The sequence below is a fragment of the Mauremys reevesii genome, linkage group 11 (genome assembly GCF_016161935.1).
Source record: "Mauremys reevesii isolate NIE-2019 linkage group 11, ASM1616193v1, whole genome shotgun sequence".
NCBI lineage: Eukaryota > Metazoa > Chordata > Testudines > Geoemydidae > Mauremys > Mauremys reevesii.
Window position 1 is genome coordinate 63,857,843 of NC_052633.1, and position 57,100 is coordinate 63,914,942.

General features: G+C 46.8%; 1 protein-coding gene across 4 annotated transcripts; it reads left to right on the top strand.

The window, feature by feature from the left end:
* The first annotated feature begins 19,463 nt into the window (after positions 1-19,463).
* Positions 19,464-54,411, top strand: STEAP3 (STEAP3 metalloreductase). 4 transcript variants are annotated; one of them, XM_039494315.1, is made up of 6 exons: positions 19,464-21,538; positions 31,467-31,951; positions 32,727-33,254; positions 36,013-36,177; positions 43,181-43,401; positions 51,148-51,461. In XM_039494315.1, the coding sequence occupies exons 2-6, from the start codon at positions 31,469-31,471 to the stop codon at positions 51,317-51,319; spliced, it is 1,569 nt and encodes a 522-aa protein (XP_039350249.1). In that variant the 5' UTR covers positions 19,464-21,538; positions 31,467-31,468; the 3' UTR covers positions 51,320-51,461. The 4 variants fall into 4 exon arrangements, with proteins under 4 accessions (XP_039350249.1, XP_039350251.1, XP_039350252.1 ...); XM_039494317.1 differs by lacking the exons at positions 19,464-21,538; positions 51,148-51,461 and adding exons at positions 27,256-28,097; positions 53,977-54,411; XM_039494318.1 differs by lacking the exons at positions 19,464-21,538; positions 43,181-43,401; positions 51,148-51,461 and adding exons at positions 27,256-28,097; positions 53,977-54,411.
* The last annotated feature ends 2,689 nt before the right edge of the window (positions 54,412-57,100 follow it).

Sequence of the window (57,100 nt, forward strand, 5' to 3'; positions counted from 1 at the left end):
ACCACCATAGTGATCTACACAACACTAATACCCAGATGCAAAATAAAATCATTTTCATCCTCTGATTTCTTTCTTCAGGCAAGTGGCTTGTTTCTTTAATTCAAATTAGCTCTTCATATTCAAGTCTCATTTTATTTAATCTTCTTTTTCAATTAAATTCAATTGTCTGTGATCTTAACTTCCTTTGCTTCTCTGCATTGCATATTCAGAGCGGAGACCAATTTTTTATTTCTCCCTTTACTTTAAAAAAAAATTGGAAGATGTATTACTTAAAAAGACCATCTTCTGGAAGAGACAAAAGTGTCGTTCCAGCATCCCAATGTTACCAAAGGCTCTGTGGCACTTTACAGATGTGCAATGGTGATGGCTCAACTTTATCTGGATATAATTTGCATCATGTACATGTAAATAATAAGACTAAGGATGTTCAGAGGTGGAATCTATTTTCTATTAGATGAATCCATATAATTAGCTTATAGCAGTTATGGCTACCCAAATGCAATGAGAGTTGCTTAAATAAACCCCAAAACTCAAATATAGCTACAAATCTAGAAGCCTTCTCACTTGATCTGTCATCATGGAATTAAAGGAAAGTAAACTTCCCTCTGTTTTGCAAAGTGTCCCAAATGAGGCCCTGTCTCTGATTTACTGTGCTGTGACACAATTGCCAAGGGCTTGTAAGCTACTATATGATCTTAAACTGTTTATAAAAAGATGGAGTCTTTGTTATTCATCCTCTTTATATTCATAAACTAGAGCTCTGTGTATGATAGACGCTTGTTATCTGATCACCCTAGCTCAGTGTTTCAAGTACCATGTGCTAGGTAATAACATGGAAGGACCCCACATTTCTAAAACTAAACTGGATCTTTATGAAGAAAACTATTTACAGAAATGTTGCAGCTGCAGCTAGCATTCCAGCCACGTGCACACAGAGTGACTTTCCAATCCTCCTCCAAACTCTTCCTTCCTGCAACCTGTGCTTCTCCCTCCAAGTTCCCTTAATCATTTTTGTTGCCCTCCTCTGTACCTTTTCCAATTCTAATATATCTTTTCTGAGATGGGGTAACCAGAATTGCACGCAGTATTCAAGGTGTGCGCGTACTATGAATGTATATCATAGCATTATGATATTTTCTGTCTCATTGTTTATCCCTTTCCTAATGGTTCCCAACAGTCTGTTAGCTTTTTTCGACTGCAGCTACACATCTGATTCAGGGGCCATTGTTCCTTTGCATTTTCACAGGTGGAGGGGAACTGAAAAGAAGAGTGAGACAGGAGAGCCACCAGTTCCAAGATGTGCATATCTCACCCCCTCCCCCATCTATGCAGTAGCTAGGGAGCCCCATCCACACACAAGATTCTGTAGATCAGGGCCATCAGCGTATAATTGGAGAACAGACACTGTCTGCAGTCTGCTGCCCTTAGGACCCTGTGGATTTCTAACAAGAAATCCATGTGAGAGGTGATGAAGCTGTTTCAGTGGCATCAACCCTAATTTACAAAGTGAGTTCAGAATCTGGACCCTTGTCTACCACACAGTTTATTGCTCATTTATAAATTCCAACAAAAACCGGGTTTACAATGGAAATGTTGATAGCTGCTTAGTTACAGTGGAACTTGCGGGAGCTGTTATAATTAGGAGTTTTGGCTGTACTGGAAATCAAAGTGATTCCCGTTCTCTCCTTTAATTAATACAGGCTTTTTTTATCTGTGAAAATGGAGCTGAATTAACATTGTGCTCTGGGCAAAGTGCCACCGCTCCGAAGCAGTCCCTGGCACAGGGAGACTTTCTGTTTCCAAGGCACTCCAGAAATTCCCTGTAACTACAAACACACATTTGCAGTTTTTGCCTTCTGCCATAAAACAACCAAGAAAAATATTTATCAAAGGGTAACGAGCCTCAAATAAAACCACCAGCTTAACATTAAAACACCAGAGTATTTTGTACTGAGCATCATAGGTGAGCATGGGGCTGTGCAAACACAGAAGATGTAATAAGGAGCCTAAGACTGATAAGTATTTAGGAGAGATGAATGTCTGTTAGGTATATGAGTAAAGTGGCAATGCAAGGCCTACAGGCTGAGGCCTGTAAGATTTCAGCTTTGCCTGGCCAGGCCTCAGGTTTATGAAGGTTTGACATAAGTAGGTGACCCAGGAAATAGCCTGTGCTAGCAAAATTACAAGATTACTGTGGCAACAGGTGATGTTCAGGAAAATATACCTCAGTGTACCTGTCTAGACTACAGTATATCTGATTGTAACATCATGGACAGTTGTGCGCTCACCGCAGGTTACCATGGGAACATGTTTACATAGATACTAATGAGATGCTAATGAGAATGGATAACCTATGAAAAGCAGGGCACCCCAAAATGTATGGGGTGTGGAAGTATAGATAAGGAACAGGGGTTTGGAACCCTCATCCACACGTATAAGGTGGTCGTAACATAGGACAAAAAGGGTTCCCTGGTATGGAATGGGTGAGACGGCCCCAAGGGAAGACTCCAGCAGGAATCAGCCCTCTATCGACAGCCACTTGTTGAGAGATCCACCAGACTCGGTGATAACTTGGGGTATGTGAGTATGAATACGGCATTGGTTGCTGCATGGACTCACTCCAATTTTATATATGTACATGTGAGTATAACTTATAATACAAACCAGATTTCTTACTTTTAACTTTGTTTGTGGTCACTGTCCTCGTTCTTCATATGTTCCTAGAACCTCCCAATCTAAGAGAATCACTGAAGGTAACTTTCACCCTGTTGATCTTAAAACTGTAGCAACACAGGAGCCAGACTCACTCATTAGGGACGCTGTGGTTTAACCCACAACTATCAATTCAATTTTAAATAGAGGCTTCAATGGGATTCTAGCAACAGCAGCAACAACTACAGCTCCAGAGTCCAGCTCATCTCAGCTAATGTCCTCTCTTTTCCCTGAAAGGCCAGTCATACCATCTTTAATAACCTCTAAGAGTCGGTCAGACAAGGGGTATTTCCTTCTAAAACTCTCCCCAGCTAAAGGGAAAGGGAATGAGGGATGTTGTTAACATGAAAGCCTTACTTAATACTTCACATTTCAAATGCTGTAACTGTTTTTCTTTCTTTTTAGTATCTTTAATACAAGGTTAAGAGGATTGTTAATGGTGTGTTTGCCATGGTACTAAAGCACTGAGGTCTCCGTATACCAAGCCTCAAACCTTGGCTGACACTGTTTCATGTTGGAAAGTGATGGGGTTATGGTAACATCTTTGGCCCATTTATTCCATTGGATTAATACAACAGTTATTAACTGTGTTAAAATCACACATTTCCCAGCCTGGGGAGCAAGGACTGGAACCCTGGACATTCAGCTTGAAAAGCCCAAGCCTGGAGCAAAAGGCCAGGGCTTTTAGATGCTAGCAGTGGCCAGGCCCATCAGCCCCTCACTCTCACTCAGCCAAAGCCAGGGTGATACAATTATCCCCAGAGGGCTTTCCAATCTAATCCAACACTGATAACAGTTATAGGCCTGGCTGGAAAGTATTGTTATTTTCACAGTTTGCTTATCCTGATCAGCTCTGATTACACATATAATGCCCAAAATATGCTAGGCCAATGTCCCTGCCCCATTTATGCATATAATGTAACATCTATCAGTTTCGAATAGGGCCACAGGAAGATTTCACTTTCCGTAAGCTAAAAGGTGCTACCTGGTCGCTGTGTAGTGTCTTTGACATAATGTTTCTGTGGAGTTCTAGTTTTTTAATGTTTGGGCTGGAAGCTGTTGTACTTGAGCAACTGTAACTCTTACATATTAGAGTGGCTTTGCCTTCGGATAAGCCATCTTTGGGTCACCAGCAGCGTGAAACATACAATTGCTTAAGTGCTCCTAAAAGAAACCCATTATTCCCACTTTAGCCACTAGGTGGTGCTCAACATAACAGCACTGAGTCCTAACAGCACTACACAAAGCAGTCACTATCAAACTTCATAGTCTCATAGAAAGGGAGGGCAGGAAGGGCCCTTGAGAAGTCATCTGATCCAGCCTCCTGCACTGAGGAAGAAGCTGGTAAACCTAGAGCCTCCCTGACAGGTGTTTGTCTGAGCAGCTCTTAAAAACCTCCAGTGATGAAGATTCCACAGTCTCCTTTGGAAGTCTATTCCAGCGCTTAACTAGATGTATAGTATGAACATTTTTCCTAATATTTAACCTAAATCTCCCTTGCTGCAGATGAAGCCCATCACTTCTTGTCCTACCTGCATTGGAGATGAAGAATAATTGATCACCAGTTCCTTTTTATAACAACCCTTAACATATTTGAAGACTGTTATCAGGTTCTCCTTCACTCTCCTAACCATGCCCAGTTTTTTAACTCTTCCTCGTAAGTCTTATTTTCTAAACCTTTTATCATTTTTGTTGCTCTCCTCTAGGCTCTCCCCAGTTTGTTCACATCTCTCCTAAAGTGTGGTGCCCAGAATGGATGCAGTTCTCCAGCTGAGGCCTCACTGATGCTGAGCAGAGCAGAACAATTACCTCCCACATCTTATATACAACACTCCTGTTAAAACACCTGAAAATGGGATTAGCCTTTTTTGCAACTGCATCACATTATGGAATCATGTTTAGTTTCCTTGAAGAGGAGCTCAGAGTAATCATGGCTAGCAAGAAATTAGCTGAAGAAGGCAGCCAATTAGTCTAAGAGGCCCAATTTCTGATAGGTTGACATTATACCCCTTTTAGAGTCAGTTTCCTGGAAGACATTGTCAGAGATGGTGTCAGACACCCACAACCCTTGCCTGAAACTATATGGAGTGTGATCCATTGGTGGATCTCAGAGCACTTTGCCCACCTAACAGCCCTGTGTGGTAGGGAAGTAATATAATCTCCACCATACAGAAAAGAAGCTGAGGCACAGACAGTAACTCTGTGGCAAAGCTAGGAAAAGAACCTGGATCACTTAACCCCAGTTTGTGCTTCAGCAATACGTCATGCTGCCTCCCTTAAAGCAGGGGACTGCATTCAAGAATCCCATCATTTCATGTGCTGTAATATCTTGTGATACAGCATGGCCAGAGAGCAGCAGCAGAGGGTTAGAAGGGAGCCTTATTCCCTGTAGAGGGAAGAAAGTTTGCTATAGATTAATTAAAGCACCTGAAGCCAGTCACCCGATTAAAAAAAAACCTGCATCAATCAGACAAGGGGAGGAGTTGAAGCAGAGTGGATTGGTGTTGGAGCAGAGAGCAGTTTGGAGGGAAGCAGAGGAAAGTTTGGAGAAGTGCTGTGGTGGGCTAAGAAGACCAAGACCCTAGGTAAGGGGCATCTGGCTTGTGCAGAGGGAGGGCAGGAAGCCCCCACAAGCTGAAGGGTAAGAGAGGGAAGTAGCTCAGGGGAAGGAACTGCTAGTTCAAGTGGTTTACTGCTATCCCTAGGGCCCGTGGGCTGAGACCTGGAGTAGAGGGTGGGCCTGGCCCTCCCTCTCCACTCCCCTCCTCTAAGACACTAATGGGGCAGTTAATATGCCAGTTTAGGGACAACACCCCCCCCCCAGAAAAAGAGAAAGTGCAAGACCCATCATAGTAGTGCTGGCAATTTGCCACAATATATACTGCTTACTGTATTTTTCACTCCATGCATCTGATGAAGTGGGTTTTAGCCCACGAAAGCTTATGCCCAAATAAACTTGTTAGTCTTTAAGGTGCCACATGGACTCATTGTTTTTTACGAAATTCTCTGTTGCTCACACACTCTAGGGCACCCACCTTTACCCAGTTCCTAGGTCTCAAGGCAAAAGGCACCTAACTTTACCTCTCTGTGGGCTCTGGGCTCTACTCCTCCATGGGCTCTGGGCAAACACCCTTTCCCTGTGGACTCAGAGCTTAATCTTTTGTGGGTGTACAGTGTCTTTTACCAGTGAAAGAGAGGATATTACACAGTAATATCCTATGTAACCTCTATTTATTAACAATCAGCAAAAACCAGAATGCACCCGCTACACATACAAGGCTCACCACTCCCAATGAGGCAGATGAACTTTCCTTGATGGACAGTCAGGATCAGGTCCATCTGGGACACTCCAGTTTCTGCACGGTGTCATTGGCAGAGCGTTGAGGTCTGGCAGCTCTGTTCTTGGGGCTGTGTCCTGAAGTTGGTTTCCCAAAGAACTTCCTTTTGGATCCCAGTTTATATAGTGAGACTTGAGCCCTGCTTAGCTATAACTTAACCAATCATTATACTAAAATTTTACTAGCCAATCGGACATAGTGTAACAAAATTCTCTAACCAATCCTACCCTGCCACCTTAATTAATTCTGCTAGGGGTAAATTAATTACGTAACAGACAGGAAGAATCAAAGTGGGGACCATAATGACAAAACAATAAAGAAATGAGGATTTCATACCCACAACTATTGATAAGTGATGTCTTGCCAGACAGGATGCTATTAAACTAAGTTTCTTTAACCGTCTTAAGATCTGTTTCTTTATCTGGTGCTAGTGGGTGCTATTAGGACAGAGTCTCCTTCTTACCAGCCCGATATTACATTGTTTTAATGTAATTTAGATGGAATGTGAGGATGTTACTTCCTGCTTCTCAGCTAATGGCTGCTGCCTTCTAATCTGGCTGCAGACAAAGGCCTTAGACCTTACAATATGGATGGCTACAGGAAAAGGCCTTATCCTTTCACGACTACATCCAAAGTTATGGGCCGAAGCGAAAGCCCATTGATTTCAGTGGGGTTGGAGCAGACTCAAAATGAGGCATGCATCTCAAAATGAAAAGCACCTGAGACGTCTCCCTGCCTCTCGTCCCCACCCACTGACAATAAATCATCCGATGACAGAAAAGCCACCACTATCCAACACGGAGCCCATCAGCTCAGAAGCCAGCCTGACAAGAGGAGTCTTGTACTGAATCCTGAAGGATGCCAAGCTTGAGTTCTGGCAGACTCTGAAGGGAACAAGCTCCAGAGCCAAGGCCCACATACTGAGAACACACCGGGTTCAGCCTAGTGGACTGACACCGGGAGACTTGCAGCTGAGTACAAGTAACTGCCTCTTCAGCTTCTAGGGCGGGAGCTGTGATTTGTGTGAGTGGAGACATTTAATCTGTACTAAGCACTGTGCAAACATAATTAATCCTCCTAGTTCCCGGGTGAGGTAGGTGTGGAAGTATTATCCCCATTTTACAGATGGGGAAATGGAAGCAGGCAGGTCATACCATAGCAGATGTGGCATGCAGAGTTCAGCTGAATCTCAGGGTTTCTCTCCTCTAGCTTGTTCCTGGTTTAGTTTTCTTTCAGATTTGGTCAGGCTCACCATGTCGATCTGGGTTGCCTTCCCTCTGCAGTCAGGTCCCTGATGTCATCAGGGTCAGGGTATATTCTCCAGGGTTTCCAAATATTCCCACAATCTTCTTTAGAGTTCATTTGGAAGGCGCTTCCTCTGCCATTCGTGCTCTATTTCTTGCCAGCGTACTGAGCTGCCACTTGCCAGGCTCTGAGCCAGGCTGAGGCATTGCACTTCTTCCCACGTTAGACTTTCTAACCTCATGTTCACGCGTTCTGCACATGCTCTTTCTTTCCTGGCTGGAGTTAGATTTATGTCCCGTCTCTCCTCTCTGGCAATAATTAACTCGCACTTTAGATCCTACTCTTTGTCTGAATCACAGTCACTCACTTCTGGCTTTTCCGCCTCTTTCTAAACTATTATTACCGAATCCATGCACCAATGCACAGTTCTGGGAGTGAATGCTGCTGTCACCGGCAAACAGTAAATTCTCTTTCAACTCGACTACGTCTCTGGTTCCTGTGAGACAGCAAAAGGAATGAGGCTTTGGCTTTGTCTACACTACGCAGCTTTTAGCCACACGGCTGTGCTGCGACAGCCGTGCCGCTAAAAGGCGCACAGTGTAGCTGCTGTTTGTTGGCAGGAGAGAGCTTCCATCCCCCAAGAGCAGCAGTAGCTGTTCACATTGGCGCAACTTTTGTCTTTCGTGTGTGTGTGTGTTTTTCACACCTCTGAACCACAAAAGTTTTGTCATTCAGTTGCCTGTGTAGACAAAGCCTGATGATAAAGATGCCTGCAGGAGATGAGAAGCCTGGGGCAGGCTTGCTAAACCAACTAACCCCACACCTGGTGTGGGGAGGGAACTTCAAGCAGCTGGTTCCTTAGAGAGCTGAAGCAGTTGTGTGAGATGGCTGACTCTGGGAAGATCCCTCTGGCAGAACCCTTTAAATCCCCCAGGCTCTGAGGTAAGAGTCTTGCCTCAGGGCAGATCTCGGGGACTTTGAGTTTGACTTTTGAGTAATTTGTCTGGATGAACCCAGAACCCCCAATAATGGTGGGGATTGAAAGAGCAATGCATGGAGTCTCTGAAAAAGGGCCTGGATGAGGGAGAATAAAGGGCAGGCATTCCCTGGCCACAAGAGGGAGCCAGGGGGGCAGTCAACTTATTTACATACCAGATACAAGTTAGTCCTTAGAAATGCAGCCTGGCTCTGAAAGTGCAGATTCCACATATATTGTGTCTTAATGATTTTCTATATCCGGTTACAAATAAAGAGACATTTGCCAACCAAACGCATCTCGAGACGTGGAAGTCAAGCTGGGTTCTTTCCTTCTAGCATAGGCTCCCCAATAATGAAGAGCCCTGAGACACCTGTGCGACTCCATTGCTATCAAAACATTTGCACAGGTCTGACTGATTGACCCTTTCTTGGGAACTTAGCCAGCCATTCTGTTGCTGCTGCATAAGAAGGAAAGAATCCAGCTTATTCTCTTGGTACCGCAGTGGCCCTGCTAGGCAAACGGTTCAATCATCAAAATGGGCATATATATAAATACACCCAGAGCAGAGCTGTTCAGAAAGACGGGGACATCTTTTCCACAGTGATTCTCCAGAGCTTAACTGCATTTTGATGTTACTTTTGAAGTTGCGGTGGAAGGAGGAATAACAAGGAGCCATGGGGGAGGCACAATGGCCTTGCTTCTCCTGCTACTGAGCATTGTTAGGTTACTTCTAAAAAGCTGAAATCAGCATGAACGTCCTTCCACTGGCTCCAGGAAGATACTTTAAAATGCTCAGATAATTTAATAATGCAAACCCCTTTAAGCCATCTTGCGAGTCAGTTCTCTGAGAATAGAGTGACTCTCCTGTTTCAACCAGTGAGGAGTTCTTTGGCCAAATGCACGTGTTGTAGGGTACGGCAAAAAAGGACCCACGGCAGCAAGTCTCAGAGCCCGGGTCAGCTGACTCAGGCTCATACTGTGGGGCTAAAAATAGCAGTGTAGACATTTGGGCTCGGGTTGGTGCCTCGCCTCTGAAACCCAGTGTGGGAGGAGGGTCTCGGAGCCCACACACCAGCCCAAGCCCAAACATCTACACTCCGATCTTTAGTCCACAAGCTTGAGTCAGTTGACCCAGGCTCCGAGACTTGCTGCTGCAGGGTTTTTTGCTGTGTAGATTTACCCATAACATCTTTTGTGGCCTGTTCCATGGGCAAGCTTTATTTAGGCCAGTGCTACCAAGAACAGCACTCTTATACGGCGACCTTTGACTTCTGCATGAAAATAATGATGCAAAGCAGGCTGACTGCACAGAGCTAGACAATGTCACTCAGCTGTAGGGGTCTTGGGTAACGTGCTTCTGAGCAGCCCCACTGTGCTGTTCTTCCTCTGCACCTACTGCTTCGACCCTACTGGAGGGGGAGCAGTGGAGTGAGCCGTGGAGACAGAAAGGAACAAAAATTGGGGGAAAATCCTCTCCCCCCTTCCTTATTCTATGGGTCATACACTGCCACTGGTTTTCAAATAGATCTCTTCTCTGCTGGTGCTATTTGGCCTCCTAATCTGCTAGCAGCCTGACTACGCTATAACAGACTCATTTCTCATTAGACTATTTTGCAACCACTGAGGGTGAGACACTGAGTTTCTGTCTGAACTATGAAGGTTCCCTTCAGTGCCAGCTTTTGGGATAATGGAACTGAGCTGTGAGTTGTTAGCGACATGTGGTTGTTTTAATACACCAATTCTCTCCCCATCTAGGGGTAGAACCTATTATCTCCACCCACAGCTGCTTGCAGGGCTTTTAAGAGCCAGTAAGTGCATGGCCATAGATAGCATGTACAGAGGCTCACTAAACCACACCCTCCCATCAAAACAAAACACTTGGCACTGTAAAATGCACTTGCTAACAGAAAACGAAGGCCTGCTTCAGCCTCTCGCCTGTAACGGTACAGGATCTGTCCGACCCAGTACACTGACAGGACAATAATCCGACCTTCAATATTTAACATCCAGGGAGCACTTTACTAGACTCCGTATCATGTAATCTGGTCCTTGGAAACAACCTATTTCCCTTTCCCCAAAGTGACTGGGTGGCTAGGAGCATAACACAGTAGAATCAGAACAAATGCCACATTATGGGCCATGTTGTGCCTTCCAGGCCCAGTCTGTGGTGAGGTGCAGTGAAGAGGTGCATGCCACCCTGGCACTTGCTCGATGCCTCCAGACCCAGAGGGAGGGCATGGCCTGGGTGCCACCCTTTGAAAGGGTGCAGAGTGCTCTGCTTCTCTGTGGGGGAGGGGAGGGGTGGTTAGACTGGTGGGAGTGGCTCGAGACTGCTGTATTCCTGGTGCTCCCTGAATGCCTGCCAGGTCTCTGCCTGTGCAGGAGAACAGCACAGCAAGGCCCTCTGTGCTCGCTTCCCATCCTCCCACTTGCAGACCTGTAAAAAGGGCCAGACACTGGCGAGAAGCATGGCTTTCCTCTCTCTGCCTCACTGAGCTCCATACTCCTCAGCTCTGCCCTTGCTGCAGAGGGGAGCAAAGTGGGACTGGCAGCAAATGGGTGAAATGAGAACAGTGACTCCAACTCACACACTGTGCATGCCCTTCCACTCCAGCTCAGTGCTGTCAGCCTCTGAGTTTCCCATAGAGATTGGAACCCTAGTGCCCTCCAGGCTGGTCCAATCTCCTCCCACAGAGAGCACTTTAACTTTGCAAGTGCTGTGCCAGAGCGGAAGGAGCATTTTCTTTCTCACCCTCCAGGTTTTCAGTCAGAGGGTAGCACGTGGCTCAATATTTGGTGGTTTTCTGCATCAGTCATATTACAAGTAGAAAGGGGACTAGGCACTCCACTATTGCACTCGAGCATCATTCTCAGTAAATAATCAAACTGAAAGAGAACCAGCAAAAACAAAGCACTTGCCAAACTGGACCAAACCTGAGTCCATCTCTTCTCAATTTTTGATCCATAGCAATACTTTCTCTCTCACCTCATGACTACTTAGCTTCTTCAGTAGCCTCTTCTGCAGGACCTTGTCCAATGCCTTTTGGAAATCTACATAAATTATAGCAACCAGTTCTCCTTTATCCACTACGTTATTGACACATTCAAAGTATTCAATAGATTAGTTGGACACCATTTTCCTTTGCAGAATCCATACTGGTTAGATCCTATCACATCATAATCTTCCGGATGTTTTGTTGTTCCATTTTTAATTATCTTTCCAACCAATTTGCCAGGTACAGCTGTAAGGCTTGTTGGTCTATAATTCCCCAGATGACCCCTAGAACCAATTTTAAATATAGAGACATCATTGGCTGCTCTCCAATCCACTAGAAGAGCGGCTGCTTTTAATGACAGACTGAATATTTTTATTTGCAGCTCAGCCACTTCATACGTAAGCTCCTAAGGACTGCTGGATAGACCATGTGAGGCTGGTGACTTACTGCTTTAAATTATCAGTTTGCTCCAGCACCTCTTTTCCTGACACCTCAGTCTCTGACAGCACTGCATCTTTGTTACCAGACGAGAGCAGGTCCACGGTAGGAATCTCCCCATCATCCTCAGCGGTGAAAGCTAATGCAAAGAAATCACTGAGCTTCTCAGCAATGTCCTTAATTACTCATCCTTAATTGCCTTAATTACTCCCTTTAAGCCCAAGGGATCAAGAATACCCACCAATTCTTTCACAGGCTTCCTGCTTCTCATACACGTAAAGAATCTCTTGTTACTTGTTTTTACACCTGTGGGTATTTGTTCTTTGAAATCTATTGTGGCCCCTTTGAATTCTTGCTTTTTTTATTTTACAAGAGGCAAAAAGTAACGGTCACGCACAGACAGACAGGAAGTCTGGGCTTTTTGCTTATGTGCTCAGATAGCCATTCTGGACTTGAGAACATCCCCACTGTGTAGAAATCAAGGAAACTCTAAGGAACATGGTAAAGTCTAACTTAGGTCAGGGACAAATCATCTATCATCATTTAGTCTGAATTGTTAATAGAGAAACTCTAGTAAAGAATGCAGGGCTTCAATCCTCTTTTTTTCAAAAATAAAAATCATTCCCCCCATTCCACATGCATTATATTGTAATTAACGTGAGTGCTACTATCCCCCACTGAATGGGCTCACTCGTCACATAGGTCTCACACTGCTAACAGCAATTCTCCTTTAGTAAGTAGCAAAGGCTTATACTTGTGGAGTAGGAAGTTCCAACTCCATCCCTGCTGCTCACATTAAGTTCTAACTGGTCACTCTATGAAATTCAGCATGGCCACGGATCTGCTACTAGGGTTAGGCATTACACCTGTACACAGCAGAGTACAGCCCTACTTACCTGAAGGGAGGCTCCAGGAGACATTGGAAGCCCACATTTCGATAAGGTTTGAGATCAACAGGGCTGTGACCAGCTTTGAACAGTTTGTGCCCCAAATCCAGAGTTCAAGGAAAACATGCTAGCCAGTCATTGCTGTGACACCTGCAGGCTGGGGACTGAATGGGGAGGCCCACTCAGGCCCCAAACTTTCCCAAGTCACATTCCTTGCAGCTGTGAGGGAGAAGAGGAGTTTGGGCAGTCCTGAAAAGTTTGAGCTCCAGATGCCCAGTCTTGGATCTCAGGAAAGAAACACCAGGTTTAAAAACCACATAGGGTCATACACACACTCTGGTTAGCGCCCATTGCTCTTGAACAATAGCTTTGTTATCAAGCAAAGCCTGTAATGCAGGGGGAAAATACAGTGGCTGTTAAAAGCCTTTCCCAGCCTTTGTGCCTCTAAAACAGGGGTCAGCAACCTTTCCGAAGTGGTGTGTCGAGTCTTCATTTATTCACTCTAATTTAAGGTTTCGCGTGCCAGTCATACATTTTAATGTTTTTAGGTCTCTTTCTGTAAGTCTATAATATATAACTAAACTATTGTTGTATGTAAAGTAAATAAGTTTTTAAAATGTTTAAGAAGCTTCAGTTAAAATTAAATGAAAATGCAGAGCCCCCTGGACCGGTGGCCAGGACCCGGGCAGTGTGAGTGCCACTGAAAATCAGCTTGCGTGCCACAGGTTGCCTACCCCTGCTCTAAAATCACAATCCTACCAGTAGGACTGCATCCGATGAAGTGGGTATTCACCCACGAAAGCTCACGCTCCAATACGTCTGTTAGTCTGTAAGGTGCCACAGGACTCTCGCTCTTTACAGATCCAAACTAACAGGGCTACCCCCCTGATACTTGAATCCTACCCCTATGAGCACAAAATCCCAGCATTAACGAAGAGACTGTGTGTTTGAGAGGTGCTGTGTGTTCAATATTGCAGCAAGTTCAAGGCAGCCTGGGCTTCCCTGCTGCACACCTGATCTGGGCCACCTGAAGGAAAGAAGCCTGGGCCACCTCTTGGTGCGGCTTGTACAGCGCCTGGCACAATGAGGACCCAGGCAACTGCCACAGCCAGAGCAAACCACGAGAAGCTCCATTCACAGCCGGCGGGCTCTGGTCTGCGGCGCGCAGCAGAGCAGCTCCGAGCCGGCGCCGGAGATGAAACCGGCGGAGACAGTCACCGCGAAGCCTCCTGCGCCAGCCCCCGCTCCCAGCGGGGCCGGCCCGCACCCCGGCTAGTCCCCTGGCCCCGTGCCCGCCGCGAGGGGCAGGAGCCCGGGGCGGGCGCGGCGGCTGGCACATGGCGCCCGGGGGGAGGAGCTCCGCGCCGCGCCGCGCAGCCCGGGGCGTTAGCCGCAACTACCCAAAGTAGGCGCCCCGCGCTGCCCGCTCGCTGCCCGGCCCGGCGGAGGTGAGTGCACGGCCCGGGGCCCGCTCCGGCTCCGGCTCCGGGCGGGTGGGGCCCGCTCCCCGCCCTCGCGTGGCGACGCGCCCCTTGCCGGCCCGCCCGCGGCGGTACATGGGGACGGGGCGGGGGCAGCCGCAGTTTTGCTGCTGCCCGGGCTGGGAGAGGGGGGCTGGAGCGCGCGGCTCCGTGCAGGGCTCCCGGGAGAGCGGGGCTGGTGATCCCGGCCCCCCCCCCCTCCGATCACCTGACCGCATGGGGGCGGGGGGGACGACTATGGCTGGGCTGTGCTCTCCTCCCACCCTGCTTTGGGGTGAGGGGAGGGTCTCAGCCCCGGGGTCCGCCGGAGCCCCCGCTGCAGCCCCTCCTGGCTGCTCAGAAGCCCCCGGACACGTGTGGAGGGGCCAGACCCTGCGTCCACAGTGTGAGTGGATCGCACGTGGCCAACTCCGATTCGTCCTGGAGTGTTAGCGCTCCGGCCCGTGGGCGTTGTGCCCTAGGCGCTCGGATGGCCTGTTGTTACTGCCCCCGGGGCCTGGCTTTCTTAAAACAAGTGGGGTGGGACTGGGCGTCTGGGTCATGCATCGCCCCGGGCAAGAGCCACAAGCAACACATCTTGAGCCTGATTTTTCCCTCTGTGAGTCTAGTCGGTGTGTTCAAGTAACTTGTTTCAAATCAGGGAGATGGTATTGAACTTTAATTGCTTAGGTTTCAGAGTAGCAGCCGTGTTAGTCTGGAGCTAAAGCTCACTTCTTGGATGCATAGAATGGAACACACAGAAGAAGTGAGCTAGCTCATGCTTAAATAAATTTGTTAGTCTAATTGCTTAGTTATTTGTGCGTTAATCCACGGGTGTTTGGGACGTCATCTGGTGTCCGTGGTTTTCGCGATGGAAGTATTTGGTTTTTATTTCAGATCACAGCTGCCCCTCAAACGAAGTTGATTTAGAAAAGAGTTAGAAGTGCTTTCGGGAAGTATCTGCCCTGAATCCTCCTGCCAGAGTCTGTGGTTTTACAGTTACATTTTCCATTTATTTTTTTTTAATTCTTCGCTGTTGCTGGGTGAAATGCCCAGACAAATGGGGGCGGGGGAGATTGACAGTCTACACCGGGGAAAAGAGAAACTAACTCTACATTAAGTGCTGTCAAATGAACTCAGAAAACAGAGTGAAACCAGATAAAATAGCTTTTCTCCAGCCCAGCTATAGCCATCTTAGATGTGTCAACAGTCAGTTTAAAAAAACCACTAGACAGATCTGTACATTTTAAATGGACTGTGTCCCTTTAACAATAATTTACCCTTATACTATATATACTTTGATGCAGGGCCCCCAAAGTGCTTCGCAAATTTTACAATCTTCATATAATAGATGAGGAAACAAGCCACAGAAGTGAGATGACTTGTCCAAGGTCACATCGGTAGCAGAGGGAGGAATAGAAATTCCATTTGAACAGAGAGATAATGGCAATAATTATATTATCACCATAGCTGCTCTGTAAAAGGAAGAATGCTTGAAGGCCACAGGGGAGTTTAGTTTATGTGCAGTCTCAGATTAGTTAGAAACAAAGAACAATATATCAGGGTATAAATTAAATAATTGGCATGGGAGTTATGGTCTGATTCTGGAATGACCTTTGTTCCTTGCCCAGGCCAGTAGAAACTCAAGAGGTTTCTGAGTGCCATGCTTGTGATCCAGGAAAAGGAGGAAGTTTGCCTGCCACTTTCCTTCCAGAACACCCACTGAGTGGATTGGCACTGGCCTTTGAGTAGGCTGCTTGTCATACCTGTCAGATGGTTAACACCTTGTTCGCAGAACACTGAAAGAGAAGGAAGGGAGAAATGGGGGACCTGGTAGGGTTCCTCAGGATCAGTCATTCTCAGCCAGTCAGCACAGCACAGAGCTGCAGCCCAGGTGACATCCTCAGGGCCATACAGCATGGTGGTGGGTGAGCCATGGGCTTGGGGAGGCTAGCCCCCAGCCTGGCCCACCCTTTCCACCTGAGGCCCAGCCCACCCTTCCCCTCCAAGGCCAGAGGCCCTGCCCCTGCAGCCGCCAGCCCCCCCACAGCCCCAGGTCACCCGAGCACATCCAATTGCAGAGCATCTGGCAGGCGGCACACAGCCCCCACACCAGCTCCGGAGTGCCAGACAGGCAGCCGGCACACATCCCCCCACAGCCCCTGAGTGACGGGTGGGCAGCACGCGGCCCTCCCTTCGTGCCCCCCCCCAGCACTAGGCGATGTGGTCCCAATGCTAGGGGCCCCCCCAGCGCTGGGCAGCCCCAGCCACCCCAAGTCCCAGCTGCCCTAGCCCCAGCAGGCTTCCCTTCCCAGAACAGGGGCAGCCTGCCTGGGCTGGGGCCAACTAGCAGCAGGAGGGGACCTCAGGGCAGGGTGTGGCCGGGGCCATGCTGGGCTGTTTGGGGAGGCACAGCCTTCCCCAGCCTCTTATACGCATCACCCATGCATGGGCGGCAGGTATAACAGGCCAGGGAAGGCAAAGCCTTCCTGGCGCAGCCACTCCCGTGGGACACCTGGGCTGCGGTGACCCCGCCCCTTCCCGAGGCCCCCGGCCCCCACCCACTGCCTGCCTACCTGCACTCCACCTCCCCACCCCAGCTCCCCGCTGCTTGCCGCGTCACTTCTCCTCAGGGGCAGGGGAGTGAGGAGGGGCGCTGCAAGCAAGCGGCGGGAGCGGTGGTCTGGCAGGGGAGTGAGGCAGCTCCGCTGGGCATGGGGCCACTGGCTCGGATGAGAGGAGTAGCTCGGCATGGTGGTCAGGCAGGGGAGAGCGGCTCGGTTTGGCGCTCAGGCGGGGAGAGCGGCACAGCCTGGCACTAGGAGCGGCACAGAGTGGTGCTCGGCCTGGCGCTGGGGCTGGAGGGGGTGAGCCAGGGCTCCTCTGGTCACGGGGGGCCTCAGGGCTCCTTCTGTTATGGGGGGGCGGGTTTCGGGGCTCTGACGTGCAGGAGGGTGGAGCCTCAGGCAGAAGGGGTGGGGCCTGCAGGCTAGCCTCCCCAAAGTGGGGGTTCTCCCGCCACCCATGCCATACAGTTAGTATTGTATGCGACCCACAATGGTAAATAGGTTGAGAACCACTGCTCAGGATTCTCAAGGAGAGCAACCTTTGTTTGGAGGTTAGATGTGCTGAAAGAAAAATATTCCAAGAAAAGGAAGGGAGGGAAAGGGCAGCATATATAATACAGGCCTTGATCCTGCAGTTGGCTCCATGCAGGCAGGCCCACATGGACTTAAGTGGGACTCTGCACAGGCCAAACTAGTTGCAGGATCAGGTACATAGGCTTTAAGATTTTTTCCTATTTACATCTGTGTATGTATACATAAATGTATTGTTAACACGGGGCTGTCCTTGTAGAGTAACAACAGAACACTAACTTGGGTGGAGGCAGGAATCACAGAACCAACTGTGATTCAGAAAGCCAGACATGCAGGACAAGTGTGCGCTTCAAATTACTTTAGTGGGACCATCCAGAGAACTGACCACTCCATGTAGACCTGAGCACATAGATAAGAGTTTGCAGGATCCGAGCCCAGGTGTGGCGAGTTGTTGGTTAAAGAGCAGGAAGTTCATGAAAGCATGTATTATTTATATTGCAGTAGTAGCACCTAGAGGCCTGCTCCTGCAAGCTGGGTGTGGCACAAGCATATCACAATGCACCAATAGGCATTTAAATCAGTATCTTCCAAATGAGATTTGTGCATTGCAAAGTGCCGTCCAATGGAGAGAAATAAAACCTAAACATGCTGTGGGGAGAAAGAAAGTAGCTTATAGTATCAAAATTCCTGTCGATTTAGGATTTTTAAAATAAGATTTAAATACCACCCCAGGCCTTAGTTTCCTCATCTCTTTTAACAAACTACAGTTGACATAAAAACCAGGTACAGTAAAGCCAGATCTGATATTAAATATACATGTTTGATTTGCTGTGTAATTGTAAAGGAAGAAGTTGCAAGTGATGACTTAAAGATACTTATGCAGGAAATCACAGGAAAATGTGCCATTTGAAAAGCTTTTTAAAAAAAACCCAGCGTACACACACACCTCATAAGGAACTGGGCTTTGCAACATTACATAAAAAAACCCATAGAAACACCCTCAGATTCTAGTAAAAGGAGTGAAAATTTTCTTCTCTCAAACCCATTTGGCCAAGGTTACTAATGAAACCAACTTGCTGGAGAAATGGAAAAGATACTGGTTGCTATGGTGATGAAATATGACCTTCCCAGAATAAATAAGCACCAGCTTTTTTAGGAATCAGTTTATCATCCTTGATTATGATACTCACCAAACCAAACTTGTAATGGAGGCAGATGCTAATTGATTTTCAAACTGAAACGCTACTGTTCATGGTGTGGTTTCTCCTACCTCCTTACACTGACTAGGGTTCTTCTCTTGCTGAACGGGCATTAGCAGTGTAGACAAGGGCAACATTTTCAAAAGCACCAAGTCACCTGGGAGCTTCTGAACATTTTAACCAAGGTCTTAGAAAATAATACAGAAAGCACAATTCACCTTTAGTCCCCCAGCTTCTCCTAACAGATTTTCAAAATCTCTACCTGAAGCCTTGATCGTGCAAACCTTTTATACGTGTTCACCTTTATCCACCTGAGCATTTCCACTGAAGTCACTGGAAGTACTTGCATATGTAAAGTTATTCAGGTGTACTGGGGCACAAGCCATTTCTAATGTGTCCATCACCGAAGTACCTGGGCACCAATTATTTATAATATAAAGTACCATCACATATCAGTTAGCATCACTTATTATTTAGAATGAATGAACTTTTATTTCAGGACATTTATCTCCCAGAGGGAGCACTCCAATAGACTTAACTATAAAATATATATTAAAGATTCAAGAAAATAATACCAGATGGATAGAACCTAAAAGCAATAAAGCACCAATTAATGTATCTTGCCAAGGGCCCTGAAATACAAAAAACAGTTTAAAAGAGGTTTATGACCCTCCTTTTGCCTCACCAAAAATGGGATCACAGAGCCTACAAAAGTATGGTCCATGTTCTGTCAGTCTCTGCAAACCGTAGGCGCCAGCAGTGCCCTGCCCTCTGACCTAAGGACAAGATGGTATAGAGGGAGCCAAGTGATCAGTAAAGTGTTTGGACTCACTCCAGCAAGGGCTTTAAAGTTAAAACTCTAAAGATCTCTCTGTCTTGGTAATTGGTTTGCCCGCTCCCTGCTGTAGCAGAGGTGGTGATGGAAGCAGGAGTCTTGTAGGTCAGTCAGCTGATTAAAGAGATGAGAGTAGAGTAGTAGGCAAGTGCTGTGTTGTAGAGGACCAGGAGCTGGATTATACACTGAAAAATCCATTGCCCATTTAATGACGAGGCAGTGACGAGGCCTGTAGTTGCGCACATCGGTAGTCAGATAGGTAGCACAGTGGCTCTAGAGCTCTTTTATCTCAGGTTCATCCCTGCCCCAAAGAACGTAAAACCTCAGTATTATTTGCTGCTTTTAAACCAAGTTTTCCTCCTTCCCAGACACGCCTCCTGCCCCCCAACTCAGCAAAGTTAGACTGAATTCTAACTGTGTCTTCCAACAGATCTGCCTTTGAACTGTTCACTCCTTTGGCCTTCCCCGCACCGTCCAATCCTCTTTTTGTGAGCAGAAAGGAGACTCTGGCTGCTTCTGATATCTCTTATCTCTCTTCCCTAGGTTCATGCTGTTCAACCCGCCTACCCCACACACCCTTTTTCCTTGTGGGATGTCTTTCTTGCTACACTTTCCCCTCGCTTGCCCTTGACTGTAACTTTGGAAAAGCTTTAAGTTGGCTGTTTGGACAATACAAAGATGGCCACTAAAAAGCAGACTAGAGGAGCTCTAATAAGCGTGTACATATGGATGTGCTCCTGTCACAGAGGATGCTTTGCTTAATGGCCAGAGCTTTACATTTGAAACACCTGGACTCCCTTGAACCACAGTCCCCATGCCAGCCAGGCTGACTCAGTCTTCCCCCTTCTGGGCTCGGTAAATAGAGTGCTGTGCTGAAGTGTTTGGGATGAGACCTTAACATCAAGGCCCTGTGTCTTTTGTGTAGGCATTAAACAGCCTCAGTCCATAGCACTTTTCATAACAACAGGGGGTTGCCAAATAAGATCCTTGGCCAAAATGTCCCCTCCCCTGTGCCACTGTATTGCTTGGCTCTAGCTGGTAACTGCTCTCCACCTCAGAGTTGGCTGCATATCAGTAAGGAGCTTTGGCATCTCCTGGCTCAAAAGGCAATATATATACTCAAGATCTATCTTGAGTCAGCTAGATGGATGCCACCAGTAGAAAGCTAGGGAGTAACAGTTTTTCTGGGTTGTTTTTTCCCCTGATTTAAGTCCCATTTGACTGGCAAGTGAAGCTCTTCACCAGGTGAACTTTGAGGAAACCGCTCAGACTAAAGCGCTGTCTGTTCAGCGCTGATGGTATTTTACTGGCCACTGGGCATGGTGCTGCTTCTGTCTGGTGGGGTTTGGCATGTGTACAGCCTTCACAGAGTGTACAAAGAGTAGCAAGGCTTCCTTTTTGCATACGCCTGGTGGCTTGGGCTCTGCTGTTTGTACCTATGTCTCACGGCTCAAAAGAATCAGTGTCCAGAGCCTAAAATGGAAAGCTGTTGTAATGAAATTGCTGGGTCGTAACCACTCCCTTGAATGTGCTGCGTTGAAATGTAGCCAGGAGAGGGCGCTATATGGCACAGTCCAACTGCTAGCGGTAGACAGCTCCATCAACACTAGAGAGCAGGTAAAGGTAGTAGCTTTCTGAGGGGGGTGGACTCTGCAGAGAATCAGGGGCTCTGTGAGAGCAGGAGCCGCATGCCAGAACCGGAAGGATCTGGCTGCAGAAGGAAGGCTGGGCAGTGGGCAGCCTGAGAGCTGGGACTAAAAAGTTAAGAGCCAGTCAAAGCATCAGCCTGCTGCTGGCAGAAGCCCACCAGGAGAAGGAGGATATAGGACAGCATTGTGCAAGCAGGAGTGGGGTAAATGCACATGTGGAGACCACGGGCAAAGCCAGAGGTCAATTCTAGTGGGCTCTGTAGGCCAGGGCTTGACCCTGTCTAGGCAATGGATGGACTGGAGGGAGTATCCCTAGCACTAGGCCTGGGGAATCCCATGGGGCAGTTATTTCACAATGGACATCCCCTAGAGTCTGGGCTGATCTTTCATTATGACTGTTGACGTTGTTGTGCCTAGAGTATTTGCACCTTTTAGGTACAGGCAGTCCTGGTGCTGTTACTTACTCAAAATGCATTGAGTATGTTAATGGGGAGCACCAAAGACTAGAGTCTGGTGCTTGGATGCATGTGCTATAGGAACTCCAATCTTGCAGTACACAGAGCATGCTACCAGACACGCAGAAAGCCCTGCTGTACCACAGCCGTTGCAGCAACGCCCCACAGTGGCAACAGCTACAGTCATAATTTATTTATGGGTAACACAGCCTTGCCAAACTCACCGATGGCAGGACATTTTTGACAGGTGAGTAAAATATTAGAGCTTGGGGTTTTTAAATCATTGTTGGAATGGGTGAACAAGGAGGTTATGTGTCTGGGCTGGTAAATGTCCATAGCAGTATGGCAAGGCAGATGTGACACTAAAAGCGTGCGAGGTGTTTCTTGGACAGATACGAAGATAAGATCCTTGCACAGATGTGCATACAATCTATATAGAGAAAGACACGGGGAATGGATGGAGTACACAAGCAGACAGAGTGAGCGGTAATATAAGGGTTTTGTTTAAGGTAATGTAATCTGAGTAACCTCTCTCCTTCATCCTTCTGTTGTTGTTTTTTTCAATCCCATCCTCCACTTTCCATTGCTTCAGTCCAGTTAGATTCCCCTGAATGGTTCCCTGTGTCAATAATCCTCCTCTCCCCACATCCTTATAGATGTAGTGTTTAAGTGTCACGCAGTTGTATCGTGCACTTAAGCAGGGGTGGGAGAGGGATAGAGATAAAGAAACAGGCAATCCTGTAGTCATAAGTGTACATAGATAGGATCCCAGCTCCTGAGTGAGGGCTGGGCAGTTGGCAGTCTGGTATAAGTGTCCCGGCGAAGGTTCTGATGTAACTGAGCAAGGGGAAGGGGTGGGGTAGACCCTGGGTTACAATTGAGCAAAGAGGCAATATTCCTGAACACATTTTGCATAACGGAACAGCTCCAGATTCTCTCAGCTACCATTCTTCTGCCAGTCTGACCATGGAGACCTCTCTGGGTGGGTGGCTTACTCAGCAGGTGTTTTCACTGTAGACTGGCCAAGAAGGATCCTGCCTTCTTTCCTGTTGATGTCTCACATCCTCCACAAGCTCGAGAAAGGGAATAATCAAGTGATTCTCAGAGCCCCAAGATGGCTCGGGAAATACTGGTTTGCCGTCCCAAACCAGCCAGCATCAGATTGATTCTTGTGCCTGAGCAGAAGAAACAGCTGCTCCTCCCAAACAAAGGGATCCGGCTGTGCCCTTTCGGAGCATCATAAAGGAACCTGAAAACAGGGCCAAACCTGTATAAGAGACAGTGTCAGGTCAAACATAAGCAAAAGAGGAGGAAACTACCCTTCCCCTGCCAGGGTCCTTGTATCAGTTAGACAAGCAGGGTAATTCAACGTAACTACAGTCTCTTAGAACTTGGTTCTGACCCTCTTTCATGGGTCTGCCCCGTAGCTGTTTCAAATCAAAGAAAAGGTGGGAGTCACATGCCCATAGGTTTCAGAGGAGAACCAGCACGTCAACCTGCCTCCTCCACTGAGGGAGAAGACCAGGCTTATTCCTCCCCTTCCCCCGGCTTATTTCCCAGGATGCCATCCCCCAGCCTGGAACTACTTTCCCCAGCAAGCCTGCTCCCTGGGATCCTGGAGAGGGGCCAGCTGGGGACTGCCCGGGGCTAGCCTTGTCCCTCACCAGTGAGAGCAGATGGGGTGGGAGATCCTGCTCATGGAACAATGGTCTCCCTCCTAAAAGCAGAGGCAGCAGCACAGTTTTCTTCCCTTAGCCACCAAACAGCCTCCCCCCGAAACCACTGCCTTTCTTTCCATGTCGCCTACCCACGGGTAAGTTTAAGAGACAAAACCCAGCATGTGGGGTAGTGCTGGTCTAGGAGCATTTCCCACAAGTCTCAAAGGGCTGGCATACCCGGTTATGGCAACTTCCGGTCTTAAGAGACCACCAAGAAATAGCCACACCACCAAGAACTCACTGAGTGCAGTTTTTCTGCGTCTTTACTAAAAACACCCCACCCCCCATTAAGCAACCCAGCTTTGATCTTGACTTGAGGGATTGCTGAAGACAAGTTTTGCTGTCTCTGTACTCTCCACAGATAATAATGACAGGACTCCGGGCTTGCATGTAACTTGACTCCAAACACAATCTGCATGCATGAAAGTGGAAAAGATTTGCTCTCTATTGTCTCAGGAAGGAGTGCATCCTTGCATCACACCCATTATCTACAGACTGCAGGGTATTTTTAGATCCCTCTGAGAGGCTTCTTCCATTCAGGTAGTCAGCCTGGTACACCATGCCTCCATTTAGCTGCTATTCCTGCTTTTTGCAGAGGAAAATCTCAGAAAGGGGTGAGTCACCATTAGATAGTAATTAACTTGATAGGAGCAGCAAAGAAACCAAGACCACAGAAGAAAATGATAGCAGCCACAGGGACTTAAGTACAGTACTCAAGGCTCTTGCAAAATATCCATCTGAGCCTCTTAAGAACTGTGAGATGAGAATAGTCATGAAAATAGCCTTCTTATTAGCCATTACATCAGCCAGATGAGTTAGAGTATTACAGGCATTAACATTAGATCCACCATTCTTCAGTTTGTAGACTCTACTGCACCCCAATCATCGTTTACCTCCTTACCAAAACTCATTCTGCTGCATTAACCAGCAGATTAAACTCCGGACGCTTGTGCCCCAAATCCTCAGATTCCAACTTTATGAAACTTTTATTACAAAAGAGATCCTGGGGAGGCATTTCGTTATTATATCAGGACGCCGGCTGCCCGCGGCAAATCCAGCACTTTCATTACAGTGGCGCAGCAAAGGAAACTGTGTAAACATCTCCTTTGTCATAAAGGAATAAAAGTGAGACCTTTGACTTTCCCATGCCTGTGCAGGCTATCAGGGGAATCAGTTTCCTGAGCAGAATTTGGCAGAGCAGAGATTCAGAATGTGTGGTGCAGCCTGTTGGTAACTCTGCTTAAAAAATAAAAAAATGCCCTCTAAAATCATAAACTCCTGTCTATTTGTTTTCCATTATTCCAGTTTTGCTTAGTCACACACCTTTATTACAGGCAGGGCTAGTAGGGCTGCTTAGTCAGGTTGTCTGTCAATTCCCATTATGAGACCCTGTTTTCAGTTGCTTAAAACATTGCCAAACTTGAACTCTTTGGGCTGAAATTTCCTATGCCAGGTGTCTACTTAGGGGTGAATAACTCTGGAAAAATGTAGCCGAAACAATTCAGCCATTTCCAAGAACAAAGCTAGGGAAAAATGTGTTTTGCCCCTGTTAAAAAAAAATCTGGCAACTTTTCTTTGAGACGCTGGACTGAATGAGGCAGGGGTCCTGTGGGAAAAAATGGTATGTGATCTTATAATCAAAGACTGTATCATAATGCACACGCACAAGGGGTGCCGTGAAAGTTGCACAGGCAATTCTGACATTTCCTAACTTCACCTCCCTGCCTTGCGCTGTTTGGTGAGGGGAAAAAGGGCTAAGTTACTTCTTCCCATTACAAGTATTGCTTCCCCCCTCTTGGTTGCTTCTTCATGTTTTGAGCTTCTTGCATACCAGTCATGTTATTGCCCTGCTACCTGAATGGAAGTGAAAGGACTCCTGGAATGTACAGCAGAGTTCAGGATCAAGCAGCTTTGTATAAAAGGCCCTTTTCTTAGCTAAATCTATTCCAGTTTCAACAGGTACATGGCACCTGCTGTGTTTGCTTGAGGAAGCCTCTTTAGGTATGGGAAAGAAACGACATGGCTTCTTTTCACTTGTAACAAAACAGCTGCAGGTGAGGAGTTAATATTTTCGTCTGGTAATGAAAACAGTGAAAGCTAATTTCATGAGTGTAAACGTTAGGATCCAAATGCTTCTTTCCAGATCTGACTTCTTTATGTATGAACTCACTAGTAAATACCCGGGAAGCTAACACTGGAAGTTGATGTTTTGCAATCTGAATTAGTAGGGGCAAAAAAGGTCCCAATTCTGCAATCAAGTCCATGAGAGTCCAGGGGTCTGTCCACAACTATCTGATTACAGGATTGGGGCATTAGATTGGAAGAGATCATGTCTTCCTTCGAGTTTGTTCAGCACATAGCACTTGGGCCAGCCCCGAATGGACGGGGGAGAGGGGGCTCAAGCTGGCCCCGTGTGGTGTCCCATTTTCCCTCTGGGAAAATATGGTCACCCTAATAATGGACCTATGATCCTGACCAGGGCTTCTAGGAATTGACGTAGTGCAAATGATCTGATAGCTGAGAGGGACCATCTTGGTGCACTTCTATAGTGATTGCTTTTTACTTTTGTTGTTCTGCTTCAAGCAATGTGCTTATTAGCAGATCTGCATAATGAAGCATTTTATCTAAAATGATCCCTAGAAATAGAGTCTGACTCAGCACGGATGAGGCTCTGTAGCTATGCATATGTGAATCAGTCCATGGGTAAGGGGCACCTGTGGCTGGGGCTCTGTGTACTTTTAAATGTCCAGTTGAAAATGCCCTCCCCTTATCTCCTTCAGTAGACTGGGTGGAAGAGACAAATACAGGCATTTTAGCCAAGACATTACAGGTCACCCTTGAAACAAGAGGCTGAATTGAAGATAATTATGTAAAAGCAATAATAAGAGACAGGACTTCAAAAAGTAAAGTTGATTTTCTTAGGCCATATTGTATCATTGTGTTGAAATAGAACTTACTGAGATCCCTGCAACATTCTTTAGTGACACAATTTGGCTCATTGTCATGTAGAATGACACTGAACTTACTATTAAAGCGACATGTTTTAAAACTAAGATCTTTCACTTTATTTGTACAAGCACCTGCACCAAGACAAGGGTGTGTTGATTTCCCCTCTCCCACCCCCCACCCCCCAAAAAAACAAGTAGATCCTGTTTATAGCCAGCATAGAAACACTGCAGGGGATTGTAATCTAAACATTGCATCACACTGCCAGTGAATAGGAACTTCAGTTATACTAATTAAAATCTACAGACAAAAATGAAACTGACTAACCTATTTTCATTATCCAGCATGAGTGGAAAAAGGCCTGGTCTTTTGGTTAACGAACTCGATTTGGACTTGAGAGACCTGGATTCCTTTCCTGACTCTACCACAGATTCCCTGCATGACCTTGGTCAAGTCATTTTATCTCTGTGCTTTCGCCTATCAAATGGGGGATAACATTACTTTGTTTCTCTCGCTCTTTGCTGTCTGATCCATTTGGACTGTAAGCTCTTTGCATCAGGGAGTGTCACCTACTATGTGTTTGTGAAATGCCTAGTCCAGTGGGGCCCCCAGTCTCTGTTATCACTGGTACAAATAAAAACTGAAATGCAATAAGTACACAGCAGAAAGGGACAGACAGATCAGATTTTCAGAAGTTATTCATATTGAACGATCTAAAGAGCTATTAATAGCCTAGCTAGAGGAGGAGTTGAGTTGGCTTTTGGTAACAAAAGAGCAGGAACAGCTTCACAGTTTAGGTTGCCACAACAAGCCTGATTTTTAATCCCTCCCCTCCCCCCCGTAACTTCCTCAATAAGAAACTGACCTTCCTGAAATTTCACACGTCATATCTCACCCCAAGGTAGCATTGTTTTCTGGCTAGTGTGGTGACAATTGACAAAGGAGTTTTAAAGTTAGTGTTCTCAACATGTATCTATTTCCCTTTTTCAAGCGGATCTTGGCTTTCTCTGGCTCTGGCTATCTGCATGGTGAGGCTAGCCTAGAAACCGCCTGTTTGTTTTGTTTGTGCTGACCTTGGGGTCCCATTTGGAGGGCAGAGTTAGTGGAGTGGTTTAAAAAAGGTGCAAGCCGTTCATGCCTGTATAAAAAGCAGCATTGACGCTGTCAGTATAATAAAGGTTTTTGAAACAGAAACGGACTTGCTGCTGACTTGCAGGCCAAGGTGAGGGGCATGGATTGCTCGGGGTGGTGGTGGTGGAGAAGAGTAAGTGATACCAGGTATTACCCTAGCGTAGGATTCTGGGAGTGGTGTATGGAGAGGGGGACAGGGGCATAGAACAGGGGGGCTGTGGGCAGGCAGGAGGCTAGAGGAAGAGGGGGCAGGATGCTGGTAGGACACGGAGGAGTATGCAGGGGATCCCAAGGGCCAAGCGGAGTATGGAAAGAGGGGAGATTGGACACAGGTGCAGTGGACCAGAAGAGGAATGAAGGGGGGTGCAGGAGAATAGAGCAGACATGGCTAGTGGTGTATTGGGGACAAAAGGGAGTCATTGAGCAGAGGTGGATTGTACCGGGGTTGATGGGGCAATAGAAGAGAGGGCATGGAAGGAGATGCAGGATACTGGGAAGCACAGGAGTCATGGAAAGCCCAGGAGAACATGCAGAAGGGATGATGGAAGGAGAGCATGGGTGGAGGTATACAGAGGAATGAAGGGTGTGTGTTCAGGGGAGAGATGGAAGTTACAGAAGTCCCAATTGCTATTCAAGGAATCTGTTCCCGGTCATGTAGTTTGTCTGAGATTTAGAACCTCTCAGAGAAATCTGCTTACCAGGAGATCTAAGAGAGATTTCCTCCCGTCCCGCCAGTATTTAAACACAAACTGTTGTTGGATGTGCTATTGAGGTAGGGTGGGATCCATGAAGGGACTTAGATGTTGCAGTGCTGAGTGTCACGGCAGCTAAACTTGTAGACACGTACAAAATAGAAGGAACAACACTGCAATCCACAAAGCCGAGCTAGGCACCTAGGCTCCTAGACAATGGATGGGAGGAGAGAAGTGCCTTAGAATGTGATCCACAGAAGCCTGTGCATTTGGTGCAGAGCTGCCTAAACTCGCCAATGGAAGATGCTGACCATTCCAGGTGAGTGCTCTAGCTAGTGGCCTATGAGTTTAAGGTGGGTTCCTCCTCCCTATGTTGAATGGGACCTGATAGGGCCCTGCACCTGACTTAGGTGGCCGAGCAGCTGTCTTATCATAGCTCGTGAATTGCTGTAGGGCAGTGGTCTCCAGCCTTTTTAAGCACAAGATTACTTTTTGAATTTAAGTGCAACCCAGGATCTACCCCACCCCTTCCCCAAGGCTCCACCCCTTCCCCCAAGGCCCATCCTGCTCACTCCCTCCCACCTCCCCACCCCAGTCATTCGCTCTCCCCCACCCTCACTCACTTTCACCGGGCTGCGGCAGGGGGTTGGGGTGCAGGAGAGGGTATGGGGTGCTGGCTTTGGGAGTGGGCTCAGGGCTGCGGCAGAGGGTTGGAGTGCAGGAGGGGGTAAGGGGTGCGGGCTCCCATTGGGCAGCGCTTACCTCAGTCAGCGGGGCTAAGGCAGGCTCCCTGCCTGCCCCAGCCCCGCGCCGCTCCCAGAAGCGGCCAGCAGCACGTCCCTGCAGTCCCTGGAGAGGAGGGGGCACATGGCTCCGCACGCTGCCCCTCCTTCCAGGTACTGCCCCCACAGCTTCCATTGACTGTAGTTCCCCGTTCCCGGCCAATAGGAACTGCAGGGACGGTACTTGCAGGCAGGAGCAGCGCACAGAGACCCCTTGCCCCCCCGTAGGGGCTGCAGGAACATGCTGCTGGCCGCTTCTGGGAGCAACACGAGGCCAGGACAGACAGGGAGCCTGCCTTAGCCCTGCTGCGCTGCTGGAGTTTTGGCAGATGGAGACTGCGATTGACTGGCAGAGGCTCCATGATTGACCAGTCAATTGTGATCTACCGGTTGGTGACCACTGCTCTAGGGCTTCAGCAGGAGATAGGTGTCTGGATGCCTAGCTGGAGGCAGCAGTGTGCATGCCCATAGGCAGAAATCTAGACACCTAGGGAATGTTTACTCTGGAAAAACTTAGGCGCCAAGTGAGTTTAGGCACCTACAGGGATCAGTGAAAGTTTTGTGGATCACAGTGGAGCCAAAACTGGGAGCTGGGCACCTAAATCTGAGGCTAAGGTGCCTAAGCATCAGGTTTAAGTGCCTAAAAACCTTCATGGATCCCAACCATAGCGCCTAGCAGCCCCAGTCGTGGACATGTAAGGTGCTGTACAAACCAAACAAAAAGATGATCCTGGCCCCAAACAGCTTACACTATAAGACTGAAATATCTTTGTTTTTAAAATATTCTGCTCTGTCTTATTTTCAAATGCTGTTTAATTCTGTGAGGCTTTTATTTTTCTCTTCCTTTTGAACCCAACTAGCGGGAGACAGAGATGCTGTTTATCCCAGAACATTGCAAATGTCCCTGTTTGTTTTGAATGGCAGTTGCAGGACAGAAATGTCACACTACAAAAAGATCATCTTCCAGCACAGTTCACAATCCCTTTGGGAGCTCTCGGAATGCTTTTGAGGTGCTTTAGACCTATGATGAAATGAGTCCCTAGGTAACAACCATTCTGTCACCCTGAATGTTAATTTCCATTCATTTGCCTAAGAGCCAGAGAAGTGTGTCTTTGTTGTAGAGTAACATTTTGTACATACATTTTATTAGGAAAAGGGGATGGTTTGGGGACTAAGGCAACAGACTTGGCACTGACTTGGGTTCTACTTGTGGCGCTGCTGTCGTACTGGGTAGCCTCGGGCAAGTCATTTAGCCTCCCCATCGGTGATAAAAACCAGTGAATGCTGGGAGGCGACAATCATTAGCGTTTGTCAAGCTTAGCGGGTTGCTTGGACAGAAGGTGCTGTAGATGTGCCAAATAATGAGACCTAGGTGGTGTAAAGCCCTTCCTATGTGGGGATTTTTTAAATGTGTGTGTGTATGGGGGGGGGGGGGTACATTTGTATTGCTTATTCGAGGTCTGGAGCTAAAAACACTTGACTGAAATTGGAACAGGCAAGTGCTGCGTAAGCTGCATCACGTGTCTCTGCCCAGACACTTTCATTGTGACCCAAGATGCCCCGTTTAGAGTCCAGGTCTAAATCTGAATAACCAGGCTGAGTTGTTTGATGCTCTTCCAAAGTACCCAAATGTGGATTAGGAGGATACCACCAGCCTGGTGTCCACCTATATGCAACAAGTCTGCTGTCTTTCTTATGTCGATCGTAACATCGCATTCCCTGCTGCCTGTAAGGGAAATGCTGAGTCCCCTGCCCTCTGTGGGGTAGGAGGCCCTCCCAGAGCACAGCCCTTCAAGGCACAGCCTTACTGGCACCCACCCTCAGTCCCCTCCTTGCACCGCCGTTACATGATCACAGCCCACTATGTAAAGTCAAGCTGCCCTTGCTGGGGTTCAGTTTATTCCGCCTTTAGGAACTGCAGCCTCCTTGTCCAGCTTCACCCTCAATCCTGGCTCCCCCTCCAGATATCTCTGAGCCAGGGAGCTCTGCCAGTCCTTCTGACTCTCTCTGTTTTCTCCTCCTGTCTAGATTCCCAGGCTCACACCCCCAGCTTCCCTCTGGCTAAAGAATGTCACAGCCCTCCAGCCCAGGCTGCATAGCCAGGCACACTCCAAACCACCTGCCCTTTCTCTCCCCCAGTCAGCGAACAGCTGGGTTTTTATCCTGTGCAGGAAGTAGCTCACTGATTACACCTGGCCCCCCAGTCACCAGCTTGTCTACTACTCCCTTAAACACCAGGTTCTTAAAGGGGCCATGCCCTGGACCAGGTCTGGCTGGCCCCAAGCCCCCTTGCTCCGGAAAAGGTCCAGACCACCCTGTTATGGTGTGGAAGGCCCACACGCAACACAGGGGTCAAGGCTGCTGTGGTTTTATAGTCTGGAGAGTAGGTTTGGGGCAAGGGTAGAGGCAGGCAGAGGACAGCGTTGGGGAGTGGTCGGTGGATCTTTGACTGTCTAGAGGCCGCCACAATGGAGTCATATAGCTACTTTGCTCCTTTAACTCATACCTACTTGGTCTGGCGCTCTATCCTCCACTAGCAGCAGCTGGTCCGCGTATAGATGGATGGATGAGCCTGCTACAGCTTTGCCGAATAGAGGAGGGTCTCTGGGCTCACGCAATAGTAGTTCTGCTTTTACATCCAGAGGTTCTGGGTTCGATCCCTGCTGCCAACGAGCCCTGCAGGGGCGCAGCATTATACAGCCGGTTTGCAGGTTCAGGGGATTCCTTCCTCCCTGAGTCTATGGTGGGTTTCCTCACAGACCCTGTTTGCAGTGGCTGTGTGTGTGGCATGTAGCATTCGCCACACTACTGCGGGTTTCTTTCTATCGTACGTAGACTGAGACAGGGAGATAAGGTTTTGAAAATGCTGTTTCCAGTGAACTTGTCCTTTGTGCTTTTGCCTAAAGGGATGCCAAGAGGAGACATGGCAAAACCACTCCTAGGTCGCCGGAATATGGAGAGCAATCCAGATCTCGCCCCGGCTGCTGGCCGAACCGTAGGGATCCTGGGAAGTGGAGACTTTGCACGCTCATTGGCTACACGTCTGGTGTACTCAGGTTTCCAAGTGGTGGTCGGAAGCCGCAATCCAAAGCGCTGCGCGGGCCTCTTTCCTTCAGCAGCTGAAGTAACTGGCCAGGCAGATGCTGCAAAGAAGACAGATGTTATTTTTGTGGCAGTTTTCAGGGAACATTACTCCACACTCTGTGACCTGACAGATGTGCTGGCTGGCAAAATACTGGTGGATGTCAGCAACAACACTGAAATTAACCATCACAAAGAATCAAATGCCGAGTACTTGGCTTCTCTTTTCCCAGCCTGCACTGTCGTCAAAGGATTTAATGTGATATCCGCATGGACCTTACAGTCAGGTCCCAGAGACGGGAATAAGCAGGTATTGTTTTCTTTTATTAAGGGCCAAATCCTACAGATCTTACTCAGGCAAAACTCACCTAGACTTCAGAATTTGGGATTTGACTGTGTGTGTTAAGTGCATTACTGAGGGAAGTGAGATCTAGTGGATGGAACACAGGATGGGGCGGGGACAGCAACCAGAAATTGCTAAGATTTAATCCTAGCACTAGTGTGGAAACTGTCTGTGGCCTGGGACAAATTCATTTTGTTTCTCTTCACAGAAGTAAGCTGTGTGGAGCTGTTAATTTTGTAAGGTAGTGAGCAGCTGCTAAAAGCACCATGTGGCTGAGTAGCATTGCGTGAGATGTAATTTTTTTTTTCCAGTCTAGGCCAAAATGGTTCTGTCAGCCAATTTTAGTAAGAAGGAAGATGGCCAAAAGTACTCGAAGTTTCCTAACTTCCTTATCTCCTTGGTGCCTTCTCTATCAGAGGAGGATAAAAGTGCTTTCTTGGCTCACAGTGCTGGGGCGAGGTTTAATTAGCCTTGTAAAGCGCTTTGAGATCTTAGGAGAGAACGGTCCATATAAGTGCAACACGTTATTTATGTATGTATTTACTTGGACTTAAACACACATATAAATGAATGCCTCTCCTGGGCTTCCTGCACCCTTGGCATCCATTAAAAATACAATATGAAATGGCTACATTGCTGTTAGGAATCTAGGCCTTTGTTAATCCAGATTCCTTCCCATGTGTCTGTTTCCTTCGCTTCACGTCTCTGTTTGCCCGTTAATGTATCTTTTGGTTCATTGCAGGTCTTGATTTGCTGTGATAACCAAGAAGCCAAGCGTACAGTCGCTGAAATTGCTCAGGTCATGGGGTTCACCCCTGTGGACATGGGCTCCTTGTCTTCAGCCTGCGAGATCGAGAACATTCCCCTGCGCCTCCTCCCAGCTTGGAAAATCCCTGTCTTTTTGGCCCTGGGTCTCTTTCTCTGTTTCTACACCTACAACTTCATCAGACAAGTCTTACACCCTTACATCTGGGAACAGAAAAACAAGTTCTACAAGATCCCAGTGGAGGTGGTCAATAGCACGCTGCCCTGCGTAGCCTACGTCATGCTCTCTCTCGTTTATCTACCCGGGGTCCTGGCCGCCTCCTTCCAGCTGCACTATGGCACAAAGTACAGACGCTTTCCAGACTGGCTAGACCAGTGGCTGCAGCACAGAAAGCAGATTGGCCTTCTGAGTTTCTTTTGCGCAGCCTTGCACGCCGTGTACAGCCTCTGCTTGCCCATGCGCCGATCCCATCGGTATCAGTTAATTAACGCAGCCGTCAAGCAGGTAATACCTTAATCGCCCAATCAGTGTATGGCATAATCTTGTACATCTGCCCAAACCCTGTGGAGCAGATCTAGTATTTGAGCCATATGTTTAGCTTTCGATGTTTCCCACAGAGTGAGCCCAGTCTCATGTGAGTTATTAGCTGTGCATACGCCCCATTCCCAAAGGTGACACTGGGTCACCGTGGAAGAACAGGTCAGGTTGGCTGGGGCTCTGCTGCCCAGCTGAGAGCTGTACTTGGAACTCTGATCAGCCATGATAAGTGCCATTCCCAGTCTCTTGTCAAGTTAGAGAGTCGAATTTCCCATTGCTCCTGAGAGGAATAAAGTCTGCCGAATCTGCCTCCTGTCTTCAGGGATTGCTGAGCCCTGTGTAAGGTTGTGGAAGTATTGGAGGCAGAGTGGGGGCACTGCGTGTTACTTGCAGGATTGCAGGCTTTTAATTTTGGACACACTATTTGTGCCGTTCTATGTAATTTTGAGTTCCCAAAACCTTTGTGGGGTTTTCCACTGTTTCTTTTTTAGTAAATTTTCAAGTAAAGTGTAGGGGAGGAGGGAAATCCTGCTAGTGTTACTCTGATTCTCCTTGGAGAAGTTATTGCACTAATTCCAGTGGGCAAACTCATGCTAGAGTAAACTAACTCCACTCATTGGAAATTGTTTTATTTGGGAGGTGCCTCTGGCTGTGCCATGATCTTTGCTTTTTTGGGAGGTGAGGTGCTCTCACTCTCACCTGTGCTTTTCATCTGTGCCAGTCACAAATAAATGCCAGACAGGATTTATGTGTTCACTTCCCTTACACCTCCTATTTTCTAGCAATGTCCTTGCTAAGTGAATTAAGACCATTTAATGAGATAAATGGATTGTTCTAAATGTTGACCTCTGCCATACAGTATAAATCTCATCTTGGCTTCAATTAGCTTGAACAGTTTTCCTCGTAAGTGCACTTAAAATGAATACCATTAGGAGGCCACTTTGTATTCAAGTATTCAAAGATCTGTTCTTTTGCTCTTGGCTTTAAACTGACTTTTCATGTTAATTGCAGTTCTAAATGCAACTTCAGGGCTTGATCCTGAAGGTGCTGAGTACCTGAAAGTCCTCTGGAGGGTAATGGGAGTTGTGGAGACTTGACACCTCTTAACATCAGGCCGTAAATTGGGTTTAGTGGATCATGAAGGCTAACTTTTCCCATTCCTCCCAAATAAAGTTCCTCCAGAAGAGGCATGTTGGTAGGACAGAGTGAGGGAGCTTCCCCTGCTTGTTCTGCACCTGTTATGAGGCTAAATGACCACGAGGTTAGATATCTACTCCTACTGCTTCAAAAACACAAAGCTAAAGGAGATTCTCCGCTTGCAGTAGAGAGGTCTATGACACATGCTGTTAAGCAATTCTGATTCCATCCACGAGAAGGCAGCGGTGCAGTTACGCTAGCCAGCTCATTGTAATTGTGATGAGTTGGATCACAGAAACTCCCCTGGGAACTGCCAACTGATGTGCCAAGACTGCTTCTGCCCCTGCTTTCCTTGCCAGCTTAAGACTCCAGCACCCTGTCTTGCTGAGCCAGACACTCCCGTCCGCGCCAACAAAGACCCAGGGTCTGAATTACTTGCCCCAAAGCTGCAGGTTTACCTGAAAGCAGCTAAACAGAAGGGTTCCTGTCTTTAACACTCAGATGCCCAACTCCCAATGGGGTCTAAACCCAAATAAATCCCTTTTACCCTGTATAAAGCTTATACAGGGTAAAGTCATAAATTGTTCGCCCTCTAAACACTGATAGAGAGATATGCACAGCTGTTCGCCTCCTCCCCCCCCCCCCCGAGGTATTAATACATACTCTGGGTTAATTAATAAGTAAAAAGTGATTTTATTAAATACAGAAAGTAGGATTTGAGAGGTTCCAAGTAATAGCAGACAGAACAAAGGGAATTACCAAGTAAAATAAAATAGAACACACAAGTCTAAGAAACTGAATACAAATAAAACCTCACCAGTTCCAGTAAGCTTCCTTTTACAGACTAGTCTCCTGCTAATCTGGGTCCAGCAATCACTCACAGCCCCGGTAGTTACTATCCTTTGTTCCAGTTTCTTTCAGGTATCCTTGTGGGTGGAGAGGCTATCTCTAGAGCCAGCTGAAGACCAAATGGAGGGGTCTCCCAGGGGTTTAAATAGACTTCTTGTGGGTGGAGACCCCCTCCTCACTCCTATGCAAAGTCCAGCTCCAAAATGGAGTTTTGGAGTCACATGGGCAAGCCACATGTCCATGCATGACTCAGTTTTTACCAGCCAAGCCACATTCCTGGGAAGGGTCAGATGTGGATTGGCATCTTCAAGTTCATTGTTGGCTTAAGTGGTTTTTGATTGGGCACTTAATTTGCACTTTTCTCAAGAAGCTGACCAAATGCTCTGCTAGGCTAGTTAAAATCAAACCAGTACCCAGCCAATATTCATAACTTCGAATACAAAAATGATACATGCATACAAATAGGATGAACAGATTCAGTAGATCATAACCTTTACATAGACATGTTACATGGCATATGTAGCCTAAAACATATTCCAGTTATGTCACATATACAATCATAAGCATATTCCATAAAGCCTTATGGTGGGCATCGTCGCAGTAAGTATTAGTCTAATTAAATAAGAATCAAACATTTATCCATGACAACTGCTTTCAATGAATTAGTCAGTCAACTAATGATCTCTGGCACTAACCACTTCCTGTAGAAAAAGCTGCTTAATCTTCATTGTTGTACTAGGTCATGGAGAAGAAGACTGATGCCTGGATAGAGGAGGAGGTCTGGAGAATGGAGATTTACGTCTCTTTTGGAATAATGGCCCTAGGCCTGCTGTCATTACTTGCCATAACTTCACTTCCCTCCATCGCAAACTCTCTCAACTGGAGGGAATTCAGTTTCATTCAGGTAAAGTCAATATTTGCCTATTCCAGAGGTTAAAGGCAGGATTAGAGCCAAATCCTCCAACAGAGCCCGCAGCCTGTTTCCTTGTCTGCAGGAACTGAGCATGGGGGGCTGGGAAATGAAATCTCCACTGTGGGCAGCTGCTACTGCAGGCTGTGGAGAGAAGAACTGGGGCAGAGTCTGCTGCTCCACCCACCACATGACGTTTTTGGCCAGTGGATTCCTGCCCAGTCCCACCGCACTCCTGCCCAGTGAGTGCTTTCTGTGGCCCATAGGGGATGACGTGGAGTCTTGCTTGCATGGCCATCCTGCCGCCCAGCCTGGAGAAACATTTCCACACTGCTCTATTTGGGGCTTTGCTCTCTCGCAGAGAGGGCTGGAGGATCTAGCCTTTATTTTGAAAGGCGTCGGGTTTCTTCTTGTCCCTGTGCAATCCTGTACCGTCTGTTAGTGAGCTGCATGCTGATTAATGGCAGGCTTTGTGCGCATGAGCGACTCTGCTACTCATTTAATGTCTTGTCTGAAACTTTCTCCCTTTGGTTTTTCCTTTGCCACTTTAGAGGGATTAACTCTGATTTCCTGGCAACATTCCAGCAAAGGCTTTGCGTGCCTAAAATTCCTCCTGCCTGTTCAGTTGGATTCCCCTTCCCTTCCCAGCCTGCACCCTTGCATGATGCTGCCCTGCACTGTTAAAAAGCTCTCATAGTAGTTAGAAATGCAAAATGCCTTTTAGCTCATTTTAGTCCCTCTCCCTGCCAGGGTAAAAACGTTCCCTCCAGTTGGCTTGTTCCCCCACAGAGATGGCTGCGTTTCAGTCATGCATAATGTGATGATCATGCGGTGTAGAGCTTGCAAAGAGCATTGGGACACATCAGGATGAAAGGCACTATAGAAATGCAAGCGATTATGATTGCTGCAAGCAGAGATCCGTGATTGTTAGAGCTTCTAAAAGACGGCTTGTTAAAGGCATTCAGCAGAGGTAGTGTGCTGGGGGCATAGGCTGGCAAGCCTGCAATGTTAACTGAAGTCTTAACTAAGGAACTTCTGCCTAATATTATCCATCCTAATAACTATAGTGACAAATACACATAGGGCTTTATGAAAGTAAAGGGGCTTAGATATGTCAGGATTCCCTAATGTTAAGTGCTCCTGCAAAATGCCTAATAAACAGCAAACTTGAGTCCTGCTGACACGGAGGAGTTAACTGCAATGTCAACATTTTAAAAATAGAGGGAAGAGTTGAGATTTCAGTCCTGCGCTTGGATAATTGTTGATGGTACATTTAAAACAAACAAGAGGAAATATTTTTTCACACAACGCACAGTCAACCTGTGGAACTCCTTGCCAGAGGATGTTGTGAAGGCCAAGACTATAATGGTTCAAAAAAGAACGAGATAAATTCATGGAGGATAGGTCCATCAATGGCTATTAGCCAAGATGGAGAGGGATGGTGTCCCTAGCCTCTGTTTGCCAGAAGCTGGGAATGGGTGACAAGGGATGGATCACTTGCTGATTACCTGTTTTGTTCATTCCCTCTGGGGCACCTGGCATTGCCCACTGTCGGAAGACAGGATACTGGGTTAGATGGACCTTTGGTCTGACCCAATATGGCCGTTCTGATGTTCTTATGTAATCTGTGTAATGGCACCTTGAGCCCATGGAGATGAATGCACTGGAAGCACATAAAATAATAACGTAGCATTTCCATTCCTAATGCTTGGCCCTCACATAGCGCTTTAACAAATACTGACTAATTGAGCTGCACTGTCGTGAGGCAGGCAAGCATTATCCTGATTGTACAAGCTGCCCCTGCAGCTCCCATTGGCCACAGATCCCGGCCAATGGGAGCTGTGGAGGTGGCGCTTGGGGCAGGGGCAGCGGGAGGAGCCCTCTGGGTGCCCCTACGTGTAAGAGCCAGAGGGGGGACATGCCAGCTGCTTCCCAGCTGCGCAGCGCGGAGGCTAGCAGGAGCCTGCCAGCCCTGCTGCGCGGTGCTGCCAACCAGACAGTCAAAGACCCAGTCAGCACTGTCAGGATCCCTTTTCGACCAGGTGTTCCAGTCGAAAACTGAACGCTTGGTCACCCTACTCAAAGGCCAGGCTCCAGCCTGAGTCATAACGCCAACACTGCTATTTTTAGTCCTGCAGCCTGAGCCCCTGTCAGCTGACCCAGGCTCTGAGACTTGGTGCCTCATGTTTGTTATCACAGTGTAGACATACCATGCACACACGGTCCTGGAAGCCAGCACAGCTGTTCCTTACTAGTCCATTTAATAAGAGCATAGTACAGGCCCTTTGGCAACCATTCTCAATTCATTCTAACAATGTGTTAGCATTGGTATCAAACAAATAAATGACTCCCTATTCCAAAATAGCTCCTGGCTCCCCTGCATTATGATTGGCTGGCTTAGTGTATGGAAATCTCGTCTCACTCACTCAGGAGGGGGCAGTCAGGGACAAGGAGAAGGGAGGCTTAGATGGGGGTGGGGTCCCAGAGGGCGCTTAGGGGCAGGGTCCCAGAGGGGGCAATCAGGGGACAACATGCAGGGGGGGTTGGATGAGTTGGGGGTTTTGTGGGGGGCAGTCAGGGAGCGGGAAGTGGGAGGGAGTGGCTAGGGGGTAGGGCTACCCCCCCATGGAGTGTCCTCTTTTTTGAAAGTTCAAATATGGTAACCCTACACTTACACCTATTTCTGTAAGTGCAGGATAACAATACGACTTTGCAACACAAGCTACCCAGCTGATTGGAATGCAGAAAAGGCAATGAAGGTATTGAGACTTCCTGCCTGTGGACATATCTTGTTAGAGAAGCAAGTTTAAACTTTTTTGGAATGCTAATTTCTAGATTTTCAATAAGGAATTTTTGGATTATTAGTGTTTAAGCAAATTGGCAATGCATATCCTGATAGCTGGAGAAACTAACGCAACAGTAATAGATGCTTATTATCCTTGCACACTAGCAATGAAAGTGCATGTGCAGATGTTTTTTTCCTGCTAAATGAATGCATGGTGGAATATAATATATTCTTGTTCACTGTGTCTAGATGCAGTCACTATACTGTGCACTGTACAGTGCAGACACTTTATCCAAAGCGTTTAGGAGTTATAATAAACTTGAGATTTACATAGTTCTTCATATTCAAAATGCTGTACAAAATGTTTGAAAAGACTGAAAGATTTGAAAAGGTGCAAATTGAGTATCTATCAGTATCAAGGCTTTGCTCCCATCTTGGCCTCATCAGCGATGTGTTTAAAATGAAATTCCAAGTTCAGTGCTCTTTATTTGCCTGCTTTGAGGCAAATAAAATTGGCCGAGGGTCTTTTGAGAGTTCTATCCATCAGCAATTTTTAAAAATACAAATCCAGGCATTATTTTTATCCAGTTCTCATCTGGATCATTTCAGGCCTCATTCAGTAGTGTAAGCACCATATGTTTGTAGTGTTTGATCTCTCTACTCTGTTAAAATATGCTTTTGGTGCTTAACTGGCCAAAAGCTTGCTTGCATGTTGCAACCTTAAAGTAGCAACACCACGCTTGTGCTGCTGCACAAACCCAGAGGATTTACATTTTAAATGTTCAGTTTTACAGTAGTCCCTGCATATCTCAATATTTAAGATTAATGGGAACTATGCATGATATAGACGTTGCATTTTATTTTAACAATGGTACATGTGTGTAACTTGACTTAAATGGAGACATTTTTCATCTTCCCTTATGTTTTGTTTTCTCCAGGGTGTTTCAGTTTAAAAACCGTGACTCAAATGGCACACAGAGCTTCCATTTTTGTCATCATGGAATGACTCCCAGATTGAAAAAGGGGTGTATGTGGAGGTGGGGGGGGTCTTTGCCTATTAACTTCTAGCCTTGCAGACCCCTCCTGGAATCTGAATGTCAGTCTGACCTGGCTTCTTTCTGGCTCATGCATCACCAGAAATCAAGACTCTGCTATCAGAAGTTCTTTAACCGTTTTGTTGATGATGAGAGAGCCAGAATGGAATCCAGCTTACTCTCCCATTGCTCTATTGAATCTACAGTGCTAAAGGGAGTAAAAGTAGTAGACTTATCAGGAAGCAAAAGATCAATCTGAACACTGCAGCGTACAGACAAGTCTAAACAAGCCACATGGGACAGATGTTAGCCATGGTCATTGATGCCTCATTACTGGAAGGCTCCAGGTACTATGGATATGAGGGTGGTATAAGAACCTATCTACAACAGAAGACATGTGGGAAGCAGATTGATTAAGGAGGTACTATTTTTACATAGCACTTTTTAGAGTACTTCAACATATGTTGTTTTAATGGAATCCTACATGGGCAATAAACCCATATGGTAACAGCATAAAAAGCCATATTGCTAATCAAATAGTTTCTTAGCTAGAAACTGAACTGAGAAAGAGAGCAAGAATTACATGACTTAAAGATCCTATATATTATCAGGGCTAGAAACACTGGCAAACTAGTACAAGTGTTTTCAGGATGCTTGACAGCTTCTTCATCCTATTAGGCCAGTAACCTGTGAGACTTTCAACCTTGTCCATTCATTTAGCAGCCTCTAGGGATTAGGGTGACCAGATGTCCCGATTTTATAGGGACAGTGCTGATATTTGGGGCTTTTTCTTATATAGTCGCCAGTTATCCCCCATCCCCGTCCCAATTTTTCACGCTTGCTATCTGGTCACCCTACTGGGGATATGTCTGCACAGCAAAACAAACATGGCAGCAAATCTCAGAGCTGGAGTCAAATGACTCATCCTCACAAGTCTTGCACTGTGGGGCTAAAAATAGCCGTGTAGACGGCCCAGGCTCCGAGACACTCTCTGCTTGCCGGGTTTCAGAGCCCAGGCTCCAGCCCGAGCCTAAATGTCTACACTGCTCTATTTAGCCCTGCAGCAAGAGCCCTGCAAGCCCCAGTCAGTTGACTTAGGCTCTAAGACTCACAGCCGCAGGTCTTTTGTTGCTGTGTAGATGTACCCGAGAATGACCTGCTGTCTCAGCTTATGTGCATGTTTTAGCCACTTGGCAGTGCTGATCCCACATACTGACACTTCAGCCAGTGGAGGGCAGTAGCACACAACACACACACATTGCAGGAGGACAGAGGGCCCAATACAACTCCCATTACCATCAAAGATGCCCATTGATTGCTGTGGAAGTTGGATCAGGCTCAAACATATTATTATATAGATGCTCATTTGTATAACTAATGAATTAGCCCGCTGTTGCATCTAAGGAACTTCTCCTATGCTTCTGGACTGAGTTACAGCCTTAATCTAGGAATTCCTTGCCTATTAGTGTTTTGTTTCGGGTCATTTAAAGGTAGGCTTTTTTTCATTTAATACTAACTGATCCACTGTGATGCTTTGTCTCCTTTTGTCCTAACGTTTGCTTTTGCTTCACTTCTACCAGCAGTTGTTTAAAAAGAAACTGAAGAGGAAAAAAAAATTAACTTTCAAGTGCCATAAGTTATGTGAAAACCCTTTTGGATTAACTCTCCAAAAGAACACCTTGCCTAATGCAGAATGTTATTGCTTCACTTTGTACATTTTTTTTCCTCCCCATTTTAAATCTTTTCTCTGAAAGATTAGTCATAAGCTGGTACTTCCTGCCACTTTTCACCCAGGGATTTTTGGCTGCCGGTGAGAGCTAACAGCAAATAAATGATGTATGAGCCATGATGACTCGATTGCTGCTGTTAGGAGCACTGTCTCTTACAACTGCAATCAGGGCACATTCCAGCTAGTTATCATTCTTAATTTTCCAAATAAGATGAACCTCTCCTCATCTAGTTGCGGGGGGCTTGTTATTGCTTAGGCTTAGGAATTTGATGAGACTTTGAGTAGGAAGGAAGGATGGGTTTGGTGTGAAGGGATTTTCTAGGAGTACGGTGCTGCAATGGCATTCAGCAAACCCATGTTTGAGTCCTAACTCTGCCACAGACTTTCTGTAGAACCATGGATAAGTTCCCCATCTGTAATGTGGGGATATTTGCCTAAATCATAAGGGTGTTGTAAGGATGAAATCCAGTAATGACTCTAAGGTGCTCAGAATGATGTGGGTCATTTAAGTAGCTAGCTATATACCACTTATAGGGAAGTAGACGCCATAGAGCGTCTTTCTTCTCCACCTCCCAATCCTTTTAAATGCCCAGTTAATTACACTGAGGGACAGGTACAGTTGGTCTGTTTGTCATTATTAACCAGGTTACTTTTGAGAAATCTGGTATAACTGTCGACTAACATTCACAAACCAGGAGGAAACATTTTAGAAGCAGCAATTTCCCAGCTGATTTTTGTTTCCCAAATAGGATGATTTGATCTTTACTCCACCCTATCATTCCTGCTGCCCTCCTCCCGCCCACCCCCGCCAATCACCAGCTTGGCTTCTGGAAGGCAGTGTTTCTTGGCTATGACTAACAAGAAGCATTGATCAGGATTTTGGGGGGCTAACGTTAAGTGCCTAAGTCAACATTTAGGCTCCTAAATAAGTGGCTCTGCAGCAGATGCTGGCTGTGCAGGCCTCTTAAAAACAAGCCATTTAATATGTGCTTCCACCACAGCATACACTTGGGATTTGCCCCAGTTGCAGCTATCAGTGGGACCTGCACAAACCCAGAGTGGAGACAGGGAAACCACTGCAGGCTGTCATTTACACCAGCTTGTTTCTGTTTCAATTATTCACTCACCCTCTGTACGCCAGTTTCCCCACCACTAACTTGAGGATAGCACGTATTCAGAGGTGGTGAGAGTTCGTTAATGGTTATACTGTGCGTCGAAGATGCTTGTCCTGTCTAGAGCTCCGGTCCTGCTCACAGCGATGCCAATGGCAAATCCCCCATTGACTTCAGTGGGAACGGATTTCGAATCCTTAGCTATTATGCCCTGCAGACAGGAGATGTCTTACTTTAGCAAAGTGCCATGTAAATGTTCAGGGCTTTATTTACGCTAAGTATTACTACTGTGAGAAGTGTGGCACCTCAGTAAATAGCATTTTTCTTTTCCTTGTAGTCCACCCTTGGATTTATTGCCCTGGTAGTCAGCACCCTACACACCCTCACCTTTGGATGGACAAAGGCCTTTGATGAAAACCAATACAAATTCTATCTGCCGCCAAGTTACACACTCACACTACTGGTGCCATGTACTGTGATCTTAGCGAAAATATTCTTTCATTTGCCCTGTATCCACCAAAGACTGCGGCGCATTCGGAACGGCTGGGAAAAGGGAAGGTATGTGAAATTCACACTGCCCAGTGCAACTGGTGAATATTCAAGCGGAGAAAGTTCCAGTAATGTGTAGCAAAGCCTCTCTTATGATGGAGAATTTCAAAGCACTATGAAGATTTCTTGAGGTTTTTCATAATTGTGTATGTTTGGTATAATTGCCTTGTGGGTTGATATTCATAGTTGGTGACTTTAGAAAATCAGTTACTGTTAAATTAGTTTATGCAGTAATATTTAAAATATATTGCTGATTTGCTAGCATGATTGTTGCCTTAAAAAATCATCATGACATTTGAGAGAGCAGCTGTAAATATATGTAGAAAACAAATGGAATTCTATAGGTCATATTGGTCGATTGAGATAGTAGCTGGTGGTACTCTGTACTGACACTTCTCTGTTGGGGCCCCAGCTGCTCTCTTTTTTAAATAGCAGGAGGGACAGTTTGTATCCCATATGAGTATGAAGAAATCCTTCTGCATGTGACCTGATGGACCATACGAATCTGCTGCTAAACCAAAACAATGGTTCTGAGCAGTGTGAGCAGTCCCTGGGGTTGTTCCACATGGGAAGCTGGATGAGGACCGTATAAATCTCAACATAAACAACTTAACTCCTGCCACTATAGCAGAAACATCCAGTTACTTGGAGACCTGTGGGATGTGCTTCCAAACTTGACCCCTGGACACAACAAATTGGAGGGCACATCTCAGTATTCACTACTTTCTCAAATGTGAACAGTGCATTTTTTGATCTTGTAGATGTGGGCGATGCATGTGCATATTTGTACAGTTGGAAGAGTTGATTTATTTCCAAAAGTTATAATAGATTTTGAAGACAGCGCCGTGCCTGAAGTGCATTTACACCTTAGCGTAATCCGCAGTGGTCATTGCGATCACACGTTCTCAGCGATGTGAAACCAAAGTTTAGTGCATCCCCTAATGGAAGGAGTGTAAAGATAAGCTCCAAAAGGACTCGCAGCTTCATGATATTGGCTCTGGGGAAATGACAGCTGCCAGCTGAATTAGCATTTAATAATGGGGCGACGCTGTTTGAAACTACTCTTATTAAACTCAAATCAACGTGTCCAACTACATCTACAACAACAACTATCAGGTGTATTTGTTTCACCACCAGCAATGACACATCTGCCCTCTCTGTGACAGATCCAGAACCTCCAAAAAATGGGACTTTACAGCTGTGAACATTCTCACAAAGGCTAAAACTCATCTGTCTCCGACCAAGTCTCAGTCATAGAATGGACACCAACACAGCTACATATTATGGGCCTGATTCCCCAGTGCCTTGCACCTTCAAGAGTCATTTACTCAGCTACAAAGTGAGTATCATACACTAGCATCATACGCTGTTACATGCCGCCATGTGTATCATCTCTGGCCCCCTGCATCTGACTCCACTCCCATGGCTTCCAGTTCTGAGCAATATTGCTCCTCCTCCTATCAGACGAGAGGTTGCCACTGGCAGGTTACTAGAGAACGTACACGCCAACTTAAGCCTGCCGCTGCACAATGACCTTTTTAAACCACCAGCTGCATGTTTGCCATCACGTCACCCATTATGGTCTCATCTGCCACATCAGGATGTTAGGGCGGAAACATTCTGGCGAGAGGAATGGATCTCTGTTATAATCCCCAACCAGTCCCTCGTTGCCAACCCCACAATTTGCCGGCCTGGTTTTGACCTGCCCCGTCGCCAATGGTCCCTGTTGAACAGGTTCCGGACCAGGCAAGGTCTCTGTGCAGCCAACCAGTATCACTGGGGCCTTTGTGACAGCCCTTTGTGCAACTGCAGCACAACACAGACAATGCCGCACGTTGTCGAGGAATGCCTGCTGACTAGGGTCAACGGTGTCCTAGAAGAACTGCATCACACCACTGAAGATGCCATCGCTTGGCTGGATGACTATGCTCACGCGAAATAAAAATACTAGCATCATTTCGCAGAACTTCTCACTTACTTGGCACAGGAGTGAATGATGCCCACACTCTGTGCAAGGCAGTGGAGAATCAGACCCTATATTCGTTTTTCTTTATAACAACGATTGTTCAGACTGTCCACAGTCTAAATTAATACACCATTCTTGATTGAAAACAAACCAATGTCGTAGATGCTTTACAACACTTACAAATCCACAATCTTTGCCCCATAGAGATTACAACTTGTCTGTCTACGACGACTGCCATGCTTTACAACAGATCCTTTAAAAAGGAGAATCAAGAGGAAATAGAAGAATTACAACAAAGTAAGATGTTAGGATCTGGTTGTAATAACCTTATTTCCTACAACAGAGTAAAGTACACAAGTTGCTGTTGGACAGTGCCTTGAAGACAGGTGTCAATACCTGAATCACCAGAGAATTTTTAAAAGTTGCTGCTGATCAGAACTTGCTGTTCAGCCTTAAACTGTTGGAGAGAGTAAGACTTACAAGCTGCTACTAATAGTCCCCCGATGATATTCAGGTATTTCTGCTGTTGTGTAAGAATCACCCTGGAATCTCAAAACACCATGTCTTCCTAATGAATACAAGGAAATCAAGACAAGAGTCAGTGTGCTGGATTTCACAATCACATGATAATTCCTTCAATAAGAAGGGAGTTAGTGTGTGTCCCTGTTGTGCCTTTCAGGGCAGGGAGAATTATCGAGAACCCCTCCATGCTCAGATCATTATCTGCTAACGTTACTCACAAAGCAGATAGATTTGACAGTAATATGTGCAACTGAATGGCAAATTACAGCTTCTGCGAGAGGTCTGAGTCAAAATCACCTCTGGTGTAATTCCATCCACTTCAATTTAACTCCTGGAAGTGAATTTGAATTCAGTCCACTTACTCATTCCAGCCTCCTGCTGTATTTCATCATCAGGCAAAGCCAACATAAAATCACTAGTTTTCACATTTTCTGGCTAAGGTAAAGAATCCTGATTCTGACGCTTATTCTCACATCTGTGCTTCCTCTCACTCCTCTGCAGCAGGCAACCTGGTAGACTGCTACACTGTTAGCAAAAAAGAGGAGGGGGAGAGAAAGTTGCATGAGCCTTAGGCTTTGTCTTCAGTGTGTGTTTAAAAAAAACAAAAAAACCTTTTTTTTTTTAATACCAAGATAACTTTTGCACTGAGACACAGGGTTTGACATCAACAGGACCACTCACAGAGCAAGAAGTGGTAGGGCTGGACCTGAAGTGAGCTGTAGCTCACGAAAGCTCATGCTAAAATAAATTTGTTAGTCTTTAAGGTGCCACAAGTACTTCTGTTCTTTTTGCGGATACAGACTAACACGGCTGCTACTCTGAAACCTGTAGATCAGGGGTAGTCAATAGGTGGGCCAAAGCTGGACCACCAATCACTTTTGATTGAACCCCAAAATATTTGTATTTACTTATTATCGTTATTGTTGAGTTTCTTATTATTTTCTTTGGAGTCTGGATCTTGCCTATACCTTGACCAAGAAATCTGGACCTTGACAAAAAATAAAGTTGACTACCCCGGGACCAATTTCTCTACCTACAGAACGTAAGTCCTCACTCGTGCAACTTTCAGAATGGCTCTGCCCTTTGGGGTCTGTATTCTAAATCCTTGATACTAAAATTTTGAATAATTTATTTTGTAGAAATAATAATTTTTAAAAAGTGTAAAGAAAACTTTGGAAATGCTCTTTGCCTTTTTAACTTCTTTCCCCCCTGCATTATTTGATGTAGCTAGGGGATGGAGGAATGTTAGCTTAAACATTTCCTTGTTACTGTTATTATTTTGTACTTGGTGTTTGTATATTTTGTTGCAAGATTTATAGCTGAAATGACAAGCTGTTTGTATTTTTATTTTCTGTTTTGCTTACTTTGTGCCTTTAGGGTATAAGAACCTATTGCGAAGCTGTGAGAACAGGGCCAGTTTTAATCCTCTTTCATCATTGGCCTCTTAGTCTTACAATTATAGCTCTATAAAGATAGAATGAATGTGCCTGTATAATGGCATCATTACTCACTCATTCTTGTGTGCTGTCTCTTTTTCTATAGACAATACAATGTTAATCTAAAGTATCTTTCTATTAAATAAAGCTATCAATAAAGTGACGTGATTGTCCAGGATTTAAATGTGAGAAACAAAACACACCAACGTAAGCAGCTGGTATTTGCTATTGTGATGGGAGAAGATACTACCTAGAAGGATCAATGCTCTGATAGACTTGTCAGTTCTATGTCATATGAGTGTAGGAGGGAATATTCCACATATTTGCATTAGTTACAGCTGTAATAGATATTTAATTACATAGGCCTCTGTGGATGCTGACCTTGGATATTGTACAAGTGGTAGCAGCTCAGGAATAGCAGAGCTTAATTCAGTAAGCAAAAAGTTGCCCTAATATAGAGCTAAAAAAGAAGGGGACAATGGATGAGTTTAATGAGTGGAAAGATGCAATCTTTAACACTGCCTCTTTGGCCTCAGTTCCTTTAGTCCAGGGGTTCTCAAACTGGGGGTCGGGACCCCTCGGGGTCGTGAGGTTATTACAGGGGGGTTGCAAGCTGTCAACCTCCGCCCCAAACCCGGCTTTGCTCCAGCATTTATAGAGGTGTTAAATATATTAAAAAGTGTTTTTGATTTATAAGGGGGTCGCACTCAGAGGCTTGCTATGTGAAAGGGGTCAGCAGTAAAAAAGTTTGAGAGCCACTGCTTTAGTCACTACCTCAAGGAAGTGGGATAACAGATCCACCACTTCTAGATTCACAGTGTTGCATTTTAATGAGCTAATTTGTAAATTGATTTTAATGAGTTAATTTAAATTCCTGTGCTAAAGTTTAGCCTCTGCAGGTACAGCTCTCTGACACTTTCCTTATTATACAGGGCTTTTAGCAATGTGTTTGGTCTCCCGCTCTTCAGGGATTTACTTACAAAGTGATTTATCAAACTATGGTTAAATCTTAAGGGGGATGCGATTGCTTGAAAACTGCTATAAGGTGTATTTCATAAAATCTCTCCAAGTCACCAAGAAGACTAGCACAGGTCCCACTAGCTGTTACATCTGAACGTTTTGTCACTGTTTGTGTATTCTGTATCTCAAAATTTCATGCATTAAGTTAGTGGAATCGGTAGATTGTGCCTTAGTTTTGAAACAATGGATTTGTTACACTAGGGAGGCTTGGTTCAATGTATTGTTTAGTGAGTGACAGTTTTTAAGAACTCCTATACAGACTAGTTTGCCACTGCCAAGAACTTATGTGAAACTCAGAGCCAGATAATTTAAATTAAACATGTGATGTACAATATGTGAGTACAGTATAAACTTATTTGCTGTTCTTGTGCATGGAGCAAATGAATCACTTTTCATAGAGCTAGGACTGGCAAGGATCATTATGACAATCTAAGTTGGCCTGTGTAGTATTGGCCATGTAATTTGATGATTCCTGCAACAAACCCAATGACTTGGAATTGACCTAGAGCATCTCTCTTAGACAGACGTCCACTCTTGATTTAAGGACAGCAAGTGATGGAGGATCTACCACATCCAGCTGTTCCACTGGTTAGTTATCCTCCCTGTTAAAAATATTTGTCTTTGCCTCTGATTTGAGTTTATCTAGCTTCAACTTCCAGCAAAAATCAGCTGTTATGCCTCTTTCTCCTGGATTAAAGAGTCATCTACTATCAAGTATTTGCTCTTAAATAGATGTCTCAGTCAGTACTCTAGAGGCAGCACTAGGAAAGCAGATGCTAGAAGAGAGCCAAATTTGCTTTCTGCTAAGCCAGATTCCTCCTGATAAAATGGGAAAAGAAAATGAGAGGCTCAGCTAACACTCATGATTTATAGGGGGGGCCTTCCTCTCTACATGTGAAGTCACTGACTAAAGACCATTGATCTGATTTAGGTCATGCCAGCTAGATGGTCGCTGAGCCTGAGGCTTGACTGCACACCAATGTGGGAATAGCCCAATACTTGACATTTTAAAGTTAAGGCCATTGAAGCAAAGTAGCTTCCTGATCTGGCCTCTTTAAGCATCACATGTGGACTATAGAACAGGAAAAATATAGATGCTTTGGGCATGTTTTCCCAGCCCACTTGCACCCTCATCCCTATAGACCCCATAGGTGCAGATAACAACGTTGGCAGAATGAGACCCAAGTGTGATGTAAAATGAGAGCCTACAAGCAGCTCTCAGATTATAGGGAAACTTTCAGCTGTGCAGCACTACATGCCGCACTGGCAGAATGTGAGGCCTAGGGTGAGGTGAGTCTAAGTTGATATACACCTTCTTCTGGTCTCTTCAGTGTAGCCACAGCCAACGTAGATTTGCATCCAATTTACACTCCTACTCCCACCCCTCTGAATTTGGCCCCTACATTATAAAGGAATTGGTTTCTGTAAATCAGGACTTGCCATAAGATTCAACCCACCAATGGATCATGAGGGGATGCCTGCTGGGCTGCACCCCATGGATTGCTGGTGGGGTGAAGCAAAATCATGTGGGTTCTAGGGTGCAGCAGAGGGTGTAGGACGGTATGAACAGTTTCACTTTTCCTGCTGTCCCTCTCTGCTCAATCCCTAACCCAATCTCACATCTGCTCCTCAGTCTTCTCCTTCCTTCCCAGCTCTTGGGAGAGCTGTGTTTCACGCGCCAACAGGGCCAGGCCCACAACACTCTTGAAGCAAGTCTCCTGCTGGGGGACTAGAGAACACTCCCCCATCCTCCTCACCTCCATTGGCACCACCAGCAACCCACCCACTACATTCCCCTACTGCCTCATTTGTGCATTAGGGGTGATTGATATAAATGAAATTTGTCAATTTATTATGCATCACTAATGGGAACTAAATGGCTTGTGGATTATTGTACTGATACTCTGGGGGCCTAGGACAATTTTTTGCTTATGCACAAAAAAGGTTGAAAATCCCTGGAGTAACTTCCACAGTATGAGGCCAGAAGAGAGGAGTAAAGCAAGGGAAACAAAATTGGAAGATTTAAGGAAAAAACATCAGACAGGCCAGTCCGCACCCACACTTCAACTTTACTTTCTTTCATCTCCTCTGTAGCCAGCCTTGCACTGGTAAGTTAATGCATGTAGATAGATGGGAGACTAAATGTAAGGAAGTCCATTATACCCCCTTACACACCACTTGTCGCCCATTATCTGGGCATAATCTATGTGAACTTCAGCCATCATAGTTGAGTGAATCAATTCACAACACTGCAGACTGTCACCTCTGTGCACTGGAATTCACATCCCACCTGAGTTGATCAAAGCTCAGATGTGATGGCCTGGAAGCCACAGCGCAAGATTCCCCTTTTTTCGCTGCACAGGGGGGACTAACAGGAGGGTAGGGTGGAGGGCATTAAGATGATGTGTGTGTTCTGGCTTATGCTGTATTGCTGAAGATTTAGTGATGGATTTTGCATATATGTTTGTGTTTGCTCTGGGTGCTTCACCTTGAAGTTAAGAGCAGCTTATTTTAAAGCTAGATAAATACGCCTCAGCAAACTAAAACTGGTATTTTCCAAATGGGGAGATTAACATCCAGGCTGTGCAAAGGTTTAGACACGCTGGAACTGGCTATGCAAAGAATGCTCTTAATCTAACAGAAGGAATTTATGATTTGACACCAGCGTTTTGACTTCAATTTAAAATGCAACAGTGTGTGCAAGGAAAGCGTCAGCACTTGGCCCCAGAGAGCTAGCACAGGCTCTGCAAGTTAAACTAGTTCACAGAGAACTGTTCTTCACAAGTGCTAACTATTTCCTTGCTCACGCAGGTGTTGGAATACTGAAGAACAGGCTGTGCTGACACCTGCTGGCTTTCTCTTCAGACAAAGATACATCACGCGAGTAGCTCTTGGGCTTTGTTATAGTTCTCCCCACTCATTGCACACAACTCTGTGTTTAAACCAAGAAGTGGACAGGGTTTTGTTATGCACGATTTTCTGAGAACCTGTTTCAGAAGGATCCTTTGACACTCTCCTCATTCAGGTCACGGCTGGGACATAACTTCTGTTTCGGGAAGGGCACACATCCCTTAATGGGTGCAAAAAAGAGTTGTGCACCACTAGAGTGAGCCTTTGCTGTCCTAGCTGTACAGCAAATGCTGCATCCATGAAAACCTGCTGCAGTGAAGATGTGGGCAGCGGGGGGGGGGGGGAGGGGGGCGGGCAAGAAGGGACGAGAAGAAAAGCACAAGGAAGGACTGAATGGATTGAGCCAGAAAAGGGAAGGCTTGACAAGTTACCTTGTCTAAAGTGGGAAACAACCAGTCCAGTGCTACAAAGAGCTGCAAAAAGAAGTCTCACCTCTCCTGCCCCTCTCTACTAGGCTCATTCATAATTGGCAGGTCTATGTGCAGAAGTCCAGCAAAAAGAAATAATGGGGAAAAGATCTGGTCTCAAAGAAAAGCAGAGCCCTTCCTGAAACACTGCCAGACAATATATAGAGAGGGGCAAGGTAATATCTTTTTGGACACACCCTTTGAAGCCACACCGAGCTCTTCTTCAGGTCTGGGAAACGTAGGCTATGTCTACACTACCACTTATGTCGTATAACTTATGTCACGCAGGGGTGTGAATAAAACACACCCCACTGCCACACGTTGGGGGTGGATTAATTATGCCGACGCGAGAGCTTTCTCCCATCGTCGGCGCAGAGCAGCTACACTAGAGATCTTACAGTGGCGCAGCTGCATTGGACAGCTGTGCCGCTGTAAGCTCTAGGGTAGATACCAACAGACTGTTTAGCGTAAGTAGTTAACTCATATTGTAAAAGACCATTCAAGGTGAAGTGGCCTATTAACACATCCAGTCCTAGGGAGGAATGGGGGGGGCAACAACTGGGGGGTGGCTTTTAGTGGGTTATAGATTGTTGTTATAAGCCATAAAGCCAGTGTAGACAGACACACAACTTTTGCATTTGTATGTAATTTAAGGGCTGGCCTACACTGCCAAGTTTTTTCACCAAAAGGCAGCAGAGGTGTATGCACTGCAAAGCCACTTTTTGCGCCAACACTCCTCAGTTGCAGCGCTGTTAAAAAAACCCCACGTTGACAAGAATCATAAGGCTTTTTTGCACCAAGGCTTTATCGCCGTAGTGCCAGTGTAAACACCATGCCTGATTTTAACACTGTATTTGGCCTCCGGAAGGTGTCCCACAATGCCCATGCTGATCACTCTGGTCAGCAGTTTCAACCCTGCTGCCCGGTGAACAACCTTCTGCCCCTCCCCCTTTAAAGCCCTAGGAATTTTGAAATTCCCCTTCCTGTTTGCTCAGCGTGCGGAGCTCACATCACATCCTCCCTGGTGACCATCGCGGCTCCACACTCCTACCCCTTTTTTCATTAGTTGTCCCAAGTACTCATTGGAACCCGGGTCCAGTGGTCCCTACCACTGGGCTGGGTGAGGGTCCTTTAGACATGGGCAGGCTTGCGCCCACCTCCCAGGTTTTTCCAATAAGGCTCCACGCAGCAAACAATCTCCCATTTTGACTACTGTGGAGCTACTGGATCTGATGAGTGGGGAGAGGAGGCTGTCCAGTCCCAGCAGTGCGCCAGCTGTAGGAATTTCGATATCTACGGCCAGATTGCGTGCAGCTTGCATAAAAAGGGCTATGATCGGGACACGCTGCAGTGCAGCGCAAAGGTGAAGGAGCTGAGGAACGCGTACCACAAGGCAAGGGAAGCAAACCATCGCTCCAGTGCTGTGCCCCAGACCTGCCGTTTTTATAAGGAGTTGGACACTACCCTAGGTGGCAACCCAGCCTCCATCACCAAGAGCACCATGGATACTTCGTCGGGTCTGGAGCCAGTGGAAAGTGGCCCTAACCCAGAGGAGGAAGTCATTGATGAAGAGGAGGAGGCTGAAGATGTGGAGTCCATGGCAGGACCGGCAGGTGGTGCATCCAGTCAGAAGCTGTTCTCCACTCCAGCGGTGGATCACCAGTCTCGGCAGTCGCTCTCTGGCAAGCCTGGAGAGGAGACCCCTGATAAGTGGTTTTGCTTTGTGAAGTTCTGAAGCGGGTTGAGGGCAGAGAAATGTACAAGGCTGGCTGTGTTTGTGTGCTAGGCATTTCAACACGCAGCTAGGCAGAACGACGGAACAGGGAGTTGATGCACTCCAAGATTTCACGAGACTCCTCCAGAGAGAAACTTTTCTGGAGGTACTCAGCGATTCTCTGCCAGAGGTTCCTTGGCAGAGCTGCTTTGTTCCTTCCCCCATTGAGAGACACTTTCCTGCGCCACTCTTCAATTACTTGGGCAGGGACCAAAGCTGCACACAGGCAAGCAATGAAGGGACCAGGGCAGAAGTTGCAAGCATGTAGCAGATGCACCTTTGCTTCCCTCCTCAGGAGTGAGATTTTTTCCATAGTGACCCCCACCTGTGGAAAACGGTAGGAGCATTTAGAGTGTTGACCCCCATAAGTACCCCGCGACCCTTTCACATTGCTTTTCTGGGTTCACTCACCATTCTTGGGGTGTTCTCCTGCATGTGTGCTTGCTTAGGGTCACCGAGAAAGTGATAGGTATGTTACGAGCAGTGTTTCAATGCTCTGTCTGTAGTTGACAATAGGGTTTCTGTTTATTGTTAATTATGCCTCTCTAGACATGACCTTGAGAACCCCCTCCAACAGCAGGAGAGTATCTGCGCCAGATAAGAAAATGCCTGAGATGGAGTAAGGAAGCTATGTTCCGGGAGGTGCTGCTGCAGTCAGAGGCAGAAAAGACTGAACGCAAGAAGTGGAGGGAAAGCAACAAGCAGGAAAGAAAAGAAAATGATGCGTACAATAGGGACGCCACGGAGAGGCTGATAAAAGTTTTGGAGCATCAAACTGACCTGCTCCAGTCTCCTGTAATGGTCCAGACTGAGCAGATGCGTGCTCGCCCTCCCCTTCAGCACATTCAGAATTCTCCTGGCGCATTCCTTTCTGCTTTCTGACACTTTGCAGTCTCCTCTAAACTCCACCCCCTGTAGACAGAGTTTCAAACGAAAGCTGGACTTATGCTCAGCTCTGAAAGTCACCCCCCCCAGTACCTTCTCCCCCACCAAGAATCTGTGTCTGTGTCTGTGTCTGTGTGTATGTATGGTGTTGGATTGTGGTTTATTTGGCAATAAAAGAAAAGTTCTTTCCATTATAAGCACTCTTTGTTTCCATGATAGCAGATGGCACCTGCAAATCAACAGGCACTTTTATCAGTTCCTTACATTGAATCCTAGGCCTTAACAATCACAACTGCTTCCTAGCATATCAAATTTAATTAACCATTGTAGTCCCAATCATAGCAACAAATATTACTGGTTTTCATCTTCGAAGTGTTGCCTCAAGGCATCCCTTATTCTTATTGCCCCACATTGCACCCCTCTAATAGCCCTTGGCAGTTCATCCTGAGTAAATTTTTCACCCTTCCCGTCACAAATATTATGCAGTGTGCAACATGCGGCTCATTAAGGTCTAACCCGCCATACAGGCATCGCCAGCGCACCTTTAATCGGCCAAATGCACATTCAACAGTCATTCTGCACCTAACTCAGCCTGTTGTTGAACCGCACCTTACTGCTATCTAAGTTTCCCATGTACAGCTTCATGAGCCATAGCATTAAGAGGTACACCAGGTCTCCCAGGATCACTGGGCATTTCGACTTCCCCTATGGTGATCTTCTGGTCTGGAAAGAAAGTCCCTGCTTGCAGCTTTCTGTACAGGCCAATGTTCCTAAAGATACGGGTGTCATGCACCTTTCCAGACCATGTTGATGTCAGTGAAATGCCCAGGGTGATCCACATGTGCCTGTAAAACCATGGAGAAATACTCCTTCCGATTGATGTACTCCGTTTCAAGGTGGTCTGGTGCCAGAATTGGAATATGCATGCCATCTATTGCAATGTTTCTGAAATGCAGCCACCATGACAGCATGCAGCCACCAGGGGATTTTCATGCAACCTCCTGGGCGGCGAGGGCTGGGGGGGTGGCAAAGCATTAGCCCCTCCCCCTCCCTCGTTGTTGCTCCTGGATGCACCACCTGCACTGCCTCTGGAGAGAGGTGGGGGCACAAGGCTGCAGGCATAAGGTGAGTTTTTGACCCACATTGGGAAGAGGGGGTTTGGGCGGCAGGCTCCAGCAGCGGGACTTCAGGAACCTGGCCATGTGGCCCCGGGCTCCGACCGCAGGGCAGCGGATACTGACCACACACCCTGGCTCTGGCCAAATGGCCCTGGCCTCCAGCTGCAGGGCTTCAGCCTCCAGCCCCTGGCTGCAGCTGCGTGGCAGCAGGCGCTGGCTCCCAGCTCCAATCCCGGGCTCCAGCTGTACAGTGGCAGGCGCTGACGCCCCAGCCCCGGCTGCAGGGCAACGGGCTCCGAACATGGGGCTTAGGGCGCCAATCCCTGGCTCTGGCTGCAGGGCAGCAGCTGCTGACCCCCGGCTCTGGCCGCGGAGCTTCAGTCGGCCTCTTGCCCCCAGTTCTGGCTGTGCAGTGACATGCACTGGCCCCGGGCTCCAGCCACATGGCCCAAGCCCCTGGTGCTGATCCCCTGCCCCAGCTACATGGCAGCAGGTGCCAACCCACAGCTCTGTTCCCAGGCTCCGGCCACACGGACGTGGTGGCAGGAGCTGGCCCCAAGTGCCGACCCCTGGCTCTGGCCACGCAGCAATGAGCATTGGCTCCAGCCACATAGTGGCAGGTGCTGACTTCTGGCTCCAGCCAGGCACTCTTGGGCACCAGCACCCGGCTCTGGCCATGCAGTGGCAGGCACTAGCCCTGGGTGCTGACCCACAGCTCCAGCTATGTGGCAGTGGGCTCCAATCCCTAGCTCCAGCCAGGCAGTTCCCAACCCCAGCTCTGGGTTCTGGCCACGGATGCTGAGCCCCAGCCCTGGCCGCATGGCAGCAGATACCAGGCACTGGCTCTGGCCACACAACTGCGGGGCTCATTGCCCACCCCCATTGCCCCGGGTCACCGCTACCTCCCCGGCAATGCATCCATCCCACCATCACCACTGGCCCCTGCTGCCTCCCCCTTCTACCGCTGCATCCAGAGCTTAATGGGTCCTGAAGCTTGCTGAGAAAAGTGATATTAACAAATATGCAAGTATCACTTTTCACAGCAGATTTACAAGCTATCTGTGAAAAGTGATAGTGTATGTTTGTTAATATCACTTATCACAGCCTGACAGGTAGCTACTAAGTGTGCTGTGATATTAACAAATATACATATATCACTTTTCACAGCAAGCCCCAGGACCCACTAAGCCCTGGATGGAGGAGGTAGCATTATTTTTGTTATTGAGTCTCCCAAAAAACCCTACAAATATACATCACAAAAGATCTGGATGTGAATCTGTGCATATTTAATTATTTTTCCTAAAGTTAATTAAGTATTTTAGGAAAAAAGTGTCAGTGCAGCCACCAGTGAGAGTCGGTGGCCACACAGTGAGGCCAAAGGATTTGTTGCGAGAACCCCTTGTCGCCCCTCCGCAGTTAGGGAAACCCATTTCTGCAAACCCATCCACAATTTCACGAATATTGCCAAGAGTCATGGTCTTTCGCAGCAGGATGCGATTAATGGCCTTGCACCCTTGCGTTAACACAGCCCCAACAGTCGACTTCCACACTCCAAACTGGTTCACAACCAACAGTCGCCAACTTCCACACTGCAATCGCCATGCGCTTCTCCGCTGAGAGGACAGCTCTCATTCGGGAGTCCTTGTGTCACATGCTGGGGCGAGCTCAGC

Bases quoted from the DNA above. Each gene is read 5' to 3' on its own strand.
- STEAP3 (XM_039494315.1), top strand. From the start codon at position 31,469: ATGCCAAGAGGAGACATGGCAAAACCACTCCTAGGTCGCCGGAATATG. The intron at 36,178-43,180 runs GTAAAGTCAATA...TTTTCCTTGTAG, and splicing joins GGGAATTCAGTTTCATTCAG to TCCACCCTTGGATTTATTGC. The intron at 43,402-51,147 runs GTATGTGAAATT...TTGCTCACGCAG, and splicing joins AACGGCTGGGAAAAGGGAAG to GTGTTGGAATACTGAAGAAC.